Genomic DNA, 72,089 nt, shown 5'->3' on the forward strand with positions numbered 1-72,089 from the left:
CTGAAAAAATGTTTGCTTATAGTAACAAAACATGTTTAAGTTATATAGTAAGGTATTTTACACTTGCAAAACAACCAGGTCGGAAATGTGCATAATTCTGTTTAATACAACAATGGTATGGTGTACCAGATATTCTGGATTGTGGGCTTTCATTCTTCATTGGTAAAAACCCAAGTGGTTTTATATCTATGATTTTGATATTGATAGTCATGTCCCACGGGCAGCCCGGTGTCTGTGACTGGGTGCGGCGTCATGCCTTGTGTCTTCAGCATGGTTTTCCAGTGATGCAGCACTATACAGGTGCACACAACATTATGTATGTGTCGGCACTGGGACTGGCCAGATACAACGGAACGCTGCTGTGATTTCGCTGGAATAATACCATAAACTACGTTATGTTTCAAACCAACAAATCGATCTCTGGTTTAAGTGAACATAAAGTCAACCACAAAGGATGAATTAATTAATAAAAGAGCATTCCAGAAATAATCTAAAAATATTTCAAAAATTCTACACCTCTTATCAACAAAATCAATTGCAAATGATCGTCAGTACCTAGCCGCTCATTTGGTGACGACATTTTGCCATGTTATAGCTATCTAGAGTGACGTCACAAAACCTAGGAACTCTCCCGTACCGTCGGTATTAAACAATATGCCAATGATAAAATTTAAACAGAAACGCCTGTTACCCAGCCAAAGATCATCAGTTCCGTCCCATTTTCAAAGGTCCGATCTTTCTTTTAGCCTTGTGCTGGATGTTCGTGGGCTCAAGCGTTAGGTTTTATCAGTCCTGCTTGTTCTCGCCTTTTATCTGCATTAGGCCTTACTGGCTGTATCGACATCAGGGAATTTACCGACAATAGCACGACCGTCTGATTTATAAGAGACTCTTTCCTGTAGATTTCGGGAAGATATTTTCGTAATAAATCTGACTTTGCCAGGGAAAAATAATGCAACGCCACTATATTTTTCTTCAAGCAATGACTCTGCCGAGGCTGTTTTCTTGCCAGCTCACTCGATAGTCTCCAGTATCACAACGAGTACTTATTAATTTGAGAATAGTGTATTGTGCGTCTACCACCCAATTTTTCCGTACTGGGTTTTGACCATTTCGAATCTTTGAGATTTTAAAGCTCACTTAAATAGTTCGACACATTCGCCGCAGAGCACAGTTTGGGCTTGAAACAAAGAGAGCTGCATTAGACAAGTTTAGAAGGAGACAAGTTAGGCGGCTATTCCAGACAGAGAACAGAAACATGGCGCATGATCACAACGCTTCCCGCTGCCAGACCAAAGGTCAATATTAATGCTGTCTTACTGGAGCTTTTGCTTGATGGAATTTTCCACACATTTTTGTTTTCGAGACTTTGTAGTCCGTATTAACACATATTTATAAATGTCCTATGATTTATTGGCCTACCAAAAGTTTGGTTTATCCTGCTGTTCAACCATAGAAATACACCAAGAACGTAAAAACAATATACAGGCATCTATCAAATTCAATACGCAGTTCGACCCATGGAGTCTGTGCGATGAACGCAGGTTTGATTATAGGCTTAACCTAATCATCGGTGTCCTCGCGCGGAACTATTTAATCAGCATTCATCAATCAAATTGTTCCAGGTTAGATTCACGTTGTGCACACTGTACACGAATGCCTAAGTATAAAGTATTATGTATTAAAAACAAAGGTTGAGACAGAAGTTTTTTGTTTTCTGATATCACTTTCTGTCTCACCAGCGTGACCCACTGATGCATGGCTCCCAAGACACCATACATGACAAATACTGACATTTAGTGTGACCCGACTTTGGTATAAGTCTTTGGTGTGGGTTTAATACTTCGAGGAGGACGCAATAATATAAACATTAGCCCAACGAAGCGGTAGGCAATGTCAAAATGAGATTGAAAAATGTTAACTGGCCAAATCCCAGTGGTTAAGAAAATTATAAAATTACTGCGAACAATTAATGCAAATCGCAGGTATGTGACATTCGCCCTCATAATTATGAAGCCTACATATGAGATATATAATATTAACTCTTTGTTTAGCCAGTAGTCTAAATGGTTGGCTTAATAAACTCTACACACGCGAGTCTGTGTACATCTGCCTGAGACAGCAGGTGTACGAAGTGATTCACATGGGAAGCACCTGCATTTTATACCTGCATTTGGCCTCTATTGTCAGTTGTGTCGCTTGTACGTGTTTTCAGTTTATATCGGCCACATACTTTATTTGCTCACGGTACACATCATCCTGTTTGTTCGGTCTGATAGGGTACATGGATAGAACTCTAGAATGTAGAGTACGGTTTTAAGGGAAAACCCATGCAAAAGACTAAGTTTGAGGCATATTTTATATCTCTTAGTATTCTTAGTAACCTTATACATATGTTCCATCCATGGTCGGAAATTTTCGGAAGTGACGTTACCGATGTCGTAAGCATATTTTATATCTCTTAGTATTCTTAGTAGTGTTATACATATGTTCCACCCATGGTCGGAAATTTTCGGAAGTGACGTTAATGATGACGTACATTGGGAAAGTCTTTCTTACGGATATACAACTTCTTGGCTCATTAAGACGACGTTTTGATGTAGTTACTAACATCGTTATCAAGCGAATGACATGAAAACATTAAGAGCTTAAATACAGGAACTACAGAAACAAATGTCCACTGGTAGAACAAAGGATAGATTGATCTTTGTTCAGGCTTGGCCTTAATCTCTTAAAGGACAAGACAGCACCTGGCTAAAACAGATTTCAACCGAAAGCGAAGGATTCTCAAGCTCTCTAAAAAGCATCATAGTTTATTATTTTAATGAGCTTGCACCTAATATCATGCAGAGAAAAAATGACAATACTGCACAAATGGCTGGTGTGAATTAAGGCAGACATCTGGAGAATTTTATCCAATCAAACGCGTTACTATCAGAATGCGCGCCCGAAGCCGTAACGTAGCCTTTTCCCATTCACTCCTTGAAGTGACATAGGATAACACAAAACTACTGGGTAAGACATCATTTTTAAATCGTTTACAAACGATTTAGTTACGTGCCGCTGAAGGGTCATTTTACGCAGTGTTGTGGGATAGGTTAGCCCCGAAAGACTCCAAGTCCTTTTCTTACACTGGCCTAGCGTCGTTGGAGTCTTCACGCTTATAATGTTAATTTCGTACTCAACGCAGGTCCAGGCCGAGTGTCTTTGTTATCGAACAACTCTCACGCGAATAAAAGATACCAACCTAAAGACCTGCTTTCCGCACCCACCGCACCGGTCTGAAGCTTGGGGTCATGTGACCACCTTTTCGTGTCTAAAACAAAATAGCCCCCCAATGTTAAAGCACTGGGGAAAAGGCCACTTTTTGCCAGTTACAAGACATAATTGCTTTATTTCAAGATTTAAATTTCTTTATTTTCAGTAAATACTTAAAGAGCGAACTAACTGTCGTCTTAGATATTCTTGATTTTTTCTGCCCCGAGAACATAGTAATTTCACAGTGAACTACTTTTAAGACTCTTCTACATTGCTTCACATACCATAGATGACATATTACCTGAGTACAGTCGAACTTACAGTCGCCACAATATGGTTCAAATATTAGCGATGTGTTAAGCCATAATCATTCATTAATTCATTCAAACTTACAGATGATTTATTAACATGATTGTTTATTTATTAGATTCATGTTTTAAGGCGTACTTAAGAATATTTCACTTATACGAAGGCAGTGAAACCCATGACCATCCGCAGGTTGCTGGACACCTATACCCATGAGGTGGACTTGAACTCACAGCGACCGCATTGGTGTGGGCCTCTTGGTTCATTGAGGCCCCCGACATTTAGCTTAAACTATCTCCTCAATACATAATAGTTTTACCTCGACAAAACATTGGCTGACGTAAAAACTGAGACTGAGATGTTTTCTTGAATAACTGAACAAAGTGCAAAATTGACCAGGGGCTATACTAGAAGTTAAATTCTTCGTTACCTGTTTACACTGGCTAATTATGTCTAATTTACAAAAAAATAGTCTACATAAAACGCGTTTACAGTGAGTGTGATTGTTTTGTAAGATAGCACACTAACCACATTGCATGTTTTTGGAAACCGGTTATTGAGATTTGTTATGTGGAAATGCGCATTATCTATAGCTCAGTTGTTTACATTTCTTAGTACAGTCGGAAGACGTATTCGTCAGTGATGACGCAACCATAGTTTTTAGCTAAACTGTCCGGAGAAGAATGAGCATTGTCTACTGTATGATGTCAACAAAGACCTAAATCCGCAGGGTTTGTTTCCGATCCATGTGTCCATAAATCGATTTTATATTATTAACTTCCTCGTTTTTTTAATTTATATAGCCTGTTATGTCAAATAAAATTGGCAAAGTAGCTTAAGTCATTTCTGACGAGATAATAATATTGTAATGTTACATGAGCAAACTTTTATTAACCCATGTACCGGTCACAAAATGTTTAATAATGACATACAACATCGATTTTTGGCTGGATCTCGCAGCTATTGCTAATTTGTGCTTGTTTCCATCATCTTGTGTGCAAAAATCTCTTTTTCATGTTTCACCCACGAGTACAGTGTTGTGTTTAAATCACAATTTGTTTTACGACAATAACTTTGCGTCGCTGTATTTAAAGTGTTCGTTTTTGAACAACATAATATTTTCAACGTTGTATTTAAAGCGTCATTTTCACAACAGCATGCTTACGGCATTGAGTTTATAACAACTGGACCCATCAGTTCCAAACCGTTTTATGACCTCACTTAATACTACTCAAATAACTAAATAACTAACTAACTAAATAAAACAATAAATTACATCCACCTTTGTTCAGCGACGTGTTTTCAGTGATCTGTGTTGTTTCCAGGATTGCTTTTAGCTCCGTGTTAACAAGACCCCACGGTTTATTTCCTTCTCAGTAACTATGTGATGATTATACGCCCATGTTACTCCAGAGCTGCGTCACAAAAAAGTTTAATAACTAATATATTATCATTTTATCTAAACATCTGGTGGTGGTTAGATATTTGAATTCCTTACATTCATATTTTATTTCATCATTACACCATGTAAAGTTGTATGGAGGATTCGCCTGGCCCGTTTAATTACGTCGTTAAAATAAATCTCTGTGCAAATTAAACTTTACTGGCCTACTTCCTCCAAGTTATAGGGTATATTTAATAAAACGCCACGCTATTTGCACACATGCATACACATGGATTGGGGGGGGGGGGGGAGGTAGGGAAGGGCCTCCGTGGACAAGGTGCTTAACATGCCAACGCGGCGCAATGACCCATGAGTCTCTCATCAATGAGGTCGATCTGAGTTCAAGTCCAGCTCATGCTGGATTTCTCTCCGGTGGTACAAAGGATGGCCTTCCAACAACTTGCAGATGGCCAAGGGTATCCTCCGGGCTCTCGCGGATCTATTCCGAGCCAAATGCTGCATGGTCGCCACCGCATAAGTGAATTATTCTTGAGTACGGCGTAAAACACTAATCAAATAAATAAATATACATGGATATGTGTATCCTCTGGAGAATTATGGCGCTATAACGCATTAAATTGATGGTTTATTTTTATTTCATTTACAAGTCATTACCTCTTGAAAAAAAAATGTGGTTAACTTTCCTTGTGATTGAGAAGCAAGCATGAACTTTTGGATGGGCGAGACCGAATTTTACCGAATACACTCGTCAACGGCACAGCGGCTTCTCTTATGAATAGCTAGCAAACCAGTTTGACCGAGTTGCTGTGGGCCTGTCGACCGTGGGACGGTGTAGATATAAAAAAAATGGGCTATTCATAGGGCATTGAATACAAAATGTAGCCGAGGTACACACAGCCAGCGAATATTTGCTTCAGGTATACAAGCTGGTGACGTTCCCTTTAATGATGCCGAATTTTCAAACTCGGTTTTCTTCCAATTTCTATAACGTTTGTGGAGAAGGGATAAAAATGATCAAATGTTATAAAAATAGTGGACTTGTTTCCTCAGGTGCGTGTATAACGGTGGTTGCCTCACCTGTTCTCATAAGCGTCACCTGGAGAAACAGCGTGCCAGCGTCACGGGGGAGTGCGCACGTGGAATTCAACAGCCATATGCAGTTAAGCAGAACTTGGGGCCTATATACAGGAGTGAAGGGGTAGATATGATACCACACATAGGGGCACAGATCCACAAGGTCGGTGCTGTGGGGATGACTCCTTAAATCCATATCACCACGGTGTGCGGACACATCACACGGACAACTTCCGATCGGGTCACTTGAAACCCCGCAATTTGGACTTACCTAAACCTTCTTTACTGATACATGATTTAACCTGGCCCAGTTTTTTTCTGCTACAGGTAAGCTTAGTTCTTTAAGCCTGACAGGTCTGCATATTTGATAAGTAACAGGTGAATCTGGATATCCTGGTCTGTTATCTCATTATTCAGTCGCGCGCATGCCGTTAATGTTCACGTCATGTTAAAAGCAATGTCTATACAGCGATGTTTACAGCGATGTTTAGAGCAATGATTACAAGTATATCTCGTCAGTGTCATGATGTTTTACGACATTATGTTTACAGCGTTGCGTTTCAAGCAAACTACTTCCAGCTATCTGTGCTCATGATGTAGTTTTTAAAACGACGTGTTAAAGAGCTCTGTTTACAACGTTGTGTGTTACTAGCGTCATTTTATACCTCCGATAAAGAGCCTTTCAAATCATTCTGTCAGTGGGTGGGTCGTTCGTCCAGATTTCTAATATTTCGCATAAGGTAACATCGATTTTTTGCTGGGTCTCGCAGCTATCGCTAATTTGTGCTTGTTTCCATCATCTTGTGTGCAAAAATCTCTTTTGCATGTTTCACCCACGAGTACAGTGTTGTGTTTAAATCACAAGTTGTTTTACGACAATAATTTGCATCGCTGTATTTAAAGTGTTCTTTTTTAAACAACACAATATTTTCAACGTTGTATTTAAAGCATCATTTTTACAACAGCATGCTTACAGCACTGAGTTTATAACAACTGGACCCATCAGCCCCAGAACAGGGTGTGATTAACCTCATTAACCCGACCGTGGGTATCTCCCACCCATAGACCAGTTCACAGTGACAAAAGTCAAAAAAAAACTGTTGAGCATACCTTACTTAACTCTAGTCAAATAAAACAATAAATTACATCCACCTTTGTTCAGCGACGTGTTTTCAGTGATCTGTGTTGTTTTCAGGATTACTTTTAGCTCCGTGTTAACAAGACCCCGCTGTGTATATCCTTCTCAGTAACCATGTGATGATTATACAAGCGTGCACCGCACACTTAAATTGCTTAATGTCACAAATACGCCTATAAATACAGAGATAATTGCTAATTATTTTCCCATAACATGTTAATATAATCTTGCCGTGCAGTATAATTCACATAGAACGTCTTAGTTGGTTGATTTATATGATTGTAACACAAGAGAAAAAAATGTTGTAAATGTATTGTTAAATTGCAAACAGGATTATACGACTTAGTTTAACCAGTGTAATAGCTTCACGTGGGTAAACTCCCTCGTACGATAACATCTGCATTCTTTTTACTGCTGTTTAACGCTGCCCTGAAGTCTTACACTGCGGCTGTCGGTTTCGTGGCTGAAGTCAAGCACTAACCCACAACTCTTCACCAATTACATACCAAGCCTTGTACAAGAATATATCGAAGGTGCAGTTGTATTTGCGAGATCCTGTGCGATGTGCGTAGATTTCAATCAACGTCACAAGTTAATACTACAAAACTAGCGTGTCAACGATATTCCATCAAACTCCTTTGCTTATAAGACGTGCGGCTTAGAGAGAAAAACCAGAGTAGCGACGACAGTTTGATAGCTGGCAAATGGTCACGCGTTACCGGTGAAATACAGACTCTCGTAAATTTACCTCAGTTACAGTATATGCTAACTGTTCATGTAACTGCATAAATAGTAGCAAATTACACTATATACTAGTACCTTGGTACACGATTTTGAGACTGATTTCATTTATTTAGCTAGAAAATTCCTTACGCCTTTCCATTATCATTGAAATTGTGGGCTGTGTCTTTTTGCATAAGTTAAACTATAAGTACATTTCTTACCGTATGTACTTTCAAAGTTCTTTAGTGCTGTGTTGAACGTTGTTCATGAGATTACTGATTGGCAACTGCCATGAAGGTTGACGGCCGGTATACCAATGTTTCGACGCCCAGAACATTACTTATAGTCACAGCTAAACTGTAAGCCAACGCATTAGCGAACAGATCTAGTGACGTCACCTATAACAAACAATTTCCCCCGAATAAACTGAAATTAATATTAGATCCATCAATTCAAAGTATGTTGTATAACTCAACTACGCCGTTAAGGCAGTAGCTCTAAACTATACGATCAGTTCAAGTGCTTTAACCAATCTGGACACTGTTGTGTCCCTAAATGTTTAATGATAATTCATTAGGAATAGAAGAGATAGGCAGCTTGATTGAGTCTCCATGCACACTGCCTGGAGTGAACCACCTCTCTCCGGCAAATAAATGAGTATAATTATTGCCAAAGGCTGGCGGAACGGATACACAGGCTGAACAAAAAAGTGCACATTTATCTTAAATGTTATAATGTAAGACATACGCAGCTTGCTCATAATGTAGCAATCTATAGGCATCTTTAGGTACATTGATGTATAAGCACAGGGGACTTTTTCATCACAATTATGGGCAAGGTTTTACTTCATTGTACAAATTTCTTACACACATTGTACGGCTTGGATTTTTTGCCACAGACACAGGTGAGCTCGCAATTCTTCAGGAAGCAGACTGTATTGGGTACAGATAACACTGCGGTATTCCGTGAAGACAACGATCAAGATGTAATATTATTACCTGTTCATTTATGCCCAGTATATATACGCATTTCTTTCACGTGGTTTGAATGTTCGCATGTTCGAACAGCGCACCTCGTACACATCACCCATACCAAAGGACCTGGTAGGGTAAGGCGGACAATCGGTCCCAGAGAGGTACGATAAGAAAGTGCAAATTTCAAAATCCCTGCACAACTGTGTATACTTCCAAATCAGAAGTATACAACTTGGGTGAGGCACCCATATGTTATATGACCACAAAAGAGATGGTTGTTTAGTAATAATCCAGCTAAACTGCACTCTCGATCAAAAACGTACATTTTCCTTCAAACGAGGCACTGTGTTTTTAATTTACAGTATGAAGATCAAGATTAACCAGAACCATATCTTTACTAAAACTTTCATGTATGTATTTCTACGTGCTGTCAAAGTTTGGTTTTGGGTAAGGTTTGTCTTCATATGTAAAACATAACTTTATAAAGTGATCAATTTTGTTATATTTTGGCAACTTTCCAATCCATATTTCTGCCATCAACTATCAGTCATACTTCATAGCACAGTGAACTAACCAAGTTAATGTGGAGAGCAGGTTGCACCTCAAGGAAGAGTTTGTACCTTTTTTGGTCTTGGTTCATTGGAAACAGACTTTTGTGTGAATAAAAATATATGAGTAGGTGTGGACTACCATGTTTCGATTTTATGACCTATACATCTCATCAGTGCCGTTTGGAGCTTTATAAGTCATGTTTACTGAAGTACAGGAATAGAAGAGTAAAACAGAACTGGAAAAATAAGTGGCCTTACGAGTGCGTCTGCAGTTGTCTCTCACAGCTAGATGCATAGTCAGTTTCGCTTGTTCAGGTGCAAAGCACTGGGGCCAGTTCTCCGCCTTACCATGGCAGGTCCATAGAGCTATTACAGATGTACAGTCTGTATACGTGTTTCAAACAGGTACATTTGCTCGATTCAGTCGTGAAGCCTATACCGTCACCTCAACGTTTGTATATAATACAGGTATGTTATGTGCACCAACCATAATTTTTACGTTGATTTATTCAATTATTTAATGGATATTTTACGCGCCATACTCAAACTTATTACACTTATACGACGGTGGTCAGCATTGCGGTGGGAGGAAACTAGGCACAGCCATCCACTGGTTACTGGCAGATCTTCCACTTGCGACAAAAGGGGAAGCCAGCATGCATGAGCTGGACTGAAACTCACTGCGACCGCATTGGTGAGAAGCTCCTGAGTTATTGTGCTGCGCAAGCAAGCATTTTTACGTGCATAGCTGACCACTTGTAAAGCACTACCCTGTACTTTACACTTATAATACATTTTGTCATTTGTATAGCATATATTTACATCTATTACTGACTATTTGTAAGGAATATACTTGTCTCTGACAATTGGCCATTTGTAGAGCATATGGCGCTGACAATGAAACCTTTTTGGATTTAAACATCACGTACAAGCAATAAGACTTCTACACAATGGAGCATATAATTTACATCGATTCTAAACGATTAACTTTTTGTGAAACACACATCGCATATTGTGACAACATTTACAGCCAACACGTATATTCGACACTGATATTTCATTATTTGTGAGTGCATTTCGAAGTCAACGCCATCATTTTGAAATGCACTGACTGCGTACTGATACGTGTTTAAAACTACTGCTGAGATTATAACCAGAGCAGCGACGACTGGAAGACAGCTGACAAATGATCACACGTAACCCGGTGAAATACGGCCTCATGTCAATTTACCTCAGTCAGGGTTTTATTCTAACTGCTCGTGTAAATACTTTTTGAACAGTTTACCAACTTATACACCCAGAGCAGCGACGGCAGTGTGATAGCTGGCGAATGGTCTCAAGTAACCAATGAAATACGGCTACAGCATAGAGAGTAAAACCAGAGCAGCGACGGCAGTGTGATAGCTGGCGAATGGTCACAAGTAACCGGTGAAATATGGCTACACCATAGAGAGTAAAACCAGAGCAGCGACGGCAGTGTGATAGCTGGCGAATGGTCACAAGTAACCAATGAAATAAGGCTACAGCATAGAGAGTAAAACCAGAGCAGGGACGGCAGTGTGGTAGCTGGCGAATGGTCACAAGTAACCGGTGAAATACGGCTACAGCATAGAGAGTAAAACCAGAGCAGCGACGGCAGTGTGATAGCTGGCGAATGGTCACAAGTAACCGGTGAAATACGGCTACAGCATAGAGAGTAAAACCAGAGCAGCGACGGCAGTGTGATAGCTGGCGAATGGTCACAAGTAACCGGTGAAATACGGCAACAGCATAGAGAGTAAAGCCAGAGCAGCAACGGCAGTGTGATAGCTGGCGAATGGTCACAAGTAACCGGTGAAATACGGCTACAGCATAGAGAGTAAAACCAGAGCAGCGACGTCAGTGTGATAGCTGGCGAAGGGTCTCCAGTAACCAGTGAAATACGGCTACAGCATAGAGAGTAAAACCAGAGCAGCGACGTCAGTGTGATAGCTGGCGAATGGTCATTATATGATGTTAATTATAATTTAATAGACGTCAATTGCCAAGAATTACTCAAATGTTGTGATTTCATCGCTTTTAATATGCAGTAAAATGAAAAAATGCGAAAGGGCTAAACCTCCAAGACTCATAATCCACCAACATGTCTCTTTAGTTGTAAGCATATTCCGCGCTAATACCTTTCAAATGCACATATTCCGCGCTAATACTTTTCAAATGCACATATTGCACGCTAATCCATCATTAAATGTAAGCATATTTCGCACGTCAGCAGAACACATTAATTTGATATCACATGCAAACTTTCAAAATTCCATTTGATAAATGCTTGTCAGTTATGCACACGTATAACACTGATCTTAACTCAGTTCAAAATGATTGTGTAGTTGATTTACATTTCACTGCTGACGTTTGAACCCACGCTAGTTTGAACAGACGTATGACTAATGCAATATAATTAAGACGTACTGCATGGAGAGAAAAAACCAGAGCAGCAACGACAGAGTGATAGCTGGGAAACAGTCACTCGTATCCGGTGAAATGAGGCCTCTTGTTAACTTACCTCAGTTAGGGCTTTATTCTAACTTTTCATATAAATGCATAAATTGTAGCAAATTACACCATGACTTAAGCAGAGTTACGAAAAAAAAAGCAGCGATATTAATTGCAATTTATTAGACGTCACTTGTTATACATTTATTAGACGCCAGTGTTCATACATTTCTGTGTATCGTAAGTATATATCGGCCACTGCCCATGGATATGAATGTCATTGTTTAATGTTTTACCTACATGTAGGGTTGAAATTCCTGCATCTATACCTCATACAACCTTTAGTCTGAATGCTCACTCTTTAACATGACTCTCCCACATTGACAACTGGAATGCTTAATACTTTGGATTTACAACGGAAATACAAAAAAAAAATATGTTTGCTGTAATGATGGAAAACTATAGCATGTAGACCAATACCAGAGCTGCGACGATGGTGTGATAGTTAACCAACGGTCAGACGTAACTGGTGAAGGCTAGCGACCATCAGCGTACCTCACGTCACAGTACGACCATATAACGATACTTCTCCAATTGCTTTGGTTAAATTCACTACATAATACATATTTTTGGGTCGTTCACCCGTTCAAACGGTCTGAACAGTATGTACAATAACCATGTTTATGCGCGCAAGTCTACATAACACGTGTACGCTGGTGTATTGTACAGTTAACCCTCCATGTGCTGCGGTTTTTGTTCCCGTGCAAACACAGGCTAGGCTGCCGACCGGAATATTTCTGGAATGTCTCACCCCTGCTCCGTAATCTCTCGTCTATAGCAGATATAGCGGAACTTTCTATCAGCTTGATCAAATTACGAATGAATTATGGGACTTGTATCTGTCTGAACATGTCTATTGTCAACATGACCCGTTGGCACGTCAGTACAATCGGATGCATACACGTGTGTAACTGTCTGACACACTTGCTCTCCGTGACGGTTTCATGATCAGATGGTTGCGAGTTAGAATCCTGTCAGTGTATTCGGTTTCATGGGTTGATTTTTTTCATCGTGTATGTATAAGTAAAACAAGAGTTTATTAGTTTTTACAATACGTACAATTCTCTTGTAAGTAAATCATAGACTTCATAAATGTGTCTATTTTCGCTTAATCCAGAGCTAGGGATGGTATATTCATCATGGTATATTAGATCGCCATGTTGGATATTTAACAGTTGAAATCAAAGTGCAGCTGAGATGCCGACATATAATTAGTACGATACACGATTTGGATATTGGTTTAGTTCATTCGCTTTGAACATTCCTTCCTTTTTTTCTATCATTGAAAACTATTGATTTTCTCTTTTGCATGAACTAATCCTTATTTCGTTCTTTCTAAACTTTCTTAATTCATCAGTGGTTTGTGTTGAACGTTGCTTTAGAAAATGACCTTGCGATTATTGACCGGTGCTTTAATGTTGGTTGACCGTTTGTACACAAATTTCTCTTTTGACGCACAGATTATTTCAACGCCAACCCTATCATCGTGGCTTAAACAGAATCAAGTAATAAATATTCGGTCGTTTGAGTTGCAACTTATTGATTTAGAATTCCTAAAAATGCTGTGTTGTCATCACATTTAACATACAACCACATAAAAACAATGCAAAGGGACCAGGCCTCGGGGATGCTTTTTCGACCAGTAGAATACAGTGCAATGAAGACTCAAGTTAAAACATAGAGAGAAAAACCAGAGCAGTGAAGTTTTTAATGACCCCTAATTATCCCCTCATCTCGTCCCACCAGACATAATAACTTCTACTTACTTTCAAAGTGTTCGAAACTCAACTTGATTATGCATTTATATAGAAATTTTTCCTGCTGACAATTGTTGTACATATACATATAGCAAAGCCTCGTAAAGCTGACACTTTATCTTATATATCAGTTTAATATGTTAAAAATCGAGTATATTTGTTTACCCAGTATTTTGACGTAAGATCAGCGTCCATCCACATCGGACCTATATTACTTGCACGACAGGTGAGGGCTGTTTAACTGATCATTAAATTTGGGATGGAGCTGCTAAGTTATGAATATTCATAAGCCAAATTCTAAACCGCAGCACGCCTTGTTCCTTTGAATATGTATAGTAATAGTTTTTGTACTGCGCTACTATAATTATTGCGTGAATCCATTCAATCTTTATTTCCGGTAAATCTAATATTAAAAATTCAGGCATGCAGATATATCTCGTTATGAATGTTTTAATTAAAGTAAGATGAAAAATATAAACTCATAATTTAAAACTGTACCGTTTTAAACCGCAGATAATTGAAATACGAATGAGGTAAGTATTTATATAAATGCGAAAGATAGTCTTTTGTAAAGAAATTTAATGTCATTTTCATTGCGTATGTGCATGTAGTATGGAGGTGTATGTACCGTAAGGCTTCGCGTGGCGCGAGTTAAAATTTGAGATTTGGTGCTGACTGATGGAAATCTAAGCCAAGCGTCTTTTCTGCGGTTTACTCTCGACCTAATATAAAAATGTGAGATTTCTGTATCTCATTGTTATATTAGTATTCGAAATGGAAAGTATTCAAGAAATGCGAGCATGAAATGTGGATGAAATTTCCACTTCCCTACATCATTGAAAGCTGACAAGTACATGCTTCTCTTTTACGTGTTACCAACTCTGGTGTTTCATGTTTTTTTGAAACTACGTCTTGTGAGTATCGATTTGGGACGCCCCTTCATGGTTTGTGAGTGATGTATGAAATGGCGGACTTTGACGCTTATAGATTCTCTTAATTTGATTAATTTTTCACTGGCTTTGCATTTCATCAGAAAATGACTCCCAAAATATTTTAACATTGTGCATGTCAATGTCAGATATGTATACTGTTTTTCCCATTACATGCAGAAGAACTAGTTTTTTTTCCATCACAAAATAAGCTTGGCAAAAACGGTTACTATGATGAGCACAAACCTGTTATGTGTCTTGGACGGTAAAATGGACGGTGAAATAAACTCACGTTAAGTCTGTACTCACGTTAAGTCTTTAATTGCAGGTTGCATGGTATCACCGCACAGCGTAGGATAGTTTTAAAAAACAAACATTTCAATAGGCGCATAGATGTATTATCAGATGGTATTTAAAAAGACTCGGTCGTATTTAAGTGATTAAAAATCTGACTGAAATGCTTTTCTTTATATTTTACATTCTCTGTTAATATCTTGAACACTATTTATGGTATTAACAGGTATAAAATGCTTTTTTTCTCCTCAAATTTTGTGATTCATCTCATGTATACATTGCCGTAAGCCTTTAAGATTTCTTTAATCCTAGCTGTTTTTAGGGTTGCCGGATTTAACGGTGAAGATTCCTTTCTTCAGTGAATAACATGGGAAATTGTGCCACTTTGTACGGAGAGTTAATACATTTCCTTAATGCTCGGGTTATTATTTCATCCATGCATAAAGAATAGATTTGTCATATTCTTATAAATTTTACTGGGTGTTTTGAATTATAATGTCTCCTAGATTAAGCTCGAGATTAAGCACATTATGTTCTTCCGTCACACAATACTTAATTTGTTTATTTTTTTCGTATTTGTTAATTAAACACAACATTCTTTTCCATGACAAAGCCGTACATTCCCCTCTACATTATATATTGCGACAGAATCCATACACAGACATTCGTGACAAAACACTGTAGAAGTTTTATCCTTTTTTCATAGGCAAAAGAACAACACATCTGTTGTGAATGATCCTGGAAAGACATTAACAATACTCCAGGCGTAAAATTTTATTTCAAGTAAGACACAATTTGAAAATAAATATACAGGACAAGACAGAAAGGAAATATCTTAAGTCGGGTTTACAAAACCTCAATAATTTACAAGAAGCCGGATTTCACTGGTTACGTCGCTATGCATCGAAATAGACATTCGTATGTCAGCCATAAACCATGATGAACGTTCAAGGTCTATAATCACAAGGTCAAATTCCATAATGACGTTGAACGCAAACTAACAAGAAAGTATATAAAGTACCAAAGTACAGAGCGAAATCATGCAGAGAGAGGCAGTCAACAGTTTTCAATGATGCTGGAAAGACGAAAGGTATGTTCTAGGCGAATGAGTGAAATCAGTGTTCAAATCGTGTTTCATGCTAGAATATAAGTTATCGATAATAAAATATGTAGCGCTTTGATTGCAATTGCTCATGTATCCAACGTGGCGATGAACGATGAAAACACAGCCCCCAAGCCCCTTAGGTGACCATTTGGCAACCACATTGTATGACATTGTCGTTGTTTCGCTGGTTATACTCTCCATATGATTGTAATACTTTATACTGCATATTTATATTGGTGAACTAAAGCATCCCCAAGGCATGGTCCCTTTGTATTCTTTTCATTGGAATGAGAACATAGTATTTGGAATATGAGGCCAGTGACGTCTAATAAGTTGCAGTTATCATCACTGCACAGTTCTGCTTAAGCCAGGGTGCTTGGAGGCGTGTAAGCGGCTGTTTTTAACAACTGTCAAACTGTCGTCGTCACTGCACTCATTTTACTCTCTTTTATATCACATAGCTGCAGAAACCGCGACCTGATCCTTTTGCATAGCTTTCATCTGATTGTTTGTTAAACGTCACATCTATTCCTTGACCAGTGACTTCTAATAAAGTGCTGTTAAAATCACTGCACTTACATCACCTAATATTGGTTATGCCATGCGGATATGAGCTGTGTGGGTTACTACTTTTTAAGTATTTACATACGGAATTTGATTTATTTTTATTTGATTGGTGTTTTACGCCGTACTCAAGACTTGAACTCATAGCGACCGCATTGGTGAGAGACTCCTGGGTCATTACGCTGCGCTAGCGCGCTAACCAACTGAGCCACGGAGGCCCCGGACTTATAATAAAACCATGCCTGAGGCGGGAATATGCCAACTGTCAGTGTCGATGCTCAGACCTGGTTTTACTTGATATGACGTAATCTTATTGTATGTTAATTGCTTTCATCTGTGCATCTCAAGTATGAGATAGCAGCAGAAATAGTTATGCCTATATACATTCCTAGGTATGAGTTTTGTTGAACAGCTGATGGCGCTTAGACATAAACTTAAATACCACAGGATGCTTATGGAGCTTAAACACCTGAAGAAGCTCACTGGAATTTGTGATGACTTTACGCCCTTACTTTTTTTAATTTGTTTCCAATATCATTCACAACGGGGGTGTTGTTCTGTATGACTGCTTCTCTCTTGTGTGTTACCGGCTTTATTTCCTATTTGTATAATTTCTTACATACCTTTGCCTTTGAGAGCTGGTGTTAAACGTTGTGTTGGAAATGGATCTTCCGATTATCGACTTGGAACGCCCTTTACGGACTAAGAATGGTATACGAATGTCGGACATGACGCTTATATTTAAATAGACTATCACTGATTGGCCCCTGTATATATAAACATTCCAGTATACAACATTTATATGTTTTTAAAACAAGTGGTTAACATTCACATCATTACACTGAGGGTCTCGCTGCAACAAAACCTTGAAATGAAGGCGAACGAGTGACAATTACACAGTAAGTGTGACGAGTGGCAGTCAAACCTATTTCAGCCTTTGCTTCCGGCGATCAAATTTGTACCAGACAGACGTATCCAATTACAATAAATGAATCCCGGATTTTCTTTTTCACGAATTCCTCTAAACGCTAGTGTGAGCTCTCGTTGGGCTAATTAGACTCTTTCAGACGTTTGTAAATTGTTTCACCTGTCAGTCGAACCGGTTTGTTGGAGGTAAACACTGTGTCATTGTGTCAAAAGTGACTGCCTGCGCAGCAAATTGTCAACATTCACATCATTACACTGAGGGTCTCGCTGCAACAAAACCTTGAAATGAAGGCGAACGAGTGACAATTAAACACATGTTCCTGAAATCAATTGCCGTGATACTTTACGTACACAATTCTCTTATTCTCTACTTGATGCCCACGTCTTGCAAAACAAAACAAAACAAATTGGTCTTTTCAACATTACAGGATACAAATAAATCCCTTTGTTCTGGACTATGATGTAACCTTGACGCCGTGATATGACCTTCCTGGAATTCCGTCAACAATTAGGACTTAATGCGTGGCTTGAAACCCATATTTTTTATGCATAGGCACGGTTTAATTTATGTTGAACAACATCGGACAAACCCTGTCAAAATGAGGTGGATGGCCAACTAGAGCCAATGCAGAGTTTTTAAATCGCCACGATATGGCTGAACTCCGGCCAGTTTGGTGTGAGACCACGACCATTCACCTTCAGACATTCAATAGAATCTCACCAAAGTCACGCTGTTGATCAACAATAAATTTGGGATCCGTTGAATTCTCCAAGGAGCATGATTTCCCTTCCGGCTGAATTTCCAACATGCCATTTAATAGTTTGTGAAGGATTTAAGGGTAAAAAATTTGTGAATGCACTCCAGTCAAATGCTATAGGGAAAGATTTTCATCACGCACCCATGACATTTGAAAGTGATCTGCTTTTTATATTAGGCGAAAGTTACGACAAAACTGGTTTAAATTGGACTCAAAGCTGGCACTTGTTTAAATTAAATTATTAATTCGAATTAAGTTTATTCCAAGTCAGCCTTCCCTTTAATGGTTTGGGTATTGACACAAGATTAAAATCATTAGAACTCTATGAAGTGAGTGGTATGCCTTAGATTTAAGATCAAGACGCACAAACTCGATCTTAACACCTACATGCAGTTAAACAATGACGGCAGAATGTAACAAAGTGGGTTAAACTCTGTTTTTTTTTATTCTAATAATCTCCGCAAGCAAGCGGTCATGACGTCTTCAGCAGTTATAACAGGAATTTCCCGTATATCAACATGCCCCACTGCATGTACGCGCCCGTCCAAACAAGTAATTCACAACACAGTAATGTAGAGCCTAATATTGTTTAATACGGGGTATATAACATACATGTGTGCGGCGTCTGGGCTTCTATGAGCCATCATGAGCCTGTCACCTTTACCCGCTTTTCTCGTTACACATGGATGAGTGGGCAGGTGCGTGAACCCGCTATACGGGAGGAAGTTACAATACTTGTAGCATACAATCTCAACAGATAGGATAGGCATGGTGTACAGAAGTATCAGTGTCCGGAAACTTCATGCTTGATCGTGTTTAAAATACACGACAAATATATAATGTAGAAGTACCGACTATACATGCTTGGGAGCAAGACGTCGGTTTTCAGTCATGATGAAAAAGAATTTGACGACATCCCTGGCTTGAAATGTAAATAAAACTGCAGACACTGAAAGTACTGCATAGAACGCGAATATCTGTCGAGGTTTTATTTCGAATGTTAATATAGGCACTACACAGTAGTTATGGAAGCGTTGATTCTGATTCAGTTATCTTACGTAGACAGGTGAAAGTTGATTGTACATTCTTATTATCTAAACAGTGTAAAGGTGTTGTGATTCTATGTTACATGTGATTACAACACCGCATTTTGAGTAACTCTACTCCAGTGACGTCTAATAAATTGCAATTAACATCACTGCGTTTTATTTTTACCTAATACTGCTTAAGTCATGTTGCTAGGGGGTGTGTAATGTGCTACTATTTATGCTTTTACATGAACAGTTAGAATAACACCCCAACTGAGGTAAATTAACAAGAGACCGTATTTCACCGATGACGTGTGACCATTTGCCAGCTATCTCACTTTCGTCGCTGCTCTGGTTTTCTCTCTATACTTTACGTCTTTATTACATTGATGATTTTTCAGCCGTATTATCTACACAGTGTGAAAGTGTTGATGCTTACATGACACATGAGGGCTACTGTATAAAAGTGTTCATACATAAACCGTCACATGTATACGATGTAAAAGTGTAAACAGAGTCACTTGGTGCTCACAATATAAACGTGTTGATAATTGCAGTATCATATCATGTACTTCATGTGAAACTGCTGATGCCCAAACCATCACACAGAAGTGGAATTAGATATAACTACGCTTCTGACATGTCTGAATAACGGATATCTTGAAATTTCAAGTCTTACTTACAAATATCAGAATGTCCTAAAACGACATTTTAAGTTGAATTTATTTTTAATTTAACCCTCTTCTCTTAGTTATAGCAGGTGTAGAAACTGAATTTTCAATTCCATTGCATGGTCATTCCGCCTATCCACTTAAGTTAATAGGTGGAATTCAGTTCCCCCAAGACAGCTGTGAAGCATATATGTTAAACTAAAGATCAGAGTAAAACTGACTGGTACATATCCAGCCTTCACTTTACAAAGGTGTGCCTTTCAGTAAGGCGCTACATTGAGTTTTGTTTGTCATCAGAATAGTTGACCCTGTCGAAGTGAAAAGCTCTGCAATGCCGGCTTTAGCTGACCCCAGCAACCTTTTACAGCAGCTTTTTGTCAACGACACATAGAAGACTGGTTATGCCTTTACAGAGTAAGCATAGAGAAGACGCCCTCGTGTAAGGTCTGAAGCATTTAATTGTAAACCTGCCCGGCAAGGAGATGAAGTTATGCCTTTCATGAAAATCGCCATGTTTGTAATTGCCGCATAAAGTGTATGTTGTTTGGTGTATACTTATATACATCCTAATAGTCTGACTTAGGAGGAATCCAGATTTACAAGGTCAGTCACATATTTAATACGTTAAATTCAACACCTACTCTATTAGTCTGTGATTTTTACATCTGCCTTACGCCGGCCCCTCTCTTTTCACAGTCTCAATACCGCGACAGTGTATATGTCATGACTATCTCACGGCTAGTCACAACTTAGCAGATTAGCTCACCTCAGGTATGGCATGACATCCCGTCAGCTTCAAAATAGAATATAGGAAAACAATACCACACCTATATTGCCCGATTAAACTCTTTAGAATTAGAGAAAAGATCTTTTTAACAAGGTCTTCATTGGTCATAAACAGGACGTTATAAGTGTAAATCAGGCAAGAGCATGAATGTTTACTTGGGGTTTTATACGTCGTACTTTTTCAGTCATATGACGACCGAGGAGTCACTGGTGTGTATACATATACTGTGTTTTCTTGTGCATGGCAGAGCGAGTCAATGCCGCCATAGTGCTGCCGCCGCAAACGTATCATATCAAAAACATAAGACATGACACCCTATCAAATCATCATTTTACAAGTACAAGTTTTACAAGAAACAGTCCTGTTTCTTTGCCCTAGCATCTTGGTGCTGAGCACCAAGCGAGGCATCATCTAATAAAATTTTTAAAGTCTATGGTGTTACCACACTCGGGTTTGATCCCTGGTCCCTCGACTTCGAGAAGGACCACGAGGCTCGCTCAAAGGTATGTTTTGCCTTCACAAATAATGGGTCACAAACTGTGCGCCTAATTACCATGGAATCTAGACGCATGAAGGCATATGTAAAACTGTTATTAAATGTTTGCCCTTTACATGTATCCTACATGCTTAAAGTGACATTTAAACCCAAGTATACAATCAGATGTAACCTTATTCACCCTGAATTTCGATACAGTCATGAATCACATTGCTTTTGTGTCAAACCTATTGTTTACGATTGTGTGGTAAGATCCTAGATAGCATTGACAGTCATTAATTTTCCAAATCATGAATAAAATTGTCATGAGAGTAGCAGCATTTTTGAACTGTCACAATGTTGCCTTAACATATCATCTTCCTTTTTGTGAGGTCAATATGCCAATAATCTTTAAATTAAAGACGAACAGAATAAAAAGTAAAATCAGAGCAGCGAGGACAGTGTGACATCATAGCTGATAAATGGCCACACGTAATCGGTGAAATACGGCCTCTTGTCAATTTACCAAGGTCAGGGATTTCTTCTAACTGTTCATGTAAATGCATAAATGGTAGTAAATTACGCCCCCCTCCCCTCCCCCAGCAACACGACTTCGGCAGAATTAAGTAAAATATGCATTGATGTTAACTGCAAGTTATAAGACGTCAATGGTCTAGAATTACTCAACATGCTGCGTTATAAGATTTAACTTACAATCACGTTAAAACAATGCAAAGGGACACCAGTCATCTCGTTTGTCACAGAGGTGCTTGCGTGACAGGGTGGTTCGCGTGCTGGCGTAGCAAAATGACACAGGTAGCTCTGAGTTCAAGTCCAGTTTATTCTAGCTGGCTTCTTCCTCGGCGGTACGTCTGAAGGTCTGGTAGCAACCTGCGGATGGTCATAGTTCATGGGTTTATGAAATATTCTTGAGTATATTTACGTACGCGCATATCACGGATTACGTACGACCCTTCGCCAACTGTCACACTGTCGTCGCTGTTCTGGGTTTACTCTCTATGCTGTTCGTCGTTTATCTTGGAGGATGTCCCATAATCTGGCCAATTTCCGCTTTCGGACAACATACGCTTGGTTGCAAATTTTAAAACTAAGAACAGATGTGACCGAAAGTTGTAAATTAGAGAGCTCTCTGAACTTATACATCTTCCCGAACGTCTGTTTAGATCGGTTCATTACTAAATGTAGTTCTAAGTACGTATAGTTTGATAGAGACGTTTATGGTCACTCTAAGAAACGTTATAAACGTTACGGTTTGATGATCTTGGCCAGTCTGTTCTAGTCTGTTTATAAACTTGTTTTCACCTCGCCTCTGGCTAGTCCTGGTGTACCGTACATACATGACACTTATCACAAACAAGTTTACAGATCCACTTATCACTGCTAATCATTTTATCCACAAGTCTCGAGACGAAACAAGCTAGCTGCACCACATAGACAAATGGAGGTGACAGTCATAAATCTTTGCGTCGAAATAGACATTCGGATACCGGCCGTCAACCAATAAGGACGTTCCAGGTCAATAATCGCAACGCCAATTTCTAAAACGATGTACCGGTATATTAAGTATGCGAAAATAGGACGGAATCATACACAGAGAAGGGGTCAACAGTTTTCAATTCATACAGGAAAGAAGCATCTGGTGAAAGATGTGTTCAAGGCGACTGTGAAATCAGTATTCAAATCGTGTTCCATGCTACTGCTTCACACCTACCAGGTCAATCTAAGTTTAATCATTTTTACTTTTTAGGTTAACAACTTATATATAGCAATGAATCATGTAAGAGAATAGAATGACTTTAATCCCACTTGACCTCGGGGTTAGGGAAGGTGTAAACACCCAAGTTTTTTCGTCAATGTGGGGCTTTTTATTTACGGATGCCATCAGGGCGCGTCTAAGATACCTATATTTATAGTCGACCTGGGAATTATCCACGGCTAACGAATTTCAAATTTAAACTAATTGCCATGCTGGAATATTGACTGTCTTACCCACATAATTTAAAACTGATGACTGCTTCTCTATTACATGTTACCAACTTTAATTGCTATTTATATATATATTTTTTTTACATTTTCCTTTTGGAACTCGTGTTGTTGATCTAGGTCTTGCTCCGGTAGTCTAACATGAAGCTCGTCGCAGATCACAAGCCCTCCGTGTACTAGAGGTTAAAGGTTATACTTACAGGTCTTTTGAGTAATTCTAGACCAGTGATGTCTAATAAATTGCAATTAACATCACTGTATTTTTGACCTAGTTCTGCTTAACCCATGGTGCTAGGGGCCGTTTGATGTGCTACTATATAAGCATTTACATGAACAGTTAGAATAAAACCCTAACTGGGGTCAACTGACAAGTGGCCGTGTTTCACCGGTTACGTGCAACCATTTGCCAGCTATCACAGCAATATGTCATCGCTGTCCCATGCGTTACTCACTGTCTTTTGTATTATATACACCAAATTCATTCAGGTCATACCAAAGACTTTAAAAGTGATACTTATTGCTGTCTCGCTTGGTGCTCAGCACTGATAGGTTAGAGCAAGAAAACAGGACTGGTTGGCCCAGTGTCAGTATAATGTGACAACATATGAATGGGGTGTCATGTCTGGTGTCTTCGACATAATACTTCAGTGGCGACAGCGCTTTGATATGGACTCGTCCTGCCACAAGATACAGTATATGTACACATAATGATTCCTCATCGTCATATGACGTCATAGAAAAAATTACATAGTACGACGTGAAGCCCCAAGCATACATATATATTACAAACACGTAGACTGTCAGAGGTAGGACATGTTCTGCGACTCCCAAGTATCCTGTAAAACAGGTAGAGGGCGCATATAGAGCCATATATGTAAATATGAGTCTCGTACGTAGAACGGACTAACTTCTTGCGTCTTGTATGGTTTAAGTTGAAAATCAGTTGACAAATTAGTGTAAATAATAAAAAAAACTGTGGATTAAATATCTATGGTAAAGCCTTATGTATAAAGAATCGACTATAAGAAGCAAAACTCCGAGTCATATTCATAGATTTAGGACAGTGTTGACACCTGATTTCACGTTTTACGTGTTACCATTTGTACTTATTATGACACTTTATGTTCCACTAAACACATAAAGGTTCGAAGCAAGATTTGTGCAGTTCCATTGGAAACTGAAGGGGATCAGTGCTGGGTCTGCGCAATTCCATTCCATCAGCGGAGTTCCATGTCGGATTCCCTTAATTTCGTGAAAGACCCCCAAAGGTTTCTTATATTTCCACGTTGAAGTCATAGCTTTGTGTAGGACTCCCATGCACTGTTACCGGGTATCACACTGTTACTTATTGGTTTATTGATACCACGTTGTCGTTGATGGTTTAATTGTTTTGATGTTATATCATTGTAGGTCACGATGTCCCATCTGGTTCTATTTGTGCTCTTCGGCTCTGTCGTCAGCTTGGTTCAGTCCCAAGGATGTCTACTCGACGGTAACACAGCCAAACAGGTCGTTCCAAATCCTATTGCCAATGAGAACACCTTCGTCGCATTGATACTTCCGGTGCACATGCCGAACTTAACTTCCGGTTTAACATGTGGACCAATCAGCTCTGAGAGTATCGTTAAAGTGGAAGCGTTCTTCTGGGCATTAGATACCCACAAGGACAGATGGTCTGCCAATGTTCCCGCCAATCAAAACGGGATTGTGTTTGATTCTTGCAGAAGTGCCGACAGGATCTCTGATCTAATAGCTCCAGTGGAATCACAGCAATGCTCTTTGAACGTTGTGGCTTATCTAGTTGCTGACAGGCATGCGGTCGCCGTGCGAACAACACAGCTCAGCAGTTCGAAGCCTGCCACAGTTATAAACTCCGCTTTAAATGACCCTGGGCCGCTGACGTCAGACTTAGAAAACCTTTACCACTTGTCGCCAACTGCCCAGCAAGAATCTACAGCAATACTGAGGCTGTTGCGTGCAGTTGGCTGGCGCTACGTTCAAGTGTTGTATAGCAATGACGCCTACGGTCGATCGGCATTCAACGCCTTCGTGTCCAATTCTTTGAAGTACGAAGTGACGGTAGGGCGTTCTGAAATGGTAAGCGACACAGCGTCTTCTCCAGAACTAAATAAGCATGACTTCGTAGTAGTCATCTTTGCCTATCCAGAACAAAAACTCAAAATTTTCACAGACTTGGGTGAAAACCAGTTCATTTTCGTGACGACAAATTTTGGTGACCGCTTTCCAGCGGGTGACGGGAGACAGTACAAAAGTCGTATTGTTGATGTCAGAACATCTTTGAATACAATGTACAATGAAGCTGTCCAAACGTTCAAAACCGAAGTGATGAATAAATTAACATCAGCCGGAACCGGAAATACGGAGAATCCATGGTACGCTGGTTTCTGGGAAAGTTTGTACAAGTGTGATATCAATGGCGCTGGGGGTCAGGACTATACTGTTCCTTGTAATAAGACATTGGAAATCGGAGAGAATTTGTCGGTAAATCCACAAAGTGTGGCCTTGATTATCCAAGGTGTCGACCTAATGCTGAAGACTCTGAGAGCGAGCTGCAATGGTCAATGTCCAGTTGATTCCCTGGAAAACAGACGAAAATCTTTTAAAACTCATTTTCTAACGACTGCAGACGAGGCGGATCCAGCCTTCGATGAGAGCACCCGGGCACGTACCTCTTGGGAATATAAGGTGTTCTTGATAGAGAGGACAGGGAACAAATTCACTGAAGCAAAGGTAAGTATAAACTAGCGTGTCCACAAACAATTTATTGAATTCTACTTTAGCTTATCCATGTCTTTCTATTTTTCATCCATGGCGTCTTTAATTTTATTATATCCATTATTATTGACGGATAGTATACGAATACAACATTGAAACATTTCTGTCAGTTGCTGGAATAGTTGCAATTTGATTTTGATATGTTTAGAACGTGTTTCTCAAAGCGCCTGAACCGCTCTCTACGACCACTTAACATCACTTCTACCACTTGCAAATTTTGTACAGAAATGTTGAGCAACGCCAAGATAACAAACTCTGCCTTAGCCTTTGATTCTAGGGATACTTGATACACATTTATTTTTTTTACTTAAAGTATATATTGTAGGTTATATCACCGTGTTGCGTGGGTATACGGCCTGGTGTTTCGTCGAGATAAAAACAGTATTTTCACAAGCTCGAAGGGCGAATGAAATTATGGATCTTCGAGAAATATTTGCCTTAGATGAACAGCTAGTTAGTCGTTTTCGACATGTTGGTGTTATTCATTAGAACTCTTTTGAAAATGAAAACAAGAAAAGTCAATGACCGGTACATTGTCAACAAGCTTTGCTATTGGTGGACACGTGTCTTCATGACTTCGTAGGTATACAGAAAGGGATTTGCTAATGGTCGTCGGTATACAGAAAAAATATCCGTCGCCGTAGAGACTATATTCCTCCCCTGTTCGGTGAATGAGGGTAGCTCATGCAGGGCGAGTTTACCAATAAGAAGCCTAGAATTTTTTTCTGACCTGTAATGAACCATAATTCCAACAGACACCTATATGTTTTATTGATGGGTGCTGATTATAAGAGACGTTAGTGGAGAGACATTAGTGATGTGGCTAAGCCTAAGTAAGCCCACTTGTTCCACACTTTGTAACTCATCTAATAGTGGTTGTGGTCTAAAGCGAACCTTGATAGCGGCGCATGCGTCGTGAGGAGTGCGGATTTTATTGATTTATTTTTTTATTTATTTATTTTATTGAAATTTTACGCCGTACTCAAGAATATTTCACTTATACGACGGTTGCCAGCATTATGGTGGAAGAACAGATTTGCAATTGTGTAGTAATTGTTTTGGCAGGTACTGTTTGTGTTACTCATCCCTGTGTTTGTTCTCTGCATTTGGCTTTGATCTAACATTTTATCGGGGTTTTTTTCTGACCATGAAAGTGGTAATATATATCCAACATTTCTGAAAACTCAGAAACTTCTGAAAACTCAGAAACTTCTGAAAACACTTATATGAATAATCACTTCACATTACCAAGGTCACTCACCAGTTCTTGAAATTAAAAGAATTTATCGTGTTAAATGACAACTGAAATACACCTATTTATCAGCGGCAGGTTTGTTCAAAACTATATATTGTACTTTGGAAAGCATGAGAAAAAAACCTACAGCAGCTGAATTAAGATGAAGGATATTGAACTGGACAGAAAGTAAGAAAAATAGAATCGACTGAATAGCGGGATAAATTGTGTGGCATGAATGGTTATATGTCACCTCCCATTCACTCGTAATGACCTTTGATGAAATATTTTTCAGTTCTTTCGAACTTTGTCAGATGTCTTGGTTGTTTTTGACTTAGACTGATAAATATTCCCATTTACTTTTTTTACGGAGAACAAAATCGACATGCTAACTATGAAAACATCGCTGATTGTGTAATGATATTGGGTTCAAAATAACTTTTTTTCTGAACCAACAAGATAATGAAGCCGTTCGCAATCTATGAATTCAGCATGTTAGTAAGAATTAAGATGCATGGAGTTGTCTACCCTTAATGGTAACTTTTTTGTCTCTATATAGCAACTGGTTACACGAAAGCGTGGAATCAGACGGCATGTTCGACTACAACCTTGCACCACGAATTCACCGCCACAGTCTGCTTAGTTTGATTAAGAAAAAACAGTTAGAATAAAACCACAACTGATGTAACTTTACTGTATATTTCATACTACGTGTGATCAATTGCCAGCTATCACACTGTTGCCGCTGATCAGGTTTTACTCTCTATGCTGTAGCCGTATTTCACCGGTTACGTGTGATCAGTTGCCAGCTTTCACACTGTTGCCGCTGTTCAGTTTTACTCTCTATGCTGTAGCCGTATTTCACCGGTTACGTGTGATCAATTGCCAGCTTTCATACTGTTGCCGCTGCTCAGGTTTTACTCTCTATGCTGTAGCCGTATTTCACCGGTTACGTGTGATAAATTGCCAGCTTTCACACTGTTGCCGCTGAACAGGTTTTACTCTTTATGCTGTAAGCTTTTTATTACATTATTTCTTATGCGTGATCCTGCTGGTATACTAAACGTCCCAGCGGCCTGTCCCGTATGCAGTGTTTCAATTTCTTCAATATACTGTTTAATGAATGTGAAGGAAACATAGCATTTTGAATAATTCTAGGTCGGTTATGTCTAATAAATTGCTATTAACGTCACTACATTTGGTTTACATGATTCTGTGTAGTTCATAGTGCTATATGAGGTGTCACAGTTGATATGTTTTAAGGAATTACATGTTACAGTTAGAACAGACTGTTGTCCCTGCCGTGACAATTGTTAATCTCCATGCTGTCAGTGCATGAAGTAAACAGTTAGAACACACTGTTGTCCCTGCTGTGACAATTGTTAATCTCCATGCTGTCAGTGCATGAAGTAAACAGTTAGAACACACTGTTGTCCCTGCTGTGACAATTGTTAATCTCCATGCTGTCAGTGCATGAAGTAAACAGTTAGAATAGACTGTTGTCCCTGCCGTGACAAATGTTAATCTCCATGCTGTCAGTGCATGAAGTAAACAGTTAGAACAGACTGTTGTCCCTGCTGTGACAAATGTTAATCTCCATGCTGTCAGTGCATGAAGTAAACAGTTAGAACAGACTGTTGTCCCTGCCGTGACAATTGTTAATCTCCATGCTGTCAGTGCATGAAGTAAACAGTTAGAACAGACTGTTGTCCCTGCCGTGACAAATGTTAATCTCCATGCTGTCAGTGCATGAAGTAAACAGTTAGAACAGACTGTTGTCCCTGCCGTGACAAATGTTAATCTCCATGCTGTCAGTGCATGAAGTAAACAGTTAGAACACACTGTTGTCCCTGCTGTGACAAATGTTAATCTCCATGCTGTCAGTGCATGAAGTAAACAGTTAGAACACACTGTTGTCCCTGCCGTGACAAATGTTAATCTCCATGCTGTCAGTGCATGAAGTAAACAGTTAGAACACACTGTTGTCCCTGCTGTGACAAATGTTAATCTCCATGCTGTCAGTGCATGAAGTAAACAGTTAGAACAGACTGTTGTCCCTGCTGTGACAAATGTTAATCTCCATGCTGTCAGTGCATGAAGTAAACAGTTAGAACAGACTGTTGTCCCTGCCGTGACAAATGTTAATCTCCATGCTGTCAGTGCATGAAGTAAACAGTTAGAACACACTGTTGTCCCTGCTGTGACAAATGTTAATCTCCATGCTGTCAGTGCATGAAGTAAACAGTTAGAACAGACTGTTGTCCCTGCCGTGACAATTGTTAATCTCCATGCTGTCAGTGCATGAAGTAAACAGTTAGAACACACTGTTGTCCCTGCTGTGACAATTGTTAATCTCCATGCTGTCAGTGCATGAAGTAAACAGTTAGAATAGACTGTTGTCCCTGCCGTGACAAATGTTAATCTCCATGCTGTCAGTGCATGAAGTAAACAGTTAGAACACACTGTTGTCCCTGCTGTGACAAATGTTAATCTCCATGCTGTCAGTGCATGAAGTAAACAGTTAGAACAGACTGTTGTCCCTGCCGTGACAAATGTTAATCTCCATGCTGTCAGTGCATGAAGTAAACAGTTAGAACAGACTGTTGTCCCTGCCGTGACAAATGTTAATCTCCATGCTGTCAGTGCATGAAGTAAACAGTTAGAACACACTGTTGTCCCTGCCGTGACAAATGTTAATCTCCATGCTGTCAGTGCATGAAGTAAACAGTTAGAATAGACTGTTGTCCCTGCTGTGACAAATGTTAATCTCCATGCTGTCAGTGCATGAAGTAAACAGTTAGAACACACTGTTGTCCCTGCTGTGACAATTGTTAATCTCCATGCTGTCAGTGCATGAAGTAAACAGTTAGAACACACTGTTGTCCCTGCTGTGACAATTGTTAATCTCCATGCTGTCAGTGCATGAAGTAAACAGTTAGAACAGACTGTTGTCCCTGCCGTGACAAATGTTAATCTCCATGCTGTCAGTGCATGAAGTAAACAGTTAGAACACACTGTTGTCCCTGCTGTGACAAATGTTAATCTCCATGCTGTCAGTGCATGAAGTAAACAGTTAGAACAGACTGTTGTCCCTGCCGTGACAAATGTTAATCTCCATGCTGTCAGTGCATGAAGTAAACAGTTAGAATAGACTGTTGTCCCTGCCGTGACAAATGTTAATCTCCATGCTGTCAGTGCATGAAGTAAACAGTTAGAACAGACTGTTGTCCCTGCTGTGACAAATGTTAATCTCCATGCTGTCAGTGCATGAAGTAAACAGTTAGAACAGACTGTTGTCCCTGCTGTGACAATTGTTAATCTCCATGCTGTCAGTGCATGAAGTAAACAGTTAGAACAGACTGTTGTCCCTGCCGTGACAAATGTTAATCTCCATGCTGTCAGTGCATGAAGTAAACAGTTAGAACAGACTGTTGTCCCTGCTGTGACAATTGTTAATCTCCATGCTGTCAGTGCATGAAGTAAACAGTTAGAACACACTGTTGTCCCTGCTGTGACAATTGTTAATCTCCATGCTGTCAGTGCATGAAGTAAACAGTTAGAACAGACTGTTGTCCCTGCCGTGACAAATGTTAATCTCCATGCTGTCAGTGCATGAAGTAAACAGTTAGAACAGACTGTTGTCCCTGCTGTGACAATTGTTAATCTCCATGCTGTCAGTGCATGAAGTAAACAGTTAGAACAGACTGTTGTCCCTGCTGTGACAAATGTTAATCTCCATGCTGTCAGTGCATGAAGTAACCGGTCAAAGTTTGAAGTGGTTGATTTGTCCCTAGCATTTTGTATACAGGTCAGAAATAAACTTGTTTTTGGAACAGTTCTTTATATTTCAGCGAAAGTTTAACACGAAAGTGCGTTGCTCACTTTTATATGCCTAAAGCTTCATTCCTCATTATTCAACATTTATCTATATCTTTTTGGTTGAATGAAAACACTTGCCTGATACTTTTCTGTGCTTAACTGGTTGATGTCTCTTTAAGCTTTGCTGATCGGGTGTACCTACTTTGACTTTCTACAGCATGCTCCATCTTCTTTGAGGATTTTGGTTTGAACTCACTTTGTCCAGAGCTCTCCTGTGTTGATTGAGTGAATTCTCTTCGACCCCGGTTTATCAGTGCTGATTGGTTGAATATATATACACTACAGCATGGAGAGTGAAAATATATATACACTAGAGCATGGAGAGTAAAAATAGAGCAACAGAGTTAGAGTCGGCAAATGGCCACACGTATTCGATGAAATACAGCCTCTTGTCAATTTACCATGGTTAGGGTTTTAGTCTATCTCACTTTGCCAGATGATATTTCTATGCTGTAGAATTTCCGTCTTCTCTTTTCTAGGTCGGCGATATCAAGACGAACTCTGTTTCTGTGAACCGCGAAGTGTTGGACGCCGACATGTTTCGAGTACTGTACACAGGAGAGTCCAGAGTGGTAGCCCGGCCCATCCTGGCGGATATATTCTACCCGACACGTTACGACGCCTGGGGATACGGTTGGGTGATCGCTATCGGTGTGCTGGCTTGTATCGGACTCCTCCTTGTCTTCATCATCTCGATCTTGCTTTGCGTCCTCAGGAGTAGACGAGCCATGAGCAACTTTGTCTGGCTTTACGCAGTTCTCTTGTTCGGAGCTTTTGTCGGGTAATTATGATCGATGTTTTTGTCGTATCAGTATGTTCAAAACTGACGATATTTTTCTTGTTTTGGCCATTTTCCACTGACCCCATCCACCAACCCAAAGAAGAAAAGAACAACAACCACAAATAAACCTGAAGTTAAAATTCTCAAGAGTTAAATATAATATTGCTTGTTTGCGGAAAAATTCCTTTATCTTTTTATATGAAAAAAATCATACAAATGAAAATTTAGAAAAATATGGAACAACAAAAAGTAAGGCGTTGTAGATTGATTGGACAATGATGTTGGCTTTGTTAAGTGTTACAAAAAACCCCACCTCATCCCTCTTCCCAACACTAACATGATAATAAGCCTAAATGCCACAGTGTCGGTTTTCTGGTATCAAAGCCTGAATGTTTTGCAGGTATCTGACCCTCTTCGCCTATCTCCCTGTGCCCACGAAGGCTACCTGTGGCATCATTCGTTTCGGGGTTGGAATCTCATACGGCATCTGTTTCTCGGTGATGGTTGTCTTAGGACTGCTTCTCTGCAAGAAGAGCGAGATGTTCTCCTCCATGAGAGTCTCTAACATCTTCATCGCCGTCACGCTCATACTGCTGATCACGGTGGAAGTTGTGATCCTCGTCACGTGGTTGATTTGGACGCCCCCTGGAATCAGTTACGCCTTCTTCAATGGCTACCAATTCCCTCGGCGGATATGCAACCATTACACTCTCGGCATAGGCAACACGTTTCTTCGGACGGTGTTCGAGAATCACCTCATCCATCTGATTTATATCATGTTTCTCATCTTGCTCGTGCTCCTCATGGCTATTTTCATATTCCTGCGGCGCAAGAATCTCCGTGCGAGTCGGAACAAAACCGAGAGCTACGCCCTACTGGCGGCGGGGATAGGAACTGGGCTCGGTACGGTGGCTATCTGGCTGGTATGGACTCTGGTGGGTGCGTATGGGGGAGTTCGTTACAATGACGTCAACAATTATGGAGACGCTGCCATTGCGTTTGGGCTCTGGTTCACGCTTACTTGGCTGCTTATTTTCCTTCTGGTGCAGATTATCAACACCTGGAGAGGTTCGAGCTCAAAGGTGAAGAAAACGCACGATGAGATTAAGGTAAATCTGGCGAATATGAACCACAACCACGCTAAAGGTCACAGCTACAACTCCGGGGTTTCCACGGTGGACGGCAGGGTAATCCACGAGCACTACGAGCGCCATGGAAATCACGGACATCTGAACAAGGCGCCGCTCATCCTTCAGTCGAATGGCGGCAACGCGATGACGTCATACGAACAGCACGTGGAAACCCGTACGGAGAAGTCTCACTTCCGCCCACCGCCAGTCCCCGAAAACGAGGCTGTTGTCAATCATGAGCATGTGTTCATGACGGGAAGTAACTTTTGCGCGGAGTGCGGATTTGCTCATAACCCACGTAAGTGAATGTTTTTTTTGGAGGGGGAGGGGGCGGGGGGGGGATGTCGACCTTACAGAATTAACAGTTCTGTGCGTCATATTTACGAATGTGACCATGCGACTAGAGCATATGCCGTTTGGGCTTGAATAATTATGACGTCAACTGAGACATTGACCTGTCTGTCTGAAAACGGGTTATGGAGTTTAATAAAAAGTATGCCCACTGCATTTGTCAGCAATAATAATGGCGAAAGGCAATTGTCGTATAGAGTATGATTTAAGAGATAGCTGAGAGAATAGACGACAAATTAAAAGACAAAGACAACAGCCAAAAATCTGCTGTACCTGTGTGGTACAACTCACTACTTCAGTTTTGCAATTTTTTCACGGTGCCAAATGCTAGGTAAGTACGAGAGTCACAAATCAGTGCTCACACACGGGACACGGTCTCCATTACGGGTCCGTTTCCTGGAAAGGTGGGGCGAAGATCTTCAAGAGTAGCAGGCTGCTAAAAACTAAAGGTTAGGCTACCCAAATTGTAGCGCCATATTTGCGGAGGTATGTACTTTCCCACGAGACACACGATAAGTGCCTATATGAGGTGCTAGGCGGGAGAAATCTAGCACTGCTCCAAGAAAGGCATATAGAAACTTGTATAACTCCACTGCATGTGGTGACACTAATGTATAACGGCGAAGCTGGTGTCAAGTAGCAATACCGACAGTTATCTAATTCAAATTTTTAAAAATTTTTCATCAGTGGTAAAATGAAGCTGCAACTGCATTTAAGGAGAATGGGATGTATTATCATCGTGTTGAATTAAATGGACACCTAGGATACATGGGCAATTGCAATCAAAGCGTAACTGAGGGATATATTTTGATTATCGACAACTTCCATACTAGCATGGTTCCCGTTTTAGACACTGATTTGATTCATTCGCCTAGAGCATTTCTGCATCTTCCCATCTTCATTAAAAACTGCTCCTATTGACATGAATTCGTACTAATTTGTTGTACCTTATACTTTCTTAGTTTTTAGGTAGTTTATGTTGAATGTTATTACGTGAATTCGCTTCGCGATTATTGACCTGGAACATCCATTTTGGTTGATGGCTAGTATAAGAATGCCTGTTTTGACGCATAGATTGATATAATTCTTAGTTTCTTGATGGTTTGCGGTGAACGTTGTTCGGGAATTGGTGTAACAATTATTGACGGATAGTGTACTAATGCCTGTTTTGACGCCTAGATTATGAGTTGGCATGGTACATTCGTAGATTCCTCTGTCAACAGATGCCCTATATATACGTCACCCGAGAAGCGAGCACGGAATGTCCTCTCACGACAACAGCTTTGAGCAGTCCACAGTACACCGGGTTAAGGGTGTTGAGACTGGCATGTACGAACCGAGGATGGCCACGTCTTTGCGTGAGTATATGACATCCCGGCTCTGACAACTTGTAGAGCCTTAATGACAATTAGGGGTTTGGCCGTTTGTGTCGTCTGACGTTCTTTAGAAGACCAGCTGTCCAGTTTGGCGTGCATATCTGAACGACAGACATGGAAAAGTTCAACAGTTACTTGTCAAAAGGTCGCTGGTTTACGCCGGGTGCTCCGGTTTGCTCCTTCCATAAAACTGATGGCCATCGTATAATTTAATATTCCTTGAGTATGGCGGTACAGAACAATCAAATAAATAAATTTATTTTTTATGAAATTAACGCTGTCTGTAAAGCTCTACGGTGGCGTAATATGCGCGAAAAGGCAGGAAAACTGTAACGAAAGATAACACTTTACCAAATACATGGCATACCATCAACATTGTCTGGATAACTATTATCATCACCTGCGTGACCACAATTCACTGCTCGGAGTGAAACATTTTTTTTTTCTTTACGTTTTCATACATTATTCTGAGGTTATAATTTGAAATATATTAACAGCTCAATGGGAATAATGAATGTTAAAACAATTAATTCAGTATTTAAAAGAAACATTTATCTTTGAGAAGAAAATCGTCAGAATACTTTTTATTTTGTCCATAAAGCTTAATTCATATTTTTGGGAAGAAGAACTAACTTTCAACCTTCAACCAGTCTATATCCAACCAGTCCTTTAAACAAACGCAGCATGAAGTTTTATCCGTTTATTCTTTCACATCAGAAATTTGATCGTTTTAGCCGCTAGTTCCTTGAAGCTAGAGACCCTTTAAAGTTTACACTGTTCATTTCTGTAATAACAAGAACTCACACCTTCTACCTTTTCCATTACTTTCAGAGGCCCTCCATTTATTGCACCCAAGATCTCGTCCAGTCTCGCGGGCAGGCAGCCTTGATGGTGCCAGGCGTCATGTCGTTCACGGCGGAAACCCCCGGGTGGCACGTTCAGAGATTGGTTACACAACAAGCTACTCAACTCACGGGAGCCACCATGGCACAAGTAAGGAATAACAAGAGTTGTTTTCCTTTGATCTATTTTGATACTTAAGGTGTAAATTCAAGGATTATTCTTAATACATGCAAAACAAAATCATTTTTTGAACAGCAACTTATATTTAAAGTTTTAATAAAAGTGACATATTAAAAAAGGAATAGCATTTTTTCAAAAACAAAAATTTCTGACTACTTCTTCGCATTAAGTCTTTTCTGTAGTTTTAATATGGTGTAAGACGCTGCATTAAAATGTTATTTTCGTAAACCACCTGACAAAACCGTTATTTGATTTTTTCTTTTAAATTAAAATATTTATAGTAAAATGTATTTATTGAATCTGTACTGGAACCAAAATAGTATTAATTGTTATGGAATTGGAATTGTGATGCCGAGCCTTTTACTGCCGATTACACCAGAAGGTAGCCGTGCGAGATGCGCAGGTGCAGGTTTAATTCTACGTGAGACCACAAAAAACATTTGGGTACATTGAAGAGTTTCTTTGTGTGCATTCCGTATATACTATAGCCAAGGTTGGATCCTTTCTGGTTTAAATCAGTATATAGGCTTACTCTGACCAAGGCCGATGTGATGTCAAGTGGTCATGTTTGGTGTCAGTTCTGATGTCTTCTTAACGATGCTTTAGCGAGGTAACACTATATGAATATGACTGCATTCGGATCATTCTATCCAGTGTGACATAAGTCATTCGTGTAAAGTTCACCAAAGGTCGAATGATAAACTCAAGATGAGCACGACGTTAAATAAGACTAAAGAGAGAAGTGAACGCCTGTAAGGTATGGAAGGGACAAAGAAACCAAAGAAAAGTTTGATAGTCGATTATCAGACTCACAAGCGTTTGCAGAAAAAGTAACTCTAGGTACAGAATTCATATTCATATATGCTGATGTCATTATCGTGAAGTGGTTGTGTCATCATTGTCATGTGGCGATGTTATGATTGTGACGTGGTGATGTCATTATTATCATGTGGTGATGGCATCATCGTGACGTGGTGCTGTCATCATTGTTATGTGGTGCTGTCTTCATCGTGACGTGGTGGTGTCACCATTGTCATGTGGTGATGTCTTCATCGTGACGTGGTGATGTCATCATTGTCATGTGGTGATGGCATCATCGTGACGTGGTGATGTCATCATTGTCATGTGGTGATGGCATCATCGTGACGTGGTGATGTATTCTTCAGAATTTTGTAAATCCCGTGATAGATCTCACCCGCTTTCCCCGAGATTTGAGGCTGTATAGGCATCCGCGTTTATATTACATCAACGTGGTGCTTTCGGTGATCCAAGTGTGACTAAGATGCCTATATTTGCATGCCACACGGAAGTTACGTCGCAACCATGAACCCGCAAGTTTCAAATTTGAATTGGATGTCATGCCTAGAATATCGTCCGCTTTCCTGGTGAACACTGGTGATTGCTTCTATACTGATGACAGTATAAAGTACAACATAAACACTGCTGCACTGTCTTCCACGTATGTAGCCTTGCCTTCTGTTGTAGATATCATCGACCTAAGACGTCCCCGCCATCATGACCGGCATTATTACCCAACTTTTCAGAACCCGAATGTCTATTTTACAGAGAAAGGTACCAGTGTCATCTAGACAGGTATGTTTACTGGGAAGGCCTGGGCTGGTATGGCCACAGACCCCCATTAGTTTTCCATAAGCGACAGTGTTAACTTTTAGCGCTGTAGCTCAGTCCAAAACATTCCGTGGCCAATAAGATTTGGTGCATACCTGGCCCAGCCTGTGAGAAAGAAGCCATAAAAATCTTGACACAGGTTGACCGTCAAAATCTAGAGTTTTCTATGCCGGCAGCTGGGCGCGATGCCTAGCAACGCCAAGGGGACGTCACTCGCAGCCTCATCACCACCTGTCTCCTTGTGCCTCCTTTCGCCCAGAATTCAAACCTTCATCATTAAAACTCATACCTGCCCAAAGCTTAGACAATTTCCATCATCTTGATACCAAGCATGCACCTGTACACCAAATACGGCAGGCTGGCAGCAAAAAAAAGACTTTACACCCTAAAATACACAGAATTACATTCGTCCTTCCCGAAAAACGGAAGTTGTAATGGGGGTCTGTGTCCGTATACAGGTAACAATGAAAGGTTATTGGTTAAGGTATTTGCTTTCTAAGCACCAGGTCAGCTCAAACTTAGCTCCAATCCCTTCTCGGCTTTAAGATTCCCCTAACTCCAGCGTTATCGCGGATTGGTGGCGAGAAGCCGTCGACGGGAAATGAAGTTCGCTGATACCAATATGATATAAGAGGAATGTTATTTTGAAAAGTTTTTTTAAGCACTTAATTCATGTCATCATCAGAACAAGACCACTTAATACATTGTTGTGGTTATTGTACCTGTTGTGCTATTTATATTTTTCTTTTAACATTTCCGCTAACTGATTGGCTGATTAAAATAAAATATGAAGTATGTTAATGACTAATATTGTTTGGGTAAGATTCCTCATGTGTTGTATCAAAATAATCAGTATGGACCAATACTGAATATGAAGTATGTGACACGTGGGAGAGTCCGCCAGTAACTTGCCGGAGGTCCATCTTGTACTTCCATCGTAAAGGCTTCCTTTACTCGTAAAACTGTACTAAATCTGAAATATTGTTGCACTGCGAGCAACAAATTTGACGGACGACATCAATAAATACTGGCATACAAAATCCAGTGCCATTAAACAACCGCACGCCCCATTTTGTCTGTTGTTAATCTGTATAACAAAACAAGTTGTCGAGCTTTTTTCATCTTTGGCTTTCTATACCTATTATATGCAGATATCATTGATCAAGCCTGAAATTATCAACAACTGACACAAACAAATTGCTAAGATCGGTATTGTCTTCTATATACTATTTCATTACAGAATCGCAAGGTGAAAATGACGGTTGGAGATGACTACAGTTTCTCATTGCGGCCTGATGTGTTGATTGATCCTGTGTGGCAGTTGTTCTCTTTGGTCAAACAGAGTCGCGCTTAAAGTTCTGTCAACCGAAAATAGGAACCGAATGAATATCGTGAGAAGGATATGTGGAATTCTGTCTATTTGGTGAAGGCTAAGTATCACATCTCTCTCATTAATTTCAGCACCTGAGTGTGTATTTCCTTCGCTCTGGGAATTGTATAAAATGCATCGACTTTCCTTTTCTATCGAAGAATTTCCAGACCAAATTGAAATATATAAAGAAAAAGGTGGAGTTCAGGTTTTGTGAGTAAAGTTGCCTCCCTTTATTTGAAGACTGTTAAGAAGCAATTTTTCGTCTTGCCAGATCGAATTTATTATTATAATCCATTGCTTCATGGATATTATACACACTGTAGTGAAGGAAACACAACTTGCATAATTACATACTCTTTGTCTGCCGATAAAGTTGACAGTCAACTGCAAACAAGATAATACTTAAGGCTCGGTTTTTTTTTTCAATCACAGACAACGAGCATGGAGGCCATTGTGTATATCCTAAATATTTATGTGCTTGGTGTAAAATCACGATGAACAGAATACCTCCATTTAATACATGCAACTTACAGATGAACTATGTGTGATATGGAAATTTAGATTTGCTTTTTACAATGTGCTTTTTGTTGTGTCCTGTTTTGAAGTTGATGAGACTGTCAGCATTGTTAGATGTGGAAACACCAAACTGACCGCAGATTCCTATTTATTTTGTATGTACATGCATGGAAACGTTATGTGGAAACATAACATGGAAACGTTACATATTTGTTATCTAGAAACGTTATCAGGGAACGTTATATGGAAACGTTACATGGGAGCGTTATATGGAAACTTTATATGGGAACGTTATATAGGAATGTTATGTGGAAACGTTACATGGGGACGTTATATGGAAACGTTACAGGGAACGTTACATGGAAACGGTACATGGGAACGTTACATGGGAACGTTACATAAAACGTTACATGGGAACGTTTTATGGAAATGTATCATGTTCCATGGAAGGTTACATGAAACGCTATATGCTGCGTTACGCGCTGCGGATGAGCTGGCACTTCCGTAAACTTTGTAAGTCAGGTTTTTTGTAACTTTCCTCGTAAATCATTTCAAATATTACGTTACACTGTAAAGAACGTCATTTCGACAAGAAATTGGACAAATTTGATGTTGTTAACGGACTTGTGAAGCACAATTGTTGAAAATGTCGACTTAACGTCCATGGTGGTAGAAATATTGACATCTCAAACAGGAGTCTTGAAGTGGCAGCTTGACAACAGATGTGCCAAGCGAAATTCGTCCCGTTTCCACGTGTTTCTCACTGGGATATGGCGGAAAGGTTGCCAGTTTGGCGGCAAATCCTAATCAGTGGTTACACCCACTCTATGATTCTAGATCATCTAAGGCCCACCAGTGCACATCTTCATAGCCAGCTCGAAAAAAGTGACATCCGCCACACAAGAAAAGACAACACAAGACCAGGCAAAATGCATGAAGACCTAAAATAGAGGTGCTAAAGTAGATAGAAAAACATTTTTTTCGTTCCGAAACTATATAAGTGATAAATGCAGTTAATTACTCTTCCATCAAGAATCTGACGTATAATGTAAGTGGATAACATAACAACCGCAACAATCAGTTACATAAACTAAAATAAATAATTCTTTGATCTTGATACCGTGCATTTAGTGCGCCAAACAAAGCGATGTTTTTCCTGCTTCTAAGTATGTGCTTTGATATTTTCCTTTTTTAAATTCCACTTTATAAAAAAAATATATCATTATTATGGGTTAGATTCTCAGTGACTGGATTTCTCATTGCTCATTGTCGCATTTCACTGAAAATATTGTAATATATATTTTAATATATTCGCTTACGGTAAACGTATCAGTAGGAAAATTGACTGGCCATGGGGTATATTTGTATATTGGGCCACACAGAAGTCCTTCACTCGTTGTAGGAGGGCGTACACGTTTTTATTACGCCGTTGCAGTTAACACATTCAATGATTCCGTAAAATCCGGAAAACATCTCGATTGTTTCCATGACGTCACAAAAAAACACCTATTTTGCATGATGTCGCACAACACTGATCTCTATTCTGTAAATATATAAACGTAAATGGTGTGATCGCTGATAGATTTTCAGTGATATATGAATTTCCAAGTGAGTTACACCCACTCTATGATTCTAGATCATAGGAGATTCCACAGTGATATTTGTGTTTACAAGAGAGATACACCCACTCTATGATTCTAGATCATAGGAGATTCCATAGTGATATTTGTGTTCACAAGAGAGTTACACCCACTCTGTGATTCTAGATCATAGGAGATTCCACAGTAATATTTGTGTTCACAAGAGAGTTACGCCCACTCTATGATTCTAGATCATAGGAGATTCCACAGTAATATTTGTGTTCACAAGAGAGTTACGCCCACTCTATGATTCTAGATCATAGGAGATTCCACAGTAATATTTGTGTTCACAAGAGAGTTACACCCACTCTATGATTCTAGATCATAGGAGATTCCACAGTAATATTTGTGTTCACAAGAGAGTTACGCCCACTCTATGATTCTAGATCATAGGAGATTCCACAGTGATATTTGTGGTTACAAGACTTACGCCCACTCTATGATTCTAGATCATAGGAGATTCCACAGTAATATTTGTGTTCACAAGAGAGTTACACCCACTCTATGATTCTAGATCATAGGAGATTCCACAGTAATATTTGTGTTCACAAGAGAGTTACACCCACTCTATGATTCTAGATCATAGGAGATTCCACAGTAATATTTGTGTTCACAAGAGAGTTACGCCCACTCTATGATTCTAGATCATAGCAGATTCCACAGTGATATTTGTGTTCACAAGAGAGTTACACCCACTCTATGATTCTAGATCATAGGAGATTCCACAGTGATATTTGTGTTCACAAGAGAGTTACACCCACTCTATGATTCTAGATCTTATGAGATTCCACAGTGATATTTGTGGTCACAAGACTTACGCCCACTCTATGATTCTAGATCATAGGAGATTCCACAGTGATATTTGTGTTCACAAGAGAGTTACACCCACTCTATGAATTTAGATCCTATGAGATTCAACAGTGATATTTGTGTTCAGAAGAGAGTTACGCCCACTCTATGATTCTACATCCTAGCAGATTCCACAGCGCTATATGTGGTAAGAAAAGAGTTACAAACGCTCTATCATCCTAGATCCTAGCAGATTTCACAGTCGTCAACTACTTCCTGCCCCTTTACCACTCTGCGCGGTCAGGAACCAGCTGAAAATAACAAATCATGAGTGGGTAAATTAACGAACTTTCTGACAAGAGATATATGACTTACTCCATAACTAAATTTTAATTAATTTATTGTATATTCGCTGGTAAAAGTCTGTATTTTTTTCCTTTATCCTTTTGCTTAAAACAATCACTTAACGCATTTGAGACATATAAATACAAACATATGTATTTGTTATAATCACAGTATGTAGAAAAATTTTAATTTTTTTTACAATATATTTTTTTATCCATTTGTATAATACTTTTTACATGCTAGTAACTGTTTTTGAACTCAAATATGGCATAATGTTGTTATATACACGTTGATTTGTGCACCACACGAACGTAATACTGATAATCATCGTTAGTCATGAATGTCATAGTACCCTAATTATGGTGTGTAAACATCGATGTAAAATGAACAAGAGATAAATGTAACTGTAATATCTCTTTCGTTCAACAAAAACGACCTTTTTGAGGGTGATAAAGGAAAGCACTCTTGCTATTCTTCCCAAAAAATTTAATCTGTGAAATTTAACACAAAGTCTGTGATGCTATTGCAGTAGCTTGTCTTGTTGAATATAGCACACATTTGCTATTAATTCAACATAAAGATTCTATTAGACAGGATATTATGTTGAATATGACAGAATATTATGTTATAATAATAGAATACATGCTAGCATGATTCAGACAACAGAAATTAACAGATTGATATTTTGAACGTTTGTTGGTGTGTGGATAAAGCTCTTGTCCCTTAACTACTTAATATGTAATGTACATATAACAGTACATATAGTCAGCTATTTAGCGATGAAAACATTTACACTGTGTGGTAAGCACATTATAGCCAGTTTGTGTTAATTAATCGTTAATTTGAACAATACTTCAATTGAATGTGTAATGAGAATACACTAAAAACTTAGGACATATTTAGACTTTTTCGAGACTTTCTAGCTGTAGACGCATTTATACATAACCTATATGTACACACCATGCAGTGACTTGCCTTGTTACAGCGCGATACTGTCAATATACCTCTTGTTGTTTTATGATAAAATGTGCCATATCTATTACTGTGTTCCTTTCTGTCTTTGTCACTTATTACAACTTACAGAAACGTAATAACCTCCCTTTCAAAACTTTGAAACAAACATATTTTCTCGTTGCGTTTCTATTTATACGGAAAATTCGCTCTATAGACTCCATAACGCTATACGGTGTAAAGGTAAGAACATGCATTCACGGAGATAAGGGACAGTTGGACGTGAACAAAGCTTTGATTTAAACAGACTGCAAAGTTTTGGCAGCTTCGTGGTAAATGTCGACGAACTGGGTGAAATGTACGAAAATCACTGGTTTCCACTTTAGTGAGTCATCTTAAATGGAATGAAACGGTTTCTTCTCTTAAAAATTCTTTTTAAACTGATGGACAAAGGCATTTAGAAAAGTTAAACTTGGCTTGTAGGAGATGGCTAAGATATTAAGAAAAGGCTGGGAAAGATGATAATCGCTCGTTTTGCACTTAGCCCTGAGGGGATAGAGCAAGAAAATAGTCAACACCTATAACGACTCTTTATCGTCACAGGACTGAAAAATTGTAACCTCAAAAAACCTCAAGCATACATACATACATTTCAAATCTGGCAAAGTGAGGAAGAAGGCATACTTAAATAATAAGATTAACAAGCCGTTCAAGTTATTTCCATATTAAACCCATTTTGCTTAAGAGGATTAAGTTAACGTTTACACGACAACCGTGAGATTTGTCCTATGAAACTAGCACAAGCTGTGACTATTTGGTAAGCCGAGTTCACACGAGGCGATTTGTCGAATTCTTCAAGATGTATGCAATAGCGCTCATTCTATATTCGTTCAAATTGTCAGATTGGACGAGTAGATGGAGCAAATCGCGCCGTGCGAACGCCGCCAAATCCACTTTTAGACGTTTCGTACAGAGAGTTCGTTAATATACAAGGCAGTAAGCAGGCAAGGGGTATGCTCATACAGACATTGGCATAGTTAGGCAAGAGGAGACAACCGCGTCTATCTGGTGAGAGCTACAAGTGTAGTGCGCGCACTTCTTTTTACATCCAAGCATACAAGCTACTTCTTGTACTGGGGAACAAGATCAGACGTTTGAATAACGGAGTTTCAAGTTTGCACTCTTTTATCGATCGCTGAAGGTGGTTAAAAACAGCCTATTGTACCATATGACCTGTCAGTTGTTAGGCAACTATTTTTTTATTACATTTGCTGTAACACGGCCGGCAGAATATAGATTCTCTAAAAATTATTTAGAGTAGACGAACGCTGGAGAACATTTAGAAGCTAGACAGGCGATCGGCGATCAATTGTTGTTAACAAAAGTTGCCTCATAGATCTGACAAGTCGAACGGACTATTTTACCTTTAGAGACAAAAGAGTTCGAACTCGAAACTCAACTACTGAAAGACCTAGTCATGTGTGCACAATAAAATTATGCTGAAGACTCGAAGAGATAAAAATGTACTAACTTAACTAGCAAATATCCTCATTTGAAAGGACGCTACTTGGAGGGCGATAAAGACTTCTACTCCTTTCTATGATGTCTGAAAAGCGTAAAAGCGTAAGCAGAGGAAATATGTCAAAAGATTATCGTCTTGAAACAGTCGTTTTGGATTGTGCGGTTGCATGCGTGTGTCGAGAAGTTTGCTTAAACTCGTGTACGCGAAATAACAACGTGACTCAATTATATATATATAGTTTTACTCCAGTCGTTACGTATATGTCGGTTCCATCCAAAGTCGTGTGGCCATCAACACCAGGGACCAACTGAAACCGTGGAGTTCAATCGCTACCTAAGTTCTTCTGTATGCCCGAGCTTTAGAAAGTCAAGCCGCTACACTCGAAAATTAATAAATTGAGTATGTGGTTTATGTCGAATATGAGTTCATAGTTCACCCGTCGATAGGATTCTCAGCCATGGCAATACTTTGTGATTTGTTTTGAAATCCCGCAGGGCACTCTTGGGTATCAGTCGGCAAAAACTGTGTGTTGTCTCAGAGTTTAACGCAGAACAATGGATCTGTTCTTGATCTATATTCCTATTCCGAAAAATGTTTGTTTTCCATCCAAAGCTGTCAGTCATTTCCAGAAGGCAAGAATCTTCAGACGCGTGCTCATTGGCTCAAATTACCAGGGACGTCATCAAGATATACTTCCCAAAGTGCAGTTTGTAACGGCTTTCCAATCAACATGCTAACCTGAAAGAAGAAGAAGAAAAAAACTTGAGAGTACGGAAAACAAAATATGTCTTAACAGGAGAGAAGTTGGGCAGGTTTAAGTCTAAATTGCTACTTTTTAAGCATTTATACATGAACGCTTTGATGAGGTCGTATTTCACCGGTTATACATGTAAGGATTTGCCAATGTGATACCGTCGTCTCTGAAATAACGTTACTATCCATGCTGATGTCTTTTGTATTCTGTTTCGTTCTTTGATATCCAAATTTATGTGATCGCCGGAGTCTCTCTGGTTCCCTATCACCATAATGCTGGCGGCGTCGTATATATAAGTGAAATATTCTTGATAAGGCCTACGGCGAAAAACACCAATCAAATAAATAAACAATAAATAAAATCAGTTTCTTTGAAATCCTGATTAACAAGCTACATGTACCTAATTTGATGGATTGGGGTTCAAAGCTATGCTTAAGAATACTTCCTGCACATACACATGTAACCTGAGTGTCCGGAGTAAACCCCCAACGTTTGGTAAGTAACTGACAAACTTTCTCACGTATCATTCAGAGATTGCACATGGCGACAGAATATATAACGAACTAACGGTACCTCATAAACGGCCGCACCAGTGCTATCGACAAGATGGAAGTGCCAAGTAACCCCCTCCCCAACCACACACATATCCCGGCACCATCACTACCTAAATGTTTACACGCAGTTTGTTTTCGCAGTGTCGGTTTACTGACAATATGGTGCCGTGGTTATATTTAAAGTGTGCTAGATAGAGTGGAAGGTTTTCAGTCTGTTACAGGGGAAATTTGTTGACTTTCTAGACTGGGGCAAAGTTGACCACGGCATAGGTAGTCTGCCTTCGTGACTAAATACCTGTACGTGAGAGCAAACAAAGACAAGAGCCAACTAGAAATCTTCAATAAATCGTGTGTGTGCTTCATCAAACAACCAGAAAGCAAAATATGCTGCGCCAGCCAACATAAAGAAAATTTATATTTACATAATATTTTGGGGGTAGTATGATACTCACCATAGCGCAGCACAAAGACTCTTTCACGTATTTTTACGGAAAGCGCAAAGTACTACCGGGCGGTGTGAGCACCACTTACTTGGATATTTGTCCGGTTTATCCCCGACGGTTATATACCATGCCCTTATAATGTGTTGCCGTGAAGGCTAATAAATAAATTAAGTCAAAACCCCACTGTATGCGAGTGTCCTTTTTTCTTTATTCAGTTTTTATTTCAAAACATGTCGAACAGGGGAAAAACAGGGAAAGAAAAAAGTTATTACAGCCCACTGGGTGGTGGAGTGATAAAAAAACAGGGGCTGGACCCCAAACTGGCGGTCTGCCCAATCGAACACCATTAAGTCGTTATCGTATGTCGTGCAATATTGTGTACACACGGCCGTGTCCACACTCTGCAGCCGCCGATCACTTCACGTCCAGTGGTGTGTCCTCAGGTTGAGCCAAGCGGTGATATCGGTGTGGAGGGGTGGGAGTCCGTACGAATCAAAGTATTCTTCACGGAGACGGGGTGGGTCTGGGGACACGTGTATGAAGACGACTACCCAATGTTGCCCAGGGCGGAGGCATGTGCCTGCGTTGATATAAGTATAAGCGTCAAGTCCGACATTCCCATACCATTCGTAGTCCGTAAAGGGCGTTCCAAGTCAATAATCGCAAGATCCATTTCCACAACAACGTTTAACACTAACTCCCGAAGACAAAGGTATGTAAGAAATTATACAAAGAGGAAATAAAACCGGTAACACACAAGAGAGAAGCGGTCATCAGTTTTCAATGATGCCGGGCAGACAATGAATATTCCAGGCATGAATTCCATATCAAAGTTCAAATTCGTAGTCCGTGAATGAGTTCCATGTCAAATAACAGCTAAACAAGTATCTCAGTCGCACTTTAATTGCAACAGTTCATAAAGGCATCATGCTGATGTAATTAGCATGGCTACCTTTACGCCCCTAGCCCCAGGTTAAGCGGTATTAGATACAGTTTGAAAATGACCAGCGTTACAGACCCTAACCGATCAGATTATGATTCAAAAGTAACGGACGATTACGTCTTTCCCGTTAATATGTAAAGATCTCATGCTACAAGAGGCGCCATCTATGATGTTACACATGACATACAAGATAGACTTTTACACTGGGCAACCAGCGCCATCTATGTTGTTAAATACCATGTACGTGATAGATATGTACATAGGGATAACAGCGCCGTCTATGTGGTTGATCACAATGCAGATCGCCAGAGATTCTGAACGCTCTGTCCATACCTGCCAACGAGAGTGTTATACTCATTGTAAAATTTGAGAAACTTAGAATGAAGGCGTTTGATGGAGTATCCTTGACAAACTAGTTTTTGAACTAGCAACTTGTGACGCAGATTAAAGTCATCTCAATTAACGCAAGATCTGACAAATGCTACAAGGCGAGATATGTATACGCCATAGGCAGGACCCTTTGGTATATTGCTATCTAAATAAGGATAATTTACAATATCAAAATTGAAATTATCCCTTTTGTCGTGAAGGCGGCGTGAAAGGAGACCTTGGCCATCTTTGTACAGATATAGATCCAAATAAGATGTACCATCAGGACTATCTGTTGTCTCCTTTAAATCCAATGAAGGCGGGTAGATTTCGTTCACCGCTTCAGCAATGTGGGGATTATTTAACGCCAGTAGATCATCAATATACCGTTTGGTAAATGAAAAGGATCGAGCTTTAAATATATTACTTTTAAGTAATTTCTGCATATAGTCGTATTCATATGAAAACAGGTATAGGTCTGCCAAAAGAGGCGCACAATTGGTACCCATTGGAATACCTATGCACTGTTGGTAAATGGTATCTCCGAATTTCACATAGATGTTATTAATGAGAAATTTGAGTAATTCAATAAATAATGTAACATCCCATGAGTGGTAACCTTTATAAAGAGTAGAACTAAAGAAAGCCTTATTGCTTCTGACGTTAATGTAACGCAGACCTGTTTTAGTAAATACCGAGACAATTAACGACGATATTCTTTCAATAAGATCTTCGTGAGGAATCGTAGTATAGAGAGTAGAGAAATCCCATGTGGATACGTCTTTGTACGGTATATGCATATGAGCATCGAATTCTTCTGTAAGACGGTTGGAGTTGTTAAGAATCCACATGCAGTTGACACCTGAATTGTTTGTTATGGCACAACAATACTTATTCCAAAATGACTTTACTTCTTTTAACGCTCTCGTAAGTAGGGTTGACAAGAGTTTGGTGGTACAGCTTCTTTAACCTGCAATAAATCGAGCCTTGTATGGGGATTTATGCATTTTAGGGATCCAGTAAAGTTGTGGTATTTCTGTGATGACGCAGGCCCAGGGTGTGTTGGTCACTTGGTGCGGGAGGTGGTCTCGAGCGTAGACATCCCCCAGCACGGCGCGGGTAAACACATCCGCCTGTAACACACGTCGCAATTGCACCGTGTCCTTGTTGTTTTGTTTTTTCAACTGGCGAGGTCACAGAGCACGTTTCGGCTTTTGTCTTTTCCTATGATATTGTTGAATTCGGTGCAGCACACCACGTTAATGGTTTCCGGCAGTGGCCAGGCAAACCGCATCTCCATGCGCAAATCACCAGGTTCAGTTGGTGATCGTCATGTAGGTTGGGGGTCAGGTCGAAACAAAACAAGGTGTTGCCTTGATGGAGTTCCCCTTGTCGTGAAACACTTTCCCCGTGTTGGTAAAGAGGCTCATGTACGTTCTGACGAAATTTCCGGTCTTAAAGTCGGGTGCCAGGGGTTTGGAAGAAATATGACGTCCGCCGACATGCAAGGCGACGAAATTTGTATAAAAGTGCTGGAAGAGGAGCGGATTTTTAATGTAGTTCCCGTCAAAAGCCGTTTTGTTCACGCATCCAACCACTAATCGTGTCGGTAAGCTGCCCAGAAATGGGTTTTGTTCGTTGATGAGGGTGTGGCCTTTGGGCAGGAAGAAATACTTGGTCAGCAAGCGGCAGATAGGGTACTTGGCAGGGTGCTTTGGCCATCGCTATCAAATGCCCCTGTTGAACACCGCTGGTGACCTCCTCCAGGCGGGTCTTGTAGTCAGGAGCCTCCTCACCGGACATCAACGCAAACGTGTCCTTGGACGGGGTGAGACGGATGCGGACGGTCACGTTGTTCAGCAGGTGATGCCGTCGCATGAACATTTCGCTGGCGCCCCAGCATGTCAACTTTGGGCCGTGAGCTGCAGCCGTTCATCCAACCCCGTGTTGGTTTCATCCGTTCCGTCAAACCTCACTGGAGTGTCCATGTACTTCCTCTTCTGAGCGTGTGATAGTGGAACGTTTCCATTTAACACATTCTTGGCACATTCACACTAACAGCGAAGTAAACCCGGAACGTTGCCGCGCAGCACAGCGCGTCGAATGGTGGGGGTGGTCCGACCCAGCAGGGACAGCAAGAGGCCGTAACGTTAGAGCCGGCGTGACATCGCGGGTGGTTGACGTGGAAACAACTGATTCGGCAGATCGTGTGTATGAAGCTTTATGACTTGGGCAGGTCGGCGTGCTGAATCTCCCCGGGGAAGATGTGGGTGCGAAGTCGCAGGTGGTCGGGTGTGGCTTGCTTGAAATCCACCAGCAAATACCTGTGAGGTTTGGCGGTGGCATCCTCAAATGCCTCGCGCACGTACTTCGTCCGTACTGCGTGAGCCATCTGTTTAGCGATCGTGGTAATTTGAGAGCATCTCGCGGGTTTTTAAACAACACCAAGTGGTGTGTGTTCAGACTGATGGTGCCATGATCTTTGGTTTTGTTTCACCAACCGTTTCACAAACACGGACTTTCCACACCCCGCCAGTCCGCTGACGATGCAGGTAAACGGATGCTCCCATGGAATGTCCATGCCTGGAGAAGCTGGGTGAGTCAGTTCGGCTGGTCGTACGGGTGAGGATAAGGTACAGTGAGGGAGGTCGGTGCGGTCACCGCCGCCGTCATCTCGGGCGGCGAGGGCGAGGTAGACGGACTGATGCTGGCACTGCTGCTGCTGATGCGCTGCCCCGTGTTGAGTGAGGAATAGACAGGTGTGGAAACGGTGATCGGTACCGAAGTGTTGTCACGGAGCAATAGTCGGTGATGCCGGTGGAGTTGGGGTGAACTGGGAAATCCCGTAAACTTCAACCAGGGAGTGATGGCTTGGTTCGTGTACACGTCCTGCTCGGTGGTCAACGCCGTGGTCGGTAGCGGGGTGGAGGTCTGGTTCTTGCCTGACAGCGCTGTCAAGTCGACGTGCGATGTCACTCGGCGACGACGGTGGTGATGGTGGTGGTGACGGCGGCGGCGGCGGAGACAAAGGCTTCCCGGAGCAACGGAGGAGCGTCTTGTTCAATTGCCCTTGTAGATATTGAATGGTCAACTGGTCGGAGGAGTTGCACGCTGAGTTCCACGGCCAATCCACCCACTAAAACTCCGATGTACAAGAGAACTCCGAGCACGGCTGCCACGATGCCTTTATTCTTGCGCAAAAGCCTTGTACCCAGTGACCCATCCCATAAGGTAGGTCGATAGGGAGTGACAGTTACCCCCGTCATCCTCGGGGTTAAATACGTGGCCGGCATCCAAGAACTAAGGCTGGGTATATAGCCGACCAACTTCACCCAATTTAAGATCTTCTCCAGCTGATAAAACTTGTCTGTCGCGGCCGTTACCTGTTGCAGTTCGGTCTTTTAAAACGTCCCGAGCAACCGTTTCCCGTTCAAATCCTCCATTGTGTACATGACAGGCTGACGAGGGTGGGTCAGACGATGCGGAACATTTCCGTTCTCCAATTCGGGACGTACGATTTTTCGAATTTCCCTTTCCCTTTACATATACGCACGAGATCGCCGGAGCGATAACGGTACACCGATCGTTTAGACGTGGATGGACCGTTCAAGGCTTGACGCACTTCTTTCTGGTTCTGGGTTGGGACTTCTATGGGGGTCCGCCGTATACTACGGTGACACGTTCGATTGCAGCCGCGGACCAGCGCCGATAAGGCGTCCAGGTACCACCGAGTGTTGTGAGCGCTTTGGTCTCGTTAAACGTGTGAAAGAAAAATACCCCCTGCACTTTAAAAATGCCTGGAGCGGTCTGTTCAGAAACTCTTTGCCCTCGTCCGTTCGCAGGTACAACGCTCGACGTCCCGTCTTGAAAATGCGTTGAAACGCATCACACGAGCACCAGCTTTGGTGCGCAGTGGAACCACCCAAGCTTACTTGGAGAGGACATTCTCTTTGGCAAACGCTGCCATGTCGACCAGGCCCGCCTGCCACTGACTGTCTATACCCCCAACAACAACTCGGTTACGAGGATAGCGTCGTAGAACGGGACGGTGCAGCGTGTACGTGTCCTGCTTGGCCAGCCAAGCCAAGCCATACTCAAGAATATTTCACTTATTCGACGGCGGCAAGCATTATGGTGGGTGGAAAGCTGGCACAACCCGGGAGAAACCCACGACCATCCGCAGGTTGCTGGCAGACCTTGCCACGTACGGCCGGAGAGGAAGCCAGCATGAACTGGACTTGAACTCATAGCCACTGCATTGGTGAGAGACTTCTGGGTCATTACGCTAAGCTAGTGCGCTAACCAACTGAGCCACGGAGCCCCCCCCCCCCTCCCCTCTTCGGCGTATACAGTGAGTGAACCTATCCCAGACAGCGGATATATATACTATCCAGTGTACATGCATTTGTCAACAAAATTCAGGCGCCAAGACCGACACCGTGATCACCCATGGGTCTGTTTGGGCGCTAATAAGCTGAAGGAGCTGCTCAACCCCCAACATACCAGTGAGGTGGCTGGCGTCCGGTGCGAGGCCTAGTCCGGTGTCGTCCCTGTGTTCGTGTATAGTGAGTGAACTTATCCCAGACAGACATATAACAAAACACGCCAGTGTATGGTGAACTTAAAAACCACCTGTTTGTATTTTCTTTCTTTTTTTACGCCAGTTTACATGCATTTAACACGGAGCGTCTCTAGGGTAGTGACTCAGCGTAGTTGGAGGGTAGTCGTACCTCGTACATTAACGTGGGGCAAACCATCTCTAAATAATACTGATAAATGGGCCGGGGATCCTAGACATCTCGGCAGACGCCTTCAGTATAAGCTCGCACGACCTGAAGACGTCCCTGATTGACAATACCATCCGCAAACATACTACGGAGTACACTTGTACACGGAGTGTAGCCTTGAAGGTCGGTGACGGCAGCTACCCATTCTTTCCACCTGGGCGTCGTGCGCAGAAAAGACACAAAGAAGACACCGCCATTTTGGCGCAGTCACCGACCGAGCCATGTAGCCATCAATCAAAATTCACTTACGGTGAATAACCCATAGACAAAAAAATAATAAATCAATAAATAACAACTAACACACGCGATGCAGGTGAGAAATAAGCAACACAAAGACAGGAGATTCAACGTTAACTTTTTTTTCTGTTTTTATTGCATGTGAGCTCCAACAATGATGTTTCTTTTTTTTCATCGTTCGAAATGTCTCGTAGTTACGGTGCTGAATGGATCACCGATATGAAAGTCTTGGCAATGGTCTATGTTCAGAACTGGTTTTTTTCATCGTGGGAAATGTCTCGTAGTGACGGTGGTGAATGAATCACCGATATGAAAGTCTTGGCAATGGTATGTGTTCAGAACTCGAACCCTGGTCACATCCCTGTAAAACACATGGCTAGAATTATTTCCGTAGGCACGGGCAACGCAAACGTGGCGAGGGTGGAGTAGTTAAAAGCCTTCTTGATGGGCGTGTCGTTCAAAAACTGACGCAGTTGCTGCTTCACGTCCTTCCCCGCCTCCCAAGGTAGTGATGTTGCCTTGCGAGTCTGGGGCATGGAATTTACGAGCACCCGTTTCAGGCAACGGTACGGGCCTCGTCCACGATCCTGACGGCCTGCTTTCGGTCTTGCAGCAAGGGAGAAGGGTGGCCTTGTCCACGATACTGACGGCCAGCTCTGAGTCCTGCAGCAAGCGGGGAAGGGAGGTCTCATCGATCGCTTTGCGCTGCAACTGTAGGATGTGTGGGAGCCACGTCGAAAGCATTCCACAGAAAGTGAGTCAGCCCTCTCCCCTCTCCAGCTCTGATTTCAGCAACGCCGGTTTCAGCTGCTCTAGTCTGAATGTCACGGGTTCCGCCTTCACCTTGTCGTCGTCATTATCGCCGCTGCCACCCCCGCCGCCGCCGGTGCAGGCGGCTTCTTCCTCGGCTGCCACCAGCAACATGTCGATGTCTGGGATGGCTTCTACCAGATTGCGCCATTGGGTGAGGTAGTTGAGGGTGATACCTTTTTCGGTCGGGTAGGGCGGGATGTTGGGTTGGTATGCTCTCCATTTCTTCACGTGGACGAGCAAGGCGCCGTCAGGGGTGGTCAGAGTGGAGAGACACCATTCGTTGGATAACGGCTGACAAACCGTCAAGACCGCGTCGGAGATATCCGCAGCCAGTGCCTTCAACCTAGCCCAACCCTCCCCGTCCAGAACGACAGGCTTGTGTGGGGAGTCAGAATCTGTGAGACATTGCAGAATCTCAACCATCTCAGTCATTACGCACCCCCACCCACAGCCACGGGGCCAGCTGACGTTTGTTCACGGCTTCGTTGGGCGATAGCAGGCACACATTCTCGGCAGGCTCTAGCAGCAGAGGGTTAACAGAAGCGGATCGTTTTATACTGACAGTGTAGCGTCGCTCTCTCTCTGAGTGAACGTGGTCTGGCTTTGTCTAGGCAGGTAGGATAGCGGTCACCCAGTTCTATCCAGTTTCGGTGCGAATGGAGTTCACCCATTGGTCAGTATGGGCGCGAAAGGGAGCTGAAGGAGCTGCTCAACCCAACTTTACCAGCCGACGTTTTCGCTCCCCTGTCGCTCTTTGGTCCGTCACACGCTTCCCTCGCTCATGGGTTACGCAGCGCGGACGAAATTCACGCGCTAAGATCACCCATTGGCGCGAAATGGAGCTCACCCATTGGTCAGTTTTGGCGCGAAATGGAGCTGAAGGAGCTGCTCTCGCGCGTGACGTCACGCACACCCATGGGTCAGTTTTGGCGCGAAATGGAGTTCACCCACTGGTCAGTTTTGCCCCTCCGCAATCGCGCCTCCTCAATATCGCACGTTCGACCTATTCCTACTACTAGCGTTGGTAATGTCAGTTCATGTTAGACACCAGCCTTTCAAATTCGACATGTATTAAGTGGGGTATGGGATGTAGCACCCTTTTTATCGTTTAGCTCTGTGTGTATTTAACGTATAGAACAGTGACAAAAAAGGCTCTCTGACCTGGTCTGTAATAATAGGACAGTTTGTTGTCAATACGGTCAGACCCTTGCACCGCAGCCTGTACTTTATGGTGTGCACTCAACGCCCAGTATTCACATCTCTCATTATAGCCATACACCAGTCTTACTCATTTTTCCTGTCAATTCAAAGCTGCTGGGGAGAGAGGTGAAAACAAGCAATTATATGAGAAGTGGAAATGTGAAGCAGTGTCGAAGATACTCGAATTCTGTTACCGTCACGTAGAACAAAAGTATTTTGGATATATTTTACGGATTTGAATAGCCTGAAGATAAAGTGAAGGCGAACTATTCCAGTTAATGCGCGTATCATCTCTTTCTCGTCGTTCTCAACCAATCAATCGACAGGATTTCCCTACATCACCCATAGTCTAACAATGTTCTAATTTGATACTTGTTGTTTTTGACACTATGTTGCTGGAAAACGACGGTATGTGCTAAATATAGGTTAACCCATGGTTCATTCGGACGACACAGCATTTCTTTCTCCGCTTTGCCTAAATGTCAATGATGTGAAGTCCTCGTTAACCATAGGCTAACCTATATTTACCAAAAAAAAAACAAAAAAAAAAAAAACATGCCGCTTATGCTTATTTCTTAATTTGTATAATATATGTGTATTTTGTCAATTTAAGGATATAAGGAAAGCTAAATATGAATTACGCTTGTTTAATCTTTGTTTACACGAAACCATACTGTCATCTTCACCAACCAATCTGTACACAGCTTAAAGCTTTCTCAAGTTTTCCAAAATATGTCTCATGTGAAGTCCAAAAAAAATAGCAGAATTACGGTACTGATTTGCTTTCAGTCAGATCTGTTTTGGTTGGTTAACCTACATGGACGATGCACCTGTTGAGTTCACGTGCCCTGTCTAATTCAACGCCTTACACCTGACAGAACTGACACCAGGAGGTGTCAAAATTCGCCATGGCAAACATTTTTTGGAAAAGTTTCAAGAATTTTAAAGATAAGTTAAGTTACGTAATATTGGTTGCTATTTCAATTGTGACATCGGTAACGTCACGTTTTGTCATAGCCAATGACTGGATCTCTTGGCGGTTTTTAAATCGGTACACAAACTAATCTTTCAACATGTTGTCCTTGTATTTGTTTTGGCGACATGCCTGATTTCCCATAATTCTTATACAGCCCTATCAAAACTACCGAAGCCATGTATCTGCCTAAAAAAAATGATCAACTAATTCTTGCTAGATCGTGAACAAAATGAAGTAAATCCACTGAAATTATCCTACTAGTTGACGGCTGGCCGCCGTCGCATAAGTGAAGTATTCTTGAATACCGCCTAAAACACCAATCAAAGTAATAAATGAATTAATTAATATCACACGGATTATATATGCAGAAACTTAGTACATGTGTGCCATGTTGGATCGACCTTCCTATAATTCTGATATCTCTGTTGTCTGCGAAAAGGTTCTCATGAATGGGATATGTTGCTAAATTCATCAAATGAATGTTCTTCTCAATATCTTTTTATTTGTTTACTTATTTACGTATTTATTTATTTATGGAGGCGACTATTTCACCGCCTCCATGAGGGTTTTTTTTTCACCATTTAATTTTTAATTTTTTTTTTTATCTTTTTTTAAATTAACTATATAGTATACCCTGTGGTAACAGAACAATTTCTGATGGAATTCACTCCTACCAGATCTCTTTCTGATCTGGGAAAATATTTGTACTTGCATTTCAAGTGAATAAATGAGAATTAAAATTAAATCAAGCATGCATTATTTCAAAGTGTTGATGCTTCAGGCTTAAGGGAATTTTGTGATAAACAGATCAACTGTTAAGTGGTCTTTGTCGGGCAGTATAGCTTGTGCGGATTCCCTTGTCGGATATTTGGAACACTTGAGAATCACCCTGAGAGCTGTTTTCCTCAGGGAACTGTTCCGTGGGGGGTTTCCGTCCAGGGGTCAAATTACATGTTACTGAGTGCCCTCTTTGTACAGGCAATTATGATAAACAATAAGCAAATTCACAACAGACTATTAGAAAGACGGAAACGAGGAGTTGGGGATATGAGACAAAATTCCTTAATAACTAAGGCTACCTTGTTCATAACTCGTAAATACAGACTGGATAACTATTATTATTTCAACAACAATTAAGATCCCACGCATGCACATTTCAAAAATACACCTTACAAATAAGAGGAAGAAGGAATCCCTCAATAACAACAACGTCACCTTTTCATAGAGCTTCTCGTCGCGGTTAAAAAGAAAGATGAAAAACAAAAAAAATGATTTAAATAAAAAATATTGATTTACGCAATATCAATAACTCTGCACATATACGGGGTATAGTGGGGACAAACCCGTAAAACAAATAGACCTGAATACATCTTTCACTTAGGCTGCTAATGAGAGGCTGACCTGCATGCTATTCAATATGGTCCTCGTCCAAGCAGACACGTGATTTTCTGCTGTGGCACTGCAGTGCTCGTGCCCTATACCTAAATGTATCCAAGCATGAGCTGGACAAACTAACAGCGACCGCATTGGTCAGGGGCTCCTGGGTCACTTGGTAGTATACCTATGTATTTTAAGAGCACATATACACCAAAAAGTCTGACGCACTAAAGAAAAGAACGCAAAAGTATTTAGTTTTGGGCCGCTGTGTGAGATGCGGGAGGACTTTTTTTACCCCTTGGTTTATTCTCGTGTGTGTTTCTTGGATTCGAATTTCAACGTCACTTTTTTTAGCATTATTCTAGACGGCTGGGCTAGTTCTAGCTAAGTGATTGGCATGCGTGCATTTCTGATGCACTGTATTTCACCTAAAGTTTAGCCTGTACCAATACAATTTCAGAAACACATAAAGGAATTACAATGATACTTTGAAACCAAAACTGGAGCTTTTCAGAATAAAAAATTAATCACAAAAACTTCACAAAAAGTGGCTATAAAGTGGATGAATTTATCAGAATCAAGGAAAATGTGTCATTTGAAACAATATCCAATACAATCGGTCTCATTTGAGGAACACTTTGAAGCCAGGTTGCGGACCCAGAGTGCCAAAATTCAATAGAAGAGCTCTTGGTTCACCTATCTCCTACTTTTGCCTGTTTACTTCATTTGCACCTGTATTTCTTCCAACCTCCTCTTTGTACAACTCGTGTCCCCTTTTAGCGTTTTTATATGTAAGGCTTTCGAACTAGGACTAGCCAAGCCAGCAGGTGGTACGTTAGTATGGCTGTTTTAGGGGTTGTATTCAGGCTATGCACTAGAGTGGGTCGAAGTGGCCTGGTGTGTACAACTGTGTGTTTATGCACCCTCTCCATAGGGACACGTTACATAGTGGAACGTCTATACATTAATCGTTGCATACATCATCCATATGTACCTACACTTTCAGTGACTACCACATTGATACACATCTTGTTTACATAGCTAACTACACAAAACAGTACACATCTGCTTTTTGACAATAAAGGCCCTTGATATTTAAGGGCTAAATATAGATAATTGCCACTATGTTTCTTTATCCGTTAAGCCGAACAACATACCAAACCCACGCTGCGATATCATTCCAACAGTCAAATAAGATCCAAGATTCGAGAAACTAGTAAAACTCGATTTTCCTTTTCATTTGAGTGCCCTCGCCAAAAAAGATGACTTGCTCGCATCGATAGTTATAGCGCATGTTGTTTACACTATTTTCTTATTTAAAAAAATGGTGTTTATATGAGTACCGACAAACAACTGAATTCACCAATGCTAGTGTGTAGTTAACCCTTTCTTACCAACAGACATTTTGTTGTACACACATAATAATGTCCAAGGAAGATTTGGACTAAATTCTATGTCATATTACACGTACAGACTTGTTGACCTTTTTTCTGCTGAAGTAGCACACATTTCTCCAACCGGCCTATCTACTCTCTCTCTCGCTTGGTACAACTGGAGGACGCAGAGGAGCGCAGCAATGTCACGTGACTCGAGGGCGTGCCTGCTTTTCCGTGCAGGCTTCTGTACCAGCTCGTCAAATAGTGCTGTACCTTTCTTTGAGAAAACTACCAACCGGTTAGGGGTAGTGATTTTTTTTTTGTGGCGAGTCGGATAGAGAGGGCCTTATATATATTATATATTATATATTGAAAGTTGCTCAACATTTAGTGACTCACATGCAGCGCACGAAGCATTTCATCAACAAAAAAGTCGAGGTGATCCGAAACAAAGGCCAAAAGGCGACCAAAAAGGTAAGATTTGCAATGAAAATTTGCTATGATTCAGTCGAAATTTACAGTGGAATGGATTAATTTACTAATAAAAGAAGCTCAAATGACTTATTAATATGTTAACTCATTATATTAACAATCATTCCATCAGTAAACTAATTTAATTTATTAATGCCTCAAGCAGCCAGTTTATTAACTACTTTTGCACTTAATTCACGGATAACGAATGTTATTTATGCGGTCGGCACTTGCGAATAAATCGCCCAGTTCATTTCTGGCAGAGCTATAAATCACACTTACTCTTACCTATGTATCTCACATGATAAGCCCAAACTTTGAACGTTGCCTTGTGTGCTGAAATAAGTAATGAGATAATATTAACAAAATAATCTCGAGATCCCAAGCTTTGATAGCTTTTATTGTGGACAGTAGATACGTCTAGATAGAAGTTGCATGGGAAGTTCAACTTGTAACTTGTAACTTCAAGCTAGAATAGGTAAACTAATTGTTCTGTGCAAGTTTAATCTTATCACTTCTAACTAAAGGTCTTTGTTAAAATCTCTAGAACCGGTATGTCCTTCTGCGACCAATATGACGTGATCAAATGCTTCTGCCAAACTTATTGCCCAACGGCTACTGATACCTACCACATAACAAAACATAAATATCATTTGATTTGTTTAAATTTTGATTGTTCTTTAACGTCACACCATGGAATTTTTCACGTTCGTGACGGCGTTCAGCGTTGTGAGAGGAGGAAACCGCGGGTTGACGACTAACAAGTGGCCTTAAACTTTGGACTCCGCAAACGGCCACGCGAGGTTAGCTGTCCGGTTGTTGTCAACAAGGCCTTATGAACAGTGAGAGCCAGGAAACCCACTGTGACAAGCCCCCGGTCAAGAAACGGAAAACGGGATTGACCATGTGTCATTTGCCAACAAGTTGTAAGACAAAGATACGGAGAAGCGGGGGAATCCCGATCAAAAAACGGAAAACGGGATTTAACACGGTCGCGTGTGTCCCAGCAGTTGGAAGACAGAGCGGCACTCATCACGTCTGAATTATGGTGCTGCTTAACTATAGTATCTTACCTAAGACACCAGAGGAGACACGGGCGTTGTAAACAGACAAGTCGATGGATTGTCCGCTATTTATGTGGCGCAGGAAAATTGCCATATTACACTTGTTTTATGGTATAAACTGTGCACTGGCTCTTCCTTTGAATCTCACCATGATATCAAAACACAAACTGTATTTATATTTATTTTTAATTATTTGAATGATATTTTACTCTCATATGGTTGAAAAAAGGCGAAAAACTGTACAATATAGGCATCATGTCCGACATTCGTTTACCATTCGTAGTCATTAAAGGGCGTTCCAAGTGGATAATCGCAAGATCCATTTCCAAAACAACACGGAGTTGATTACGGTTCGAGAGGTTCCCATTAAAATTTATATTTTATCGCAACTTTTTTCGTAGATGGCGTAACAGTTTACTTGCCCAACACTGATATCGATTTCTAAGTCGCTTACTTTGTTTGTGTGTGAAGCAGTCACTTGAAGTGACCAGTTTTCAAGAGGCCAATCTTAACATTGGCTTTCTATAAGTAGCTACTCTGCACATATGGTGGGTAACAGAGTGTATACCTACGTGGGGCACACCGACTGCCTGCAACTGAACAAGCGAACTTTATATATTAGTGTTGCAGAGACGTTTTTGCGCTGGACTGGCTGTGCACGTATTGAGACTTTGTAAAGCGGGTTATGTTCAGAATAGACGTTACTACTTAACAACTTGTTTAGCTGCAGCTGTGGAAAGCGGGTATTCTAATAGGGATACATAATCATTTCCGACCTGTTAACCTTGAATAATAGTGTACCGTATTTCACCTAAAGTTTTGGAAACTCTCAGAAGCAGATGATGTCCTTAAAATGATACTTTTAATGCTATCATTTACAAGTAAGTTTTCTGATTAAAATATTAACCAAGCTTCACAAAAACTTCTTAAGTCCGCCCTATGAGGTGAATGAATCAATCAAAATAGAGGAAAGTGTGTCACGTGATGGCAGCTAAACTTAACAACAGTTTGCACGTCAGTGAGTTGCCATATCTCATCAAGTTTGTATGCCAGTGAGTTACCCTATATCCACCACTGTTTGTGTGACAGTGAGGTACCCTACCCCACTGTGTTTGTATACCTGTAAGTTACCATATCCCATCAAATTTGTATGCCAGTGAGAGTTACCATACCCATTGTGTTTGTACACCAGTAAGTTACCATATCCCATCCAGTGTGTTACACCAGTGACTTACCATATCCCAGTTTGTATATTAGTGAGTTACCATACCCATTGTGTTTATATGGCAGTGAGTTACCATATCCCATCAAGTTGTCGTGCCAGTGAAGTACCATATCCTATCCAGTGTGTATTACTTTGATTTACCATATCCCACTGTGTTTGTGTGACAGTGAGGTACCCTACCCCACTGTGTTTGTATACCTGTAAGTTACCATATCCCATCAAGTTTGTATGCCAGTGAGAGTTACCATATCCCATTGTGTTTGTACACCAGTAAGTTACCATATCCCATCCAGTGTGTACACCAGTGACTTACCATATCCCAGTTTGTATATTAGTGAGTTACCATACCCATTGTGTTTATATGGCAGTGAGTTACCATATCCCATCAAGTTGTCGTGCCAGTGAAGTACCATATCCTATCCAGTGTGTATTACTTTGATTTACCATATCCCACTGTGTTTGTGTGGCAGTGAGTTACCATATCCCTCTGTGTTTGTGTGACAGTGAGTTACCCTATCCAACTGTGTGTGACAGTGGGTTACCATATCTCATCAAGTTTGTATACCAGTGAGTTACCATATCCCATCAAGTTGTCATGCCAGTGAAGTACCATATCCTATCCAGTGTGTATTACTTTGAGTTACCATATCCCACTGTGTTTGTGTGGCAGTGAGTTACCCTATCCAACTGTGTGTGACAGTGGGTTACCATATCTCATCAAGTTTGTATACCAGTGAGTTACCATATCTCTTCAAGTTTGCATACCAGTGAGTTACCATATGCCATCAGATCTGCATGCCAGTGAGTTACCATATCCCGTCCAGTGTGTGTATCAATGAGTTACCATATCCCACCCAGTGTGTGTATCAATGAGTTACCATGTCCCATTTAGTTTGTGTATCAGTGAGTTACCATATCCCGTCCAGTGTGTGTATCAATGAGTTTTCATATCCATCCAGTGTGTGTATCAATGAGTTACCATATCCCATCCAGTGTGCATGTCATTGAGTTACCATTATCCCATCCAGTGTGTGTATCATTGAGTTACCATATCCAATCCAGTGTGTATGTCATTGAGTTACCATATCCCGCCCAGTGTGTGTATCAATGAGTTACCATATCCCATCTAGTGTCTATGTCAATGAGTTTTCATATCCATCCAGTGTGTGTATCAATGAGTTACCATATCCCATCCAATGTGCATGTCATTGAGTTACCATTATCCCATCCAGTGTGTGTATCAATGAGTTACCATATCCCATCCAGTGTATGTATCAATGATTTTTCATATCCCATTCAGTGTGTGTATTAATGAGTTACCATATCCCATCCAGTGTGTTATCAGTGAGTTACCATATCCCATCCAGTATGTTGTATCAGTGAGTTACCATATCCCATCCAGTGTGTATGTCATTGAGTTACCATATCCCATCCAGTGTCTTGTCAATGAGTTTATCATATCCCGCCCAGTGTATGTATCAATGAGTTTTCATATCCCATTCAGTGTGTGTATTAATGAGTTACCATATCCCATCCAGTGTGTTATCAGTGAGTTACCATATCCCATCCAGTATGTGTATCAGTGAGTTACCATATCCCATCCAGTGTGTATGTCATTGAGTTACCATATCCCATCAGTGTCTATGTCAATGAGTTATCATATCCCGCCCAGTGTGGGTATCAATGAGTTTTCATATCCCATCCAGTGGGTTTATCAATGAGTTACCATATCCCATCTAGTGTCTATGTCAGTGAGTTACCATATCCCATCCAGTGTATGTATCATTGAGTTACCATATCCAGTTGTGTTTGTATGCCAGTGAGTGACTAAACCTACGGAACCTTTTTCTCAAAACGATGTAGGTCGCTTCTACAAAAGTATTTTGGAACGCAAAGGAAAATTCCAGATAGAAAACTAAATTGGAAATGGCTACATTAGGTTGAGGGAGAAACAAATAAAATAAATAAACAAATATTAGAAGTCTTTGTCATAGAAGACAGAGATGATTAAAGTTATCGAGTTGAGGTTGATGTCACAGCTGATCGGCAAGAGTGTTAGACTAAATGTTCCACTGTTTAAAGTTAAATAAAAAAGATTTTTCAGTATTCCTTAACAAAAAGAAAAACACTTCTCTGAAAGCAGTGGGTTACTGTCACAGTCTACCACCTATGTTGAAACACCCTATAAATCCTTGTACGGGGGATCTGTAGACCGCTAATCCACAATGACCAAGGGAAACAAAACTACTAATACCTAGCCGAATAAGATTGTTGTCGTTTCATATCAGGTTTTGACTCAGTTAAAAAGTTTGAACCACTGGATTACATGTTTGTTAAAAGAGGGATTGCCAATGCCGAATGGGTATGTTGTTTCAGCATCAGCCGGGTTCTAAGGATGGGCTGTGCGTGGAGGTGTGAGACTGCAGGACTGACACCACAGTGCTCTGCAAAGTTTTCAGTTTTCGCTGAAATGGATCATTTGTTATTTATTGATTAAAATGAGAGATAACAGCAATGAGTCTCACGATGAGGATCACCAAAATAATTGATAAATATATTAATTTTATGGCAGCGCTGAAAATAATAAAAGCCATTGTTATGCCGATTCTCCTGTTGCGGTGATAATTGTGGTTCTAGTGATAATGGTGATATGATAATGGTGATAATGACCGCGAAAACGATGCACCAAATGAATGAATTTCTATTAGTAGTTATGTGTTGATGACGAGGGTTTCTCTAATTAACATGACGAGACTGATAATAAGAAAATGATAACCTATAATATAATACATTTTTGGTTCGCTCAATATGACTGATGAGGAAAAGGCTGAGAAGAATGCAAGACTATGGAATGGTACAGCATTTCGACAAAATCAGATTGAGTCATTGGAACGGAAAAGCAGTCAGTCTGTCACTTTGACAACGGATATCTTATGTTTTCGGATCAAGTCACTTTTTGTGCCAGACGGGTCAAATTAGAGGTCAGACCGGACCACTCCAACCATAAGAATGAGGCAGGAGAGTTGTCAAAACAGGCCAGTGTAGTAATAATATCGGGTAACTGTATATAATACTGGGCAGAACAAAGGATAATCGACAAACAGAAAAACTGTAAAGGTTGTTTGACCAGAGTCATGGGTGACACGAAATTAATGTTAGCTTTATGCCTATTGCTTACTTCCATCAGCTAAAATACGGTGGTCAATATTAACCACAACGGACACGATCCTTTTCACAAAAAGCGATTTTCAACGTGGTCAGTTCATAGCGGTCACGCGCCATAAAGATAAAGTGGACTACAGATCGTATATGACAGTCTCAGTGGCCGAATGGTTAGAGCGTCCATCTCAATGGACCTGGGGATCAAACCCGGGTCGGGTCATTCAAAGACTTTGAAAATGGTACTTAATGTTACCTCACTTGGCGCGCAGCACTGAGAGGTTAGAGCAAGGAAATAGAAACACCGTCTCATTTCTGAGCGGAAATTTCATGTACGCGAACTTGGGCGTGACACTATCACTGCTTGTCTTGTTAACACCGGCAGGAGGTTTGCTATAACCCTCCTTTCTCGCGATCAATCAGATCTCGGCGCGTAAGAATTATGACCCGGATTGGCAAGGGATGACATTTCGAATTATGACCAAGTCTAGCGCCCGATGCGTAATAATTACGCGCATGCGTAGTGTACGGCGCGAGACATTAGCATCCACGCAAAGAATATATTGAACGGAATTAAACTACTATCGGTGTAGACTACTCAACATCCATCCTTTGAATTCGTAATACATTACCTCGATTTAGGCTAGCAGGAGAGATTGATGTGGATAGCATGATGCGCAATGATATTTTCCAGTCGGACTGGTTCTGAGTGAATGACCTTTACCCCAAGACACCTTGAATTCACTGTAAAAATAGATAAAACTAGATCGCGAATGACAGGTACATGTGTTTCCAAATACAAGGAAAAATATTTAACAGGGAATTGTTCGTTTCCGTCAAAACCCATAAGAGTAACCAGAAATCAAAGATAAATTTTTGAGAGGAGGAGTACAGCACAGAACCTATATGTTTTTCATAAAAGTAAACATTACAGATGTACGTACATGTATAATATACAATAGGTCATCAGACAAACTAGTCTACATGCAAGAATGTTTCCTATGTTGAAGCAACACGTGTGATATTTTTGAAAAAGTTTGAATGAACAGCATATATTTATGTAATCGTTTCTCCATACACATGTCCGCTAAACTTATAGTTCACACGCTGAATGTAACAAATATATCCCCAAACACTTTCATATGGACTGCAAGTTGTGTAAAATCGAATCAGTTTAAGGTCGAACGGAAGTCTAGAAATCAAATCATAGTTTGTGCATATGTTTTCCAGAAATACTAGAAATTTTTTTCCTGTCAACCTCATCAAAATTGCTGTGCAGTACATAAATTCACATCTGCTGGAAATATTTATTAATAACTTGTATATTACATGTACTATAACATTTACTATATTCCCACAGCACTAGAGAAAATTGAGAACAAACCGTATCTCATTTTGACATATCTTTAAGGGTGTTACGTTTGGGTTATAAAATTAATAATGAATATCTCAAGGTCGTGTGCTAAGCCATATTACAATAACACCCTGCCACCATATTCACAAAATATTACACATTTCAACATATCCTAGTGGTGTGCATGGGTGAGCGTAATTCTGCGATTCATGCAGGTCATGCTTATGTCACGTCAGTGAAATGCGCCGAGCTAATATCTTATACCCATAAGATGAAATAGATACCAAACATTCCCATTTCTGTAAGACACAAATTGCTAAAACTGTGTGGTATAATTTGATTCCATAATTGGTTTACTGCTTCTACCATCAAGAAGTTTAACACGTTCATACCATGTAATGAGTAAATAATGGGGATCTGAAAGGCGGAGGGCAAAACAACTTATCTCATCCCATTCACTTGTGGACTCATCGTAAACTTCATATTTTCAAAATTATAATTATAAATTTCAAATATTATGTTACCGTCGATAGCCGAGAACACAGTCTTATTCACTGCGCATGGAATTCACTGAAGGACAGGCCCTAGACGGCCAGCATTGTAGGCTACCGGGAATGGTTTTCCACTTGACTGCCAATTTACCTGTTGCAGGTGTATATTTAACATTTACAAGATAAATTCAAGACCATGCATGATGCATACAATAAGAAAAGGCTTATTCAATCTACTATGGTTCAAACATTATCGGTATATCATCTTGCATCTCTGGGCGTAATCCTTAAATCTCGTACCGTACACTACGCTTGCGCGTAATTATTACGCTCCGGGACGCTCAGTCTGGTCATAACTTGAATTGTTGTCCAGCACCAGCCAGAGCCATAATTCTTACGCGCCAGGTCTGAGAGATTGCGGCACAATGGGGTTGTAGCAAAACCCATGTCCGGGTTAACAAGACAAGCAGTTATCCAGTAACCGCAAAGTTCGTTTATATCAGATTTCCGCCTAGAAATGAGATGGTGTTTAGAACTGGTTGGTCCAGTTCAGTGTAATTGAACTGGGTGTGGGTGTCATTCCTGGTCCCTTTGGCATGATACTTCAATCGCGGCATGGACTCGCTTTGCCACAAGAGGACAGTTTCTACACACAAACTGAATGGCTCCTTGTGGTCATATGAAAAATTGTTACATACGACGTAAAAAAAAAACAAGGGCATGCGTACAGATTGTACACGCAGGTTGTAGAATAGGCAATATGTTAGAATCACAACTTACATACATGCCATCAACAGAACAAAAATAATTCCTGGATTAAGATCAGGGTACATACTAAGACACGCTCCCGATCCGTCTGTTTCAGATGGCAGACGCCAAGGAGGAAGTCACGGGGGCCGTGGCTGAAAAGGCCAAAAGCGCCATGGAAGCTCTGCCCACGTTCAGTATCAAAGGGGAGCTAGCGAAGCTGAACGAAGAGGATATTCACAAAGAAGTCATCCCTGTCCATTGTAAGCTGGCCGCGTCCTACGGCCTCCTCAACAAGCACACGCTGAAGAAGATGGACGACAAGCTAAAGGTGATAATAACAGCTACAACAAAAGCCATCTCGAAACTCGACGACTACGCTTGGGAAAACGTGGTCAGCTGCATGATGAACAACCCTCTGCTCGAGCCGATAGAGGGCGCTCACATCAACCGCTCCGACAAGCTCATCAAAGAGGGCTTCAACGTCTTCGATTTCGACTCGTCACCGGACCACGTGATCGTCAAGGAGGTCCACTCGTGGTTCGTCGGCTTGATTAAAGATGAGGACATCTTGAATGACACGCACATCGACGTTGATGTCATGGCCAAGATCGTCGGCCAAACGGGCGCCAGGATCAATCACATTTTCGCGCTCGTGGCCAAGCGGGACTACGAAGAGCGGGACATTGTGGACGTAGGAATCCTCCGCTATCCGGACATTGAGTTTCCGTACTTCAAGCTCTACCGGGTCCGTCTCATCGCCTGGAGTGAATGTAAACGCCTGCTCATGATCCAGAAGGATTGCAACGGTATCACCGGATACTTCAATTGTATGAAGTTCAAACCCAGAGATCAGGTGATCGAGAGTTTGAAAGAAGAGGTGTTCAACAAGGCTGTAGCAGACGCCGAAGCTCTGCTTGGGTAGAAGTTACCTGATCAGTCAACTGCCAGCATGTGAGCCGTCTGCAGAACCTTGGAGACAGGAGAGACACAGAAAGTAGAATCTAATACTTCAGGACTATATGTTAGAAAGGCCTTGTTCATCACACAATAAAATGAGCCCATACACACATGTCTGCGCATGTAGAGAAGTTAGTTGAACCGAATAACAATGTCATGTGATAATATCTGGTCAACATGGCGGCTGAAATACGCTCTTTGATCACATTCGTCGAGTTTACGTGTTTCCGTGACTGCTCATGTGCATTAACTCACACTCTTACGTCCCTAAGTCTAATACCAATATGCATGCCTAATGAATGTCACTGCAGATTTGTTTAGCTGGAATTGCAACTTTTGAAACCTGCCAGTTGTAGTGCGCTTCATTATATCCCTTAAAATGTTAGATGTTCAGTGGCAAACTACATACTTCGTTCAACCATCGTTCTGCATACCGGTAAGTGAAATATTTAAGCTACCGGTGACGCGTAACAAGTACAGCAGTCTAAGAACATTGCATGTTTTGTCGAAACCCTTTAAAAGAAAACACTTAGCAACTCAATTTTTTGCAATAAACCTTAATATTTGAGCCATCAAATTTTCTTCTGTCTTCCCTGGGTGTATCTCAGTCTACTGACGTCTTATCAGATATTTGCATCGCGAAGACTCAAGCAAATTCAAACTCTAATCCTAACTTCCTGACCACTCCATTTTTAGATCGATCAGTTGCTTGATTGATTCATTTATTGATGTAATTATTATGTTTGTTAAGTCGTTTTATTAGGTAAATCTAGTTTAGTTTGCATTTAGATTTAATTCAGCTTGATTCTTAACATGACAGTCTACATCAAGAGGAAGGTACGTTTTACAACACACATAACCAAGTTTCCTCCATTCATTGCTCGACTTTCCCTCTGTTTTCCCCCGACATTGTCTTGCACTCCAAACACATGACACAAGCTTTCTTCAAATGTTCGCCACGATATGACAAGAATATTACAGATGTAACGTTAAGCCATCATAATCGTTCATTTTTCAAAATATCGCTTCGTCCACATTTCTTCACTTATGTTGCCCTATGTCTTTTAGTACGTTGCGCACGATATCTTACGCATATTGTCCATTGTCTTCAATGCATTTCTCTAAAGTTTCCCCTTAAATATTATCCGTGCTGGGGCCCTGACTGGATAATACTGCCTCACGGACACTATAGATCAGTGATACATTACCGGTACATGTTTCTGTATTGTTATTTAACACCTAGTTAGCATATATCAGAATATTTTGTGTTTTGAATATTTTGCCCATGGTAACTATCCTCCAACCTGCGAGTTACCAGGGTAACAAAATGCTATGATTTGTCTTCCAACAGCTATAGCAACATTTAAAATGGCCATGGTGGCTGTAAGTTGAAGTTTTGACATGTTGTAGAGAAAAAATACAAGATGTACGTTGAGGTACAGCACAGTAACTAGGGCATGAAACTTTAGGGATATAGTTCTAGTGTTTGCCTTGAACAGAAAAGACTCATAGAAACACATTTTCTGACAATTTCAGGCATATTTGCCATTTTTAATGAGTGTATGATTTTAGTTTTTATAATGGGGAACGTTTCCCGCCAAAAGTAATTCGAGTCCAAGCTTTGTAGTCTGTTGTTCATTGATGTCTTAACAATGATAACATGGGAACAAACAGGTTTTGTAGCGCTCATCTATAAGCTGAATAGCTGTTCCCAGTGCGCATGATCAAGATTTCATCGCTGCGTCACAAACAAATCCACATGACCGTGTTAAAGCATTATGACCCTCGGCAGTAACACACAGTTCAGCAAACTCCGTGTGTTTTATTCCACTCGTTGTGACATCCGAGACTTAACATGGGTTCGAGGATGGTTGAAAATTTACAAAAATACGTTTTAAGAAGTTGGACTGAAGTTGAATTCCTGAAGGCTGTAATGTTGTGCGATCGGCAAAAATGACAATGTACTTTTGACCATCCCACCGAGGACATCCCAGTACATGCGTATTGAGGCATCGTTCGAAACAGGTACCTGGTTTATGACTACAGAATTATGATCAATGTGGCTTGGGCTCCCGTCGCCATTGGAACTGTACCCCCATTTTCTCACTTGATAGAGCCTTGTTTGACGCCCAGCATTACTAGCGTAACGATGTATTGGTCAATCTGGTGGCAGTTTGCTATGGATGAGGGGAGTGTCATGCCTGACGTCAACCTCTTGGCACTCCAGCTGTGTAGCATTATGTCCGCTTTGAGGGCAAATAACTGCAAGGAGACATCATTGAGATACGGCCAAAATAATTTTAGAAGTCAGGTTAAATTCCAAGAAAGCAAGCCAACCAACAGTTGTATATTATACAGTTTTTTAAATGTGCTAAGAGTTCGGAAATGTCAACCATTGTGGAGAAAACTTAAATTATATTTCAATAAAAAATAAATGGGTACTTGAATGATTGATAAACAGTAACAAAGAAGAACCGAAGAGTTCTTGAAGAAGCTAGCCATGGGTCCTTTTCCACCACGGCGTATATAAGACTGCAGCACATAGGGTAAAACCAGAGAAGCGACGACAGAGTGATTGTTTGCAAGTAATCACGTAAACTCAGGTGTCCCATATAGCACCATGGCGTATTCAACAAAATAAATACACTGATCTTCAATTTATCAAACATCACTGGTCTAGAATTACTCAAAATACTGTGTTTTCATCACATTTATACAATCGCACGAAAAGAATGCCCCGGAGATGCATAGCCCGCCCCACCAGAATTCTCATTTATGCCGGAGTACAAGATAAAAGACTACACCGCCATTTTCTTTTTACTTTCCAGACTTGGAACTACCTCTGACAACGAGCTGAAACGGTTTGAGCGCCCTTCACTGGATAGGAAATCCATCATTCCGTGTGCCTAAAGATTGGCTGTCTTTTGAGCCTATACAGGAATTGCTTCCTAGCGAGATAAGTAAGAAGACAACAAAAGTTTTACTGATGAACCCTTAAAAAGAATGTGTTTATGAGAAAAATAGTGACGATCCTTCATCGCGACAATTTAAATCAACGCAATGTGAAAAAATAAAGTCACTCTTAATTTTTCTTTAGTAATTATTAAATAAGTTATATAAAACTATATATTACTGATGAATTGGTTGTTGACAATTTGATTCATTTGATGGTGTCAGTAAATTAAAATTCTGTGGCTGAAAAATAATTTTTATCCATTTGATTGGTGGTTTAAGCAGTTTTCACTGTATATAACTGCGGGTCAGTTTTATACAGGGCTGTAGAAAACCGGAGTATACCACAAGTCTTCAGCAAGTTACTGAGACATACTGTTGAAATTCAACTGACCTGTAATGCAACTGTCCTGTAACGCAACTGTCCGGTAATGCAATTGTCTTCTAATATAAAACACAATAACACAGAGTAATAAAACCGGAACATCGACGCCAATGTTATAGTTGATAAATGGTCACAAATAGCCGGTAAAATTCGACCTCTTGCAAGTCATTTACCACAGTCTGCGGTTATTTCCAACTTAGTCAGTCCCTAAAACAATATATGGCCCAAGCAGAATAAGCGTTTATCACACTTTAAAGCTGCTCAAAATGCTGTTTTCGTCACACCAGCAGGCATACGGAATAGAAGACCAAAGTAGCGGACATCTGTAACAGTGTAATAGTTGGCAAATGTTTACATGTAACAAGTCAAATCTGACCTCAAAAAGTTTTCTTAAGTTTTATAATGAATATAATTATCTTGTAAGTGAAAATGGACAGAGCGTCCAGGTTTTCTGGCACTCTGTTTCATGATTGTGTCTACTTCCGCTTTACCTGGGGCTAGGGGCTCCGTATATGCATCGTGTTGAATTAGATCGCCACGTTGTGTATATGAACACTTGCATATAAATTGACATTCCAGGTCAACAATCGCAAGTCCAATTCCCAAAATACATGTTAAGGTGTTATACGACCTTCTGAGAATTGGCCCTGTGATACTGTTGACCCAGAACGTCAATTTTGGTGGACGGCTGGTGTACGAATGTCTGTTTTGACGCATAGAATCAGATTATTTTAAAACCTTAAAAGCTTTTAGTAGTAGCAAATTATACGTTCCCTGTCACATCAGCAAACAGAAACAGGTATTGAAAAAAGAGAAAAAATACAGTGGAATTAATGGCAATAACTCAGCTGTTATTAT

General features: G+C 40.7%; 2 protein-coding genes across 3 annotated transcripts in view; both read left to right on the forward strand.

Moving 5' to 3' along the window:
* Window positions 1–6,237: 6,237 nt before the first annotated feature.
* LOC135476206 (metabotropic glutamate receptor-like protein E) lies at window positions 6,238–39,152 on the forward strand. Its single transcript, XM_064756153.1, has 8 exons — window positions 6,238–6,370; window positions 24,671–26,011; window positions 31,649–31,950; window positions 32,351–33,378; window positions 34,655–34,789; window positions 35,639–35,800; window positions 37,316–37,423; window positions 38,700–39,152. The coding sequence occupies exons 2-7, from the start codon at window positions 24,677–24,679 to the stop codon at window positions 37,417–37,419; spliced, it is 3,066 nt and encodes a 1,021-aa protein (XP_064612223.1). The 5' UTR covers window positions 6,238–6,370; window positions 24,671–24,676; the 3' UTR covers window positions 37,420–37,423; window positions 38,700–39,152.
* Window positions 39,153–58,706: 19,554 nt separating this feature from the next.
* LOC135476491 (uncharacterized) overlaps window positions 58,707–72,089 on the forward strand; it is a 15,274-nt gene continuing 1,891 nt past the window's right edge. The window contains exons 1-2 of one of the 2 annotated variants that reach the window (XM_064756523.1): window positions 58,707–58,897; window positions 67,053–68,460. In XM_064756523.1, the coding sequence (XP_064612593.1) occupies window positions 58,823–58,897; window positions 67,053–67,859 (882 nt within the window). In that variant the 5' untranslated portion in view covers window positions 58,707–58,822 and the 3' untranslated portion in view covers window positions 67,860–68,460. Of the gene's footprint in view, window positions 58,898–67,052; window positions 68,461–70,722; window positions 70,855–72,089 lie in introns of those variants that run through there. The other variant, XM_064756525.1, reaches the window with a different exon arrangement.

Source organism: Liolophura sinensis, chromosome 10, assembly GCF_032854445.1.
Source record: "Liolophura sinensis isolate JHLJ2023 chromosome 10, CUHK_Ljap_v2, whole genome shotgun sequence".
Lineage (NCBI taxonomy): Eukaryota > Metazoa > Mollusca > Polyplacophora > Chitonida > Chitonidae > Liolophura > Liolophura sinensis.

What these genes read in the sequence shown, in the direction of transcription:
- LOC135476206 (XM_064756153.1), top strand. Translation starts at nt 24,677, where the DNA reads ATGTCCCATCTGGTTCTATTTGTGCTCTTCGGCTCTGTCGTCAGCTTG. An exon ending in TTGTTCGGAGCTTTTGTCGG is followed by an intron (nt 31,951 to 32,350) that starts GTAATTATGATC and finishes AATGTTTTGCAG; the next exon opens with GTATCTGACCCTCTTCGCCT. An exon ending in CGGGAGCCACCATGGCACAA is followed by an intron (nt 35,801 to 37,315) that starts GTAAGGAATAAC and finishes CTTCTGTTGTAG; the next exon opens with ATATCATCGACCTAAGACGT.